Genomic DNA, 72,089 nt, shown 5'->3' with positions numbered 1-72,089 from the left:
CAACCACCACTCTGATGAGTCAAAAGCTATTAACATCAAGGCAAGACCCTCTACCAGCAAAAGTATTAAAGTTTGCTGAAAGTTCAGGTGATGGTTAGCATTCTTTACCAATAAAGTATTTTGTAAGGTATATAATTTTTTAAACATACTTCATAGACTATAGTGTGAACATAACTTTCATATGCAGTGGGAAACAAATTTTTTTACTTGACTCTATTATAATGTTTACTTTGTTTTGGTGGTCTGGAACCTAACCCACAATATTTCTGAGCTATAGCTGTATATGATACAGGATTATCAACAACAACCACAATGTTTTGTGTTAGATCTCCATAACTTATTCATAATCTATTTGAAATAACATATCCTTTGTTCAACATCTCTCCAAACCCCTATCCTCAAGCTCTTGGTAACTGTCATTCTACTGTCTGTTTCTAAGAGTTTAACTTTATTACATTTTATATATGAGTGATAGCATGTTATTTGTCTTTCCCTGACTTACCTCACTGAGCATAACACATTCCATTAGATCCACCTGTGTTGTTGTAAATGGTAGGATTTTCTTCTTTTTCATGGCTGAATAATATTCCATTATGTATTTTATGTAGATAGATAATATAGATATAGATGTAGATATATATCTCTATCCAGTAATCTGTTGACAGAAATTTAGGTTATTTCTACATCCTGGATCTTGTGAATAATGTTGCAATGAACATATTTTGTTTTCATTCTCTTCAAATATATACTCAGAAGTGGGATTGCTGGATCATGTCAGAGTTCTATTTTTAATATTTTGAGGAATCTCCATACTGTTTTCCATCTTGGACAAACCAGTTTACATTCCCAATAATAGTTTATGAGCACTTTCTTTTCTCCACATCCTCACTAAAGCTTGTTATCTCTTGTCCTCTAGTCTTTCCAACAGGTGTGAGATGATATCTTATTATGCTTTTGGTTTCCATCTCCCTGATGATAAGTGATGTTAAGCATCTTGTCACATACTATTGGTCATTGTTATGTCTTCTTTGGAAAAAAATAAAAAAAGGTGTATTCAGATCTTCCCATTTTTAAAAAATTAGATTATTTGGGTTTTTTTTAAATTGAGGTGTATAAATTATTTGTGGAATTTTGATAGTAATACTTTATCAAATATATGGTTTTCTAATATTTTATCCATTTCATAAGTTAACTTTATATTTTGTTGATTATTTTTTCCCTGTGCAGAGCTTTTTATTTGTTTGTTTGTTTGATGTATTTTCTCTTGTTGATTTTGTCTTTGTTGCTTGTGATTTTGGCGTCATATTTAAAGAAATAATTGCCAACACTAATGCCAAGGAACACTTTCCCTTTATTTTCTTCTGTAAATTTTATAGTTTCATGTCTTGTCTTTAAATATTGAGTTAAAAAATGCATCCTTAATACAGTCATGGTCACATACTAAACATTTGATTAATACTAGGACATATCCTCTCTTCTTTCTTCTTCATTTCACATATCTGAAATGTCTGTATGCCTAATTATATTATGCCTAAAGAACACAAGTGTAGTTAATTTTCTCGAGAGAAGAAAAAACATTTCAAATATATGTAATACTTTGTATAAATAAAAACTTCTAGCTTGATTAAATGTCAACAGATAAAAATGTGTTTGCTTAACGGAGTTCCATGGTAATAAATTCAGACTTGTAAAATTCAAGGACGTTCTTTGTATAGCTGGAAAAATTATTTAGCCTTAGAGAGGTCCAACAGCAATACAATAGTTAATTTGCTAATTGCTTTTCCTTTTATGAAAATTAGCTGGGTATAATTCAGTTATATTTAAAATAATATATATGCATTAATATAGTTGATACTACTCATGACTCATTGACTATTTGTTTTTATATTTTAGGCATTAAATATAAAAGCATATTTATGTAAATTTATTTAAATTCTGCTTAAATTTCATTTAATAATATAGTTTAAAATTAATATATAAAAATCTCTATATTGACTAATTTTCATTTGTTAATAAAATTAAAATAAAATTAAATTATGCTTAAAGTCAGTCAATCCCAACAGAGGGGTACACAAACTTTTAAAAATGCAATTTTTTAATAGATATCCATTTATCCTCACCAAACCCACGCAAAATGTATTACTGCCAATTATCCTGACCATCTTGTGCTACCATGAAGGCTCACTCAGGATTAGGATTCATCACACATAAAACAGGTGCTCTAAATATCTGAGCAAGAGAAAACCAAATATAGAAACACAGAAACAGTACTGCAAGCAGAGCGACTAGCATTTTTGCTGCCACTATAGTTGGGCAATATTGAGATATTTCAAAGGAAAAAATGCATCGGCAAACCCAAATAATTCTCATTTTCAAGGAAGGGTGGTTGGGGTAGTATTTTCATGAATAAAGGATGTATATCTTTCTATATGACTACTCCATAGATCAGAGAAAATTAATCATACCATTAGGACAAACTGAAAATGTCTGAGACCACCCTAAAATGCAAAAGATGTGAGTGAAATGTTGGAATCATGTTTAGAGCTAAGAAGGAAAAGGGAAAGTCCATATCCCTGCCTCAACCTTAAAGGAAGCTAGGCATACCCTGACAAATTATCTTAACTATCATAAATTACATAAGTAGTGGTTACATGAAATATCACCAAGAAACAAATGTAGTGATGCACAATAATATGTTTTACACAAGAAATCTTCTTGACCTAGGAAAATATCTCATAAATTTTATCAGATGTTTGATATTTCATAATCTGCTGCTATTCTCCTTTATGATGCACCTCTTTTGTATATATGCCTATTAAGTTAGGTGTCTAAAAAATTGTATTGTAGTCCTTATTTTGCTTATATCTAAGGCAAATTTCTTCTTCTACTCAGTGATTTACTTTTCCTCTGTCTTAATTTTGTACTATGATAAACAAAACTTTCTAATTCTATTGGAGACCATTAACCAATCTCTTAATTTATGGTAGTGCTTTATGGGTTTTAGGAAATCTTTTCTACCCCTAACTTTATAAAATTATTCTCCAATGTACTCTTCCAGAAGATTCATTGATTTACCTTTAAAATTTATATCTATAAACTGCCAGTAATTGATTTTTTTCTTCAATGTATAGCAGAAAATTAAAAAAAATTGCTTACTACATGTTAGAACATTGGGCATAATGTTGGAGACAAGTGTGATAAAGTACATTATTGATTCATTGACAATTGGGAGAAAATTTTTCAGTAATGGGTAGAATGGCTACTGTAGATTTTATACTCTTTTTCATATTATTGAAGCTCTCTTTTATTTAGTTTTCTGGGAGCTTTTATTTTGAATGGGTGTTAGAGATTCATGCAGATATAAAAATGTTCTATCTTCCTTATGGATTGGTGTTTTAAAAAAAGGTATTCTGAAAGGCCACTCTTCATTTTTGGAAATGTTTTGACTTTAAAAGCTACTTTAAGATATACACTATCTATGCCAGCTGTCTTTTGATTAGTGTTTATATGACATAGTTTTCCCTTGGTTATAGTACATCCTTCTTGTATTTTTAATTTAGGCATATGCACATCTCTCATTGGTCACTAACCCCTTCTACCCATTCCAAAAATCTCATCATTCTACTGAAGAATCTTGTTCCATTTATATTATATACCTAAAATTTTCAACTCTGAAGTCTTCTGTTTTTCTCATTCTTTTGGATTAAATTATTTGTATTTCAATTTTTTATTCTATCAGTTTCTATTCTATTAATTATACTTTATTAATTTTTAGATATGTACTTTTAACTTATTTATTTATTTATTTATAAAGATTTTATTTATTTATGTGACAGAAAGAGAGAGAGCATGCGCAGGTAGATTGGCAGGCAGCAGGGAGGGAGAAGCAGGCTCCCTTCTGAGCATAGAGCCCGCCAACAGGCCTCCATACCAGGATCCTGGGATCATGACCTGAGCCAAAGGCAGATGCTTAACCAACGGAGTCACCCAGATACTTCTAGATATGTACTTTTAAAAATATGCTATTCTACCTGTGGATACTCTAAAACTGAAAAGGTTCTTGGTTAATTCAAATATATTTTTTTTATTCAAATATATTTTTAATCATTATTTTACAACTTCTAGGATGAAACAAGGCACATGGAACATTAAAACTTAATTTACTCCCTTCTTCACTTTTATACTATAGTTCTAATCTGTTTAAATTGTGGATATATTTAAATTCTGTTAGTTATTGCTATTATTGCACCAGTGATGTATCCATATCCTTGCACTCCGTACTGTTCTTTATTCTTTCCTACATTTCCATACTTTTACCAAAGAGCATTACTATCATTCTGTTTGAAAATTCATATCATTTAGTGTTTGTTAGAGATAGTTTCTTTTGGGGCACCTGTGTGGCTCAGTGGGTTAAGCCTCTGCCTTCGGCGAGGGTCCTGATCTCAGGGTCCTGGGATGGAGCCCTGCAGAATCCTGTAGAGCCCTGCATCAGACTCTCTGCTCAGCAGGGAGCCTGCTCACCTCCCCACTTGCCTTTCTGCCTACTTGTGATCTCTGTCTGTCAATAAATAAATAAATAAATAAAATATTTTTAAAAGTCATGCTCTATTAAAGATAGTTTCTTTCAATATTTGTATAAACAAATCATTATTTTTCTTTCAATTTTAATGGTTTTTTGGGGGGGAAGGCTACAGAATTATAATTCAATGGTATTTTCTCAGAACTGCAAAAAGTTTGTTTACTTTGTCTTTCCCATTAATTCCATTTTCCATCAAAGCTGTCAACCTTATGGCTGATTTCTTGAAAATAGTGTGTCACTTTGACTTCTGATTTCTTTTAAAGTTTTCTCCTTGTCTTTGACTCTCAGCAATTCTGCTGTTATTTTCCTGGACATGGGTTTCTTTGTGTATTTTTATGCTTGTGGTTTATAGCATTGTTTAAATCTGTGTTTTGATGTGTCTGATCACTGTCAATATTTTTGTCCGTTAGCTTTTAAAATATTGTTTCTAATTCTCTTTCTCTCTTCTTCCCCACCTCTCTCTCTCTCGTTACCTTTCCATTGCTCATGATACATAACTCTCAAATTTCCCATAAGAGGTCTTCATTGTGTGCCATATATCATATGCTAACTTTGGATTTTTTCCGTTATTTTCTCAAATGCTTCAATCATTTTTTTCTGATCTATCATTCAGTTTGCTTATCACCTTTTTAGCTATGACTAAACTGTTATGAAACCTATATATAAAATTCTCAGTATGCTAAGGTATTTCTTATTACAATAATGATAATTAGATTACCTACATATAATTTAATTTGTCTTGTACTCTAGTCCATGTACATATTACATATACATGAAATTTCCATTTTCTTGTGAATTTGTCTTTATTTTCTGCTTTTGTCTTCTAACTTGGGTTTATAAATCATGGGTTTATTTTTCCCTGCAGTATTTGGTAATTTTTAAAAATTTATTTCTTTTCAGCATAACAGAATTCATTGTTTATGCACCACACCAAGTGTTTCATGCAATACGTGCCCTCCATAATACCCACCACCTGACTCCCCCAACCTCCCACCCCCTACCCCTTCAAAACCATCAGATTATTTTTCAGAGTCCATAGTCTCTCATGGTTCATCTCCCCTTCCAATTTCCCTCATCTCCCTTCTCCTCACCATCTCCCCATGTCCTCCATGTTATTTGTTATGCTCCACAAATAAGTGAAACTGTATGATAATTGACTCTCTCTGCTTGACTTATTTCACTCAGCATAATCTCTTCCAGTTCCGTCTAGTATTTGGTAAATTTTTAATAGATGCCACACCATGTATGAAAAGTCTATGGAAAATTTGAGATCTACATGGCATTGTTTCTCCAAAGGGGATTTCCTGTTGCTTCAGACCAACAAACACATATAGTATATATAAGATATTTATATATTTGTATATTTATATACAGAATATATAACCCATTTATATTTATACTTTAAATTATATTGTTCATCCTTCCATATCAGACCATCTGGATTTTTTAAATTTTTATTGCACATAAATACAAATTTACATGTAGTAAATATAGCACAGGGTAGTTTAGAGTATACTTTACCTACTTTCCTCAATCATATAAAACCAGTAACTGAACAAGTTCATTAACAAAACCACAAAATCACTATTATTACAGTGCTGCTAACTCAACTACTATTCAGACCATTCATGGATACAACTCCTTATTCTTAATGGGTGAATTTTATATTATTTTATAAGTCTACCATAATTTAATTAACCAATGTTATGATAGTCATGTTACTTTTTGTTGTTTTTTTTATTACAATTGTCAGTGAAATTTATCTATATTGTGTATATATTTGTGAATTTATGTGAGATTACCTGTAAAATTCATTCATTGAAAATGATTGCTTATTTATACATGTTTATGTTGATAGATGTTGCCAAAATATTTTATAAAAATGTTATAGATTTGTGATTGTAGTAGTCAAAATCTTTCCAAAATGTTCTAGTATCAAACTTCATCAATTAAATAACTTCACCAGTTAAATAACTCTTTATTGATGTGTTACTGTGTATTTTATTGAGTAATTAATGTTAAATATTGTTTCATGGTATTTGTGTACTCTGTGAACTGTCTGCTTATATTTTTTTTCCTATTTTGTCTAATGGTATATTAATCTTAAAAGCACTGTATGTACTCATGAACTTAGCACTTTTTCCATATGAACTGGAAGTGCATTATCACTTTATAATTCACGTTTTGCAGTATCTTATCTACTTTCTATGAAGATTATGTTTTATGTAGTCAGATTTATTAATCTTGTTCTTCATAGCTTCTGAATTCAAGTCTTTTTCCTATCCAACAGAGTTATAAATTTATCTCCATTTGTGCTCCACACTTATTTTAGTAAATTCATTCCTGGTGATTTTACATTTTTTCTAGTAAAATGGGATTTTTCTCCTTTTTCAATTTTTATACAGCTTTAAAAATTACTCGAAGTCAATGGTGTTTTTACTTAAATACTGCATTTTCTTATTTAAAAATGTTTCTTATTGATTCCTTTATATTTTTTATTTATTCAGTTTTATCATGTGAAAATAATGATAATTTTGCTTTTTCCTGTGTAATATTTGTATCATGTTTACTTTTCATATCAAAATGTCTTGACTAGTACACCCAGAAAAATGTTAAGCGATAAAGATCAGCATAGATATCCTTGTGCTGTCCTACACTTTGATGGAAAAAGATTAGTAATTCTCCATTTAGAATGCAGCTGACATTTGATTATTTATATATCTATATCCCTATAATATATCTGTGTATATCCATGTACTAAATAAGAATCCATCTGTTCTTGTTTCATTAAATGAAAGTCAGCATTGATTCCCAATTAAACATCAGAAAACATTTATAATTTATGGAGTTCATTCATTTTTTTTCTTTTTTGATTTATTGTTCAGGTGAATTATATACATACATTTGTAATAAAAACCTTGGAATTATAAAATTTTATACATAAAATAATTGAATTCAAATTGCCAAATGAATTTTATACATAAAATTATTGAATTCAAATTCCAAATGTTTGGTAAGTGTTTTGTGTTGCTTTTTAGTAAACTGAGTCTATGGGGTCTGATTTTGTGTTTTGATTGTGTTACTTTATAGAAATTTTGGTATTTATAGAAAAGCTTGAATCTAAAATTTAATTAGAATCTTTTCCAATGTTTTTGTGCTCTGGAATATTTTCAGTAGTATCAGAATTATTTCTTTATTAAAATTTGAGAAACTTTACTTGGAAAATCCACAAACTTAAACTATTTTTCTGGTAGTTTTTTACATTTTTTTTCTCACATTTCCATCAACAAATCTATGTTTTCACATGAGCTTGAGTAGAAGCAATTCACTTTTAATGTATAATTTAAACTCTGGCATACTTCCTGAATTTTCAACTGTACAATTTCCTTTATAAAATCAATGCTCCCTTTGAATGTCTAATATACTTGAAAGACTTAATACACTCATGACCAAGCTCTTGGTATTTCTCAAACTAGTTTACCTCAGTGGCTAACATGTTAATAACCTTTGCAGAGATGTAAGTGTTGTGTAAAATCTAAAGAAGTAGTTATAGAATCTAAGTATCCTTGTACATGAACTCTGTATATCACAATATGAAGTTCACCATCTGGAGGTTAGGGCTGTTTTACACCTACTTTTATGAGAAATAAATTTGTCTTTATCATTCAATGCTTTGGTTATTTTGTGGGTTTTTGAAAAACATGAAAAAAATATCTTCACTTTTTACTTAATTTTTATTAGGTGTTAATTTTTACCTAATTTTAATTTTTTTTTAATTTCACTCTATTGCCAATAAAAAAGAAAAAAACTCATTAAATCCTTGTTTACATTATCAGATCAGAATAATTCACTCTTTCAAACCATGTTAATAACAAACTAAACTCTTTTAGACCATGTTTCAACAAACTTGATTTATATTTCTTTCTGATATACTTTTTTGGGAAATCTTTCCTCTAATTAGCTTCAGAATTTATTAAAACTTCTTACTTCCTGTGGAATTCCTTTCCTTACCATGGTTCTTTTAATTAGTCTATTTATATCACTATGTTATACTGAGGTTTGAGTGACATGTTCAGTAACAGAAAAGAAAAAAGAAAATAACAAACTTGTGGGAATTACCTAGGAGATTAATAGCACCTTTCAGCATTTCCATGACTATATCCATAGAGTCACAAACCAGGCCAGACCAAAAATGGAGGTGAACATCTTACTAAGTAATTTCTGGGGTGTACCGCCTGGGGAGGGCTAGTGCAATGGGAGGTGAAAGAATTCACCCAAGGCAGAACAAAAGAAATGTATTGAATACACTGCAAGGGAACAGCAGGAGGACAGCAAAGAAGAGACTGTGTGACATGAGGTGGTGGTGAGGGGCCACAGTATTATGGCAGAGTAAAGGAATATGGAGATGCATGGAATTTCATTCTTTTGATAATTGTGCCTGGTTGTAAGTAGCCCATAAGTTGTAAGTAGCCCATTGTTTAGGGAATGTATTACAGTTTTCCATTAAAACAGAACCAAAGGGGTGCCTGGGTGGCTCAGTGGGTTAAAGCCTCTGCCTTTGGCTCAGATCATGATCCCAGTGTCCTGGGATCAAGCTCCGCATTGGGCTCTCTGCTCCTCAAGGAGCCTGTTGCTCCCTCTCTCTCTGCCTGCCTCACTTCCTACTTGTGATCTCTGTCTGTGAAATAAATAAATAAAAATCTAAAAAAAAAAAAAAGAACCAAAAGTATGTATATGCATGTGTATGTGTGTGTGTGTGTATCCACATATGTGTGTATATCCATTTATATATGAATTCCCTTAAATTTTAACACAATATTTTTTAAAAGATTTATTTCTTTATTTTAAAAAGAGAGAGAGCATGAATGGGAAGGGCAGAGAGAGAGGACAATGATCTCAAGCCGACTCTGCCCTAAACACAGAGCCCAATGCAGGGCTTGATCTCACAACCCTGAGATCACAAGATAAGATAAAAACAAGAGTGGATGCTTGACTGACTGTGCCATTCAGGAGTCCCAATTTTAGCAAATTTTTTTAATTGAAATTTTAGTTTACTTAAATTTTTGTTAAAATTCCCAAACATATTACATATTTAGATTAATGAAGGTACTTTATAGTTTTGCAAAACTATTTTTCAAACCATCCTAGATGATAGGTCTTTTATTTGGAGAAACTTAGACTGAAAATAAACTACCCAAGGTGAAAGGATAAGGATGAAATAGAGGAAATTAAACTCAGTTCTTATTACTCCCAAAAATTCCCTCTCCAATATCCTAACTTTGTGTGCAGACTTTGGGTGAGGCAAAGTTTCATATTGCTTCTCCAGAAGACTTAACTTCAATGAGATCAATCTCTGACCTCAGCATCATCATCTTTTAATAAGGATAATTCTAGTACATATCCCAGATGATTATTCTGGGTATTAATTGATTTAAGATATATACAATATTTAGGTTTTTGTTCCATAATAAACCTGTACACGTTAAGTAATTCTATCATTATTGTTAATACCATTTAATAACAGCAAGTAGCTCCAGTGCAATGCTGGTATATATTGAACAACTGACACTCCAGAAGACATAGAAAACCCTCGCTTTCTCATTTCCATTTTTTACCCACCCAACCCCCCACATACAGGTGCACTGATTTAAAGCTGCCAGAGCAACATCACCAACTGTAGAGTTGGGAAGACGTACATGTAATATGTATGATATGATTCCAGCATACCACTGTTTGGCACCATTATTTCTTTAAGCAATGAAATTAGGTTTCTTGTAAAATATACTGTGATAACTTACTTAATGTAGAGTTTAAATGTGAGCAGGAAAACAGCAGAGAACTTGCAAAAGCTTTGTAGGACAAAAACAAGTAAATTTGTGTTTCTTGCTGGGAGAGCGAGAGGAGAAGAAAGTAACAAAAAAGAAGGGATAGGAAATCAGGACACTAACAAGTGAAGAGTCAGTGGGTGAGAGACAGGAATTAACCCAAGAGTAAATGTTTGGTTGGCAAAGGATTTTTAAAAGCAAAGTTATCTAATGTTTACTCTAAGCATTTTTTTAATGATTTTTTAATGATTTTGTACAAAATATTTAAATTCTTTTATAGTTTATTCCAGTTAACCTCATGGTTTACAGCTCTTGGAATCATTTGCTAGGTACCCTTTAACATTCAGAATAAAGCTTTCCTGAAACTCTGAGACATGTGCTGTAATGTGTCGTAGGTAATGGTGATTATAAACTTTCTATAGTAATAAAATTTTTAAAACATTTTTACAAATATTCAAAAGTTTACAACTGTTCACATTATATTTGGACACCATTTGTATGTCTTTTTTTGTGGGCTTCCCGGATGTAAGCTACTGTTATCTTGGTAGTTTTTCCATTTATTAGTCAGATTCCACCATCAGAGAACAATGAGTCCTCTAGTGGCTTCCTTCAAATTTTCCCACTGGCTTCTGTTATTACTTTAGACTGAATGTATTTATCATCAGTAAAATTATTTGCCTGAATTTTAAAAACATTTAGCATTCCATTTTCATTCCACTTAATTAGCATCTCTGCAAATTTATTATAATATTGTCTTATTAAGAAGGAAGATATATCCAATTATTATTGTGTAATTAGTAATATTTGAAGTATTAGGTATTCTTACATAAAACAATGAATTATACTAATATTCTGATTTTTCCCCTACTTTATTTTATTTATTTTTAAATATCAATTGACTTAGTTTCTTTGAGCAAAATAAAACCACAATATTTATCTCTAAAATTAAATAATTATTGAATATAATTTTCATATAAACCCATGCATTCAAGGAAACCAACATGGAGGACATTGGAAGAAGGCGAGGAGAAATGAGTTGGCAGAAATCAGAAGGAGAAAGGAATCATGAAAGACTGTGGACTCTGAGAAACAAAATGTGGGTTTTGAAGGGGTGGGGGTGGGGAGATAGGCAAGCCTGGTGGTGGGTATTAAGGAGGGCACGTATTGCATGGAGCACTGGGTGTGGTGCATAAATAATGAATCTTGGAACATTGAACAAATAAAAATAAAATAAAAAAATACACTTGTACAGTTTCAAAATTTACAGAATAATTTTGATGTTACATGACTTCACAAAATGTGAAATATTTCTTATGTTATCAAAATTATACTCATCCTCAGAAGTGTATCACATGTTCAAGGAAATATTCCTCAGAATTGAGATGAATGGGACCTCCTCAGAACTCTGAATTTCAGCTCTACAGGGCCTTGCTAGTCTGCTGGGCCTGCCATAACAAAACATCATAGACTGGATGGCTTAAACAACAGACACGTACCTGCTCACAGTTCTGGAGGCTAGAAATCCAAGATCAAGGTGCTGAAAGGATGGATTTCTCATGAGACCTCTGTCCTTGTTTTACATATGGCCACCTTCTTGCTGAGTCCTCACATGACCTTTCTTCTGTACATGAACATCCCTGGTATCTCTTCCTCTACTTATAATGACAACAGTCATATTGAATTAGGGCCCCTTACAAACTCATTTAACTCATTTAACTCCCTCATTAAAGGTCTTATCTCCATAGGCTTCCACCAGTGAATTTTGGGGAACATAGTGAAATCCATTATAGGGACACTCATCTATGTTTATAGATTTCAGCTATCTGAAACTCCTCTTTTTGTTCTCTGGGTGTGGACCTGAGTTTTTCTATTATCTAGAAAACACCTCCAAACCTCATCAAGTCTTTGTTAAATTATTGTTGAATAACTAGTGTGGATTCCAACTCCTAAGTGACCTTGACACATACAGCACCCAACTAATATTGGTCTCCACAGTTTGGCTTGTCTTGGCCAGTGTGATGGTGGCTCACCTGACAAAGATGTAATTGTGCTTATCTCTTAAGCTTCAGACAATTACTATAAGAATTTAGAACTTTCCTTATGTAGCTGCTACCTCTCAAGACTGCTTTTTAAAATAAAGACTGTGGAGCCCCAGTCACTATAACCCAAAGCAGAACTGGCCAGATGAAACCAACACCGATCTAGGAGAATAAATCATTGCTATTGAGTGACAATAGGGGTGGTGGTTACTTAACATCATTTGAAAACAGTCTGTTGATGTAATACTTTTCTACATGTTCTTCCTTAATGTTTCTATTGGGTAGTTCCTTTCCACAATAATTAACATACTCACCCCAACAATACAATAGAACTTAAATCAGAGCCTGAGATCATGATTGATAGATTAATCAGAATGCCTTTCCTTATTAATAAGCTCTCAGTTGTGAATTAGCCATCATCATCATCATTATTATTATTATTATTATTGATCTCTATTACATGTTAAACATGCAGATTATTATTTTTTTAAGATTTTATTCATTTATTCGACAGATAGAGATCACAAGCAGGCAGAGAGGCAGGCAGAAGGAGAGAAGGAAGCAGGCTCCCTGCTGAACAGAGAGCCTGATGCCAGGCTTGATCCCAGAACCCTAAGATCATGACCTGAGCCGAAGGCAGAGGCTTAACCCACTGAGCCACCCAGGTGCCCCAAACATGCAGATTATTGAGTTCTATCTACACTTTCAAAAATCTCTGAAGTTGGCCCAGAAATTCACATTTTAATAAGCTTCATAGTTAATTCCAAATGATCCTTATAATTGATCTTCTTTCTATGAATAATTTCTGATGCTCACATTCCATTTTCATAAGTCTTTTTATTCATTTTTCTATTGTCCAAAAGCATTTACTACTTAAAAATTGATGACATTTTTCATGTTGGTATATAACTTTCCTATTAATATATACATTATTAGCCACTTTTTTTTTAAATTTTGGGGAGACAAGAGTTATATACTTATCATTTTTGCATATAATGACTATCCATAGTGTGTTTTCAGTAAATATTTGCAGAAAGACAAAGATGAAGAGAAGGAAGTAAATGATAGGAATGGAGAAATAGGCTTTAGGGACAATAAGGGGAGATGTCCTGACTTGAAAGAGTCTTAAAAAGTAATAGTTCAAGGATTAATCTTGCAAACTTGGTGAATTTGTCTAAAACCACACTCACCTAATTAACATTGACAACCATGGCTCTAACAAATATGTCATTCATTTCTACTGCCTACACTTCGAAAACATGACATCTGGGCACCAGGGTGGCTCAGTCAGTTGCACGTCTGCCTTTGGCTCAGGTCATGTTCTTAGGGTCCTGGGAAGGAATCCTGCCTCAAGCTCTCTGCTCAGTTGGGGGTCTGCTTTTCTCTCTCTCTTTCTTTACCCTCCCGTTCCTGTTCTCTCTCTCTCTCACAAATAAATAAAATTGTAAAAAAAAAAAAGAAGAAAGAAAGAAAGAAAAAAAATAGGAAATCAACTGCATGAATAGGTGGAAACTGTCAAGCACTTCAAAGACATCATATCATTTAACACTCTTTCTTTCTTTTTTTTTCTAGAAATAATTTGGTTAGACTTTATCTCATTTCTACTCTCAGAATTTTGGATTATGATTTTACCTGAAATCTGAATTTATATATAGGCAGCATATATATGTGCATATATATATATTTTTTTTAAAGACTGAACAACATTTATACTTCATTATTCACTGAATTCCCAAAAATCTGTTAAATCTTTCTACACTCTTGCTCCTGGACTCATACCTGGATTAATAGTATTATATCTCTCAACATTTACACAATGTCTTACTGTGCTTTGCCATCATAAGGCAGCTGTGAAGCATTATTCAGTGTGTAAAAACATTATTAAGTCACATTTCAGTTGTATGAAGGTGGAAGGAGTAGTGCAAGCAGAGGGCTTGACCTAAGACTTTAGCATACAGCCTTCTTCCTTTCTGATAAATAAGCTTAAACCTAAAGAGATTAATTCAACCTATTCCACAGTGGCCTGCAGCCTTGAAAGTGTACAGAAGATGCCAAAGGCTTCACAATCAGATAAAAACATGCTCTTGTTATTTTCTATAGTGGAGCAATAGAGTGGCAATGCTATTTGTAAGGAAATCCCTGACCTACTTGAATGCTTACCTTTTTATCCCACTGAGAGCATTATTCAACCTAGAGAAATGGATAGCAGAAGCCAGCAGGAAGTTATTTGATTTTACAGCTTTGTATCACATAACAGACTTTGAAGGTTTAAAAAATTAAAGCTTCATTAGAATAGCATAATTAATCCCACAATAGAAATACTAAGAAAAGATACAGGAAATCAGAGGATTTATAACACAAAAAGAAAAATATGCCAAGTATAGGGGACAGTAAAGGAATCATGGCCAAGAAATGTGGTTAGGAACTTAATTGACTGGACTGATTTCACTCAGTGGGAATTAGAGGAAAAGAAGCTAAGAGCATAAAGGAGATATCTTAGTTTTATTCAGTTTGGCTGCTATAACAATCTACCAGAGAATGGGTGGTTTACAGACAACAGAAAGTTATTTCTTGTGGTTCTGGAGGCTGGAATCTCAAACTGGGGTGCCAGCATGATGATTTCTGGTGAGGCCCCTCTTCTGAGCTACAGATGATCAGCTTCTCCTTGCTTCCTTCCAAGGTGGAGAACAGAGACGGGAAGAAAACTCTTTTGTGGCTCTTAAAAGGGACACTCATCCCATTGGTGAGGGCTCCATCTTTCTGACCTGTTTAATCCCAATTATTTCTAAAGGCCACATGTCCTGATATCACATTGGGGATAGGATTTCAACTTAAATGAATTTTGGAAAGACACATTGAGTCTATAAGAGAACAATAAACATAGGATGCCAAGAAGAAACAAAAATTAATTAAATTATCACAAAAGACAGCTTAAACATCTTAAATTGAAACAGTTATTTCATTTTATAAATACATAGCTCTCTCCAATTTTCATTACAGGGCAATTTGCTCTATTTAGTTCTTGTCAACTTCAGAAGCTTTCCTTTTTTTTTTTTTTCTTTCTTTTTTTCTTCTCTTTTCTCTCCTTTTTTATATTTGAGAGCTGTTTTGACTAATAATGAAATTTACAATGTAATTTTCTTATCACATGACAATAAAAGCTGCATTTCTTTTAACACTAATAGGCTGAAATGACAACTTCCTTTCTATACGTGTTTAATTATATGTTAGAATCATACCTTAGAAGCCAATGTTCTTTCAAACATAATTTTAAAACAAAACAACAATGCCATCCTATTTTTTGTTAAAAGTATATATTTATAATCGTGTTTTTTCCCTGCTTCAGGGCAATCCTTTATTTAGCCTCATCTATTATTGTGGCAATTACTATTTTTTCACCAGGTAAGACCTTATAAAGCTTCACTAAGCTCAGGCTGTTTCTACCTGTGAATGAGTTAATTGCTAATTTGATCTCTTCTAAAGGAAATGAAGCATCCACACCCAATCAATCTTCTGAAGTAAGCATGGGATGAATGCCTTTTTTCAGAAATCAAGAGAGCATATCCTCCTCCAGTATTTCTGATGAAGGATGTAAGACTCTATAATAGAATTGGAATGCTCGGTTAATTACCATTGCTTGCATAAGTGAGTGCCCTCATATGTCTGCTTAGTAGGACAAAGCTATTTCAGTGAGTTTGCAGATAATGTTCAAGAGTTTATGTATGTTTCCTAATAGAATTTGCATTAGTTATAATGATCTTTTTCTAGGTTATTGATATAATAATAGTAATAGCAAGTGTCTATTAAAGACTTCATGCTGGACTTTTTATACACTTTCACACTTTTATATTTTTACTACTTAATCAATAACCCTTTCTCAATCAAGAAGGAAAGCTAAGTTTTATACGTGATAATGACTGTGGACAAAGTCACAAAGGACAGAGCTTAGAAATGACACCACACAGTCTATCTAAATCCAAAATTCATTCCTTGAGCACTTCAAATCATTTATCATAATATCTGCCCTCTATTCCAAAGCTACAATACTTGTTTCCTTATTCCAAAGATTTGAAAATGTGCATAATAAGCTTTTTTTTCCTGTTTTATTTCTTTTCAGTGTTCCAGAATTCATTGTTTATGCACCACACCCAGTGCTTCATGCTCCATAATAGCCACTACCAGGCTCACCCCCTCCCTTCTAAAACCCTCTGTTTCTCAGAGTCCACAGTATGTCATGGTTTGTCCCCCCCTCCTATTTCCCCTATCTCACTTCTCCTCTTCATCTCCCCATGTTCTCTGTGTTATTCCTTATGATCCACAAGTAAGTGAAACCATATGATACTTGACTCTCTCTGCTTGACTTATTTCACTCAGCATAATCTCTTCAGTCTCATCCATGTTGATACAAAAGTTGGGTATCCTTTCTGATGGAGGCATAATATTCTATTGTATATATAGACCATATCTTCTTTATCCATTTATCTGTTGAAGGACAGCTTGGTTCTTTCCACATTTTGGCAACCATGGTCATTGCTGCTATGAACATTGGGGTACAGATGGTACTTCTTTTCACTACATCAGTATCTTTGGGGTAAATAACCAGTAGTGCAATTACAGGCTTTTTTAAAAATATAGTTTGAAGCAAAAATTTCTAACAATTTATTTTTTTCCTACTTATACAAATCATTGTATTTTTAGTGGATTAGCTGGAAATAAAGGATGCATCTAGAAGATTATTGAATTAGACAGGTCTCTTACAAAAAATAAAATATACTTCTTTTGTTAATAGATTTCTGAACTTCAGTTAAACAAAAGTCAGGATAATCCTAGAAATATAAATAATCATAGACATTTATAGAGAGTTAAGTGATTATTATACATGTTTTTATTAGAATTTAAAACTAACCTATAAAATATGATGTACACATTAGGCGAAAATGTTGACTTTAACTTATTCTAACAGCATTTTCCCACACTAAGGAGCTTTTTTTTCCCCAGACATTTACATTTCCAGATATTTAGAGGCTTGACTGTAAATAAGAAAATAAGAAGCAATCAACAAGGCACAAGCTTTTTGTTTTATATTTTCCACAATTGCTGTAAAGATATTTTACACATTTATTAGAGTCCCAAAAATAATTGCTGCACTAAATTTAAATTTTCCAAATCATGCTTGGTAAAATACTACATGTGTACTTTTTATCTTAATGAGTAAATCTGTAAGAACTTGTTCTAGGACATATACAAACCTGCCAGTGGAAATAATATATTCCGTAACCTCAAGGAAAATTTAGTCTAATCAAAGACAACTTTTGAATTTTACTCTAAAAGACAACACCCCTAATCCAGTGCTTTGAGACATATATAAATAATACAGCTACAAGTCAGAAAAAGTAATTTTCATCAAATTTGGTCTATTGATTTTTAAAGTTGAGAAGTATATATTCCTGCCAGTACCTGTTCTCCTATTCTTATCAATAGGACACACAATAATTTACCCTAGCACAAGCTCAACTAGAATAAAAAGTATGGTTCTCAGCTCATCTTGCATCTTGGTAGGGTGACGTGATTAATATTTTGCCAACAAGACATCATAAAAGGTTTTCTGTTTATCTTATGGGAAATACCTTTAGGGAATGAAGACATGCTCTTTTCTGATTTTCTTCTTCCTTTCTGTTACAATCAGAAGTGACATCAGGAATTTTATCTTCTATAATTGGTAGAGTGATCATATAATGTATTTTCCTGTCTGGAATATTAGAACATGGAAGGAGTTTTTTTTTTTTTTTTTTTTTTTTTTTAATTAACCCAAACAACAGATGAAATAAGCAGTTTGTGCTACTTAAGAAAGAATCTAAAATGTTTTTACTGTCTTTCTATAGAAGGAGGTCAGTGAAGATATGAAGGTTATAGTTTGGAAAGCTAGAAATCTTCAATGTCTTGGCAAAATATTTAGTTAAATTGCTTCCAACTGTTTCAATAGGGATTGGCTAGATCATGCTACAAAACAAAAACAATAGAATCTCAGTATTTCAATACAGTAAGTGTTTATTATGGAGCAAATTTCATATTTGGTTCTAAGCAGCTATTTTTCACATTTCACACCACATAGATTTGGGGGTAACTCCATATTAATACAGGAAGAGAAGTGGGTATTATTTAATAGCTCTTCTACCTATAGGCATGACTTAAGTAAAATTTACTTAATTTTCATTAAAAACAGAAAAGTCACATGGCACTGTTTAATTTCTGGGGGTGGGATGTGCAATTTTAAAGATAAATTGAAAGGGAAGAAACCATACATATTGGTAAACACTAGTAAATTCTACCATGTCTGTTAGCCCTAGAGGGCAGACCAAATGTGAGTAAAGCTAAAACACTGAGGCAAATGTTAGGAAAATTAAGAATGTTGGAATTTTCTGTTTTTCTTTTTTGCTTTTTGAAAGTAAATTCCTGAAAGAGAAAGAGAGAGAGAGATAAAATTAGGCTGGGATGTATCCATGTACAGAAATAGATGGAACAAATTTAGATTTTCTAAAGAAGGTATTCTTGCATCTTAAAGTGCAGATTTATAGCCATAATTTGGAACTTTAAAGTGTTTATTTAAAAAAAAGAGGGAAAAATAGGAAAAGAAAAAGGAAATTAAATCAAAACAAACAAACAAAAAAAAAACTGAGGTCAGAAATTGATTGTTTAAGAGACTCTGTCTTCACTCTCAAAATTGCATTGAGCTGGGGGAAGCAGATATTCTATTTATTTATTTATTTATTTGAGAGAGAGATAGTGAGAGAGAGCATGAGTGAGGAGAAGGTCAGAGAGAGAAGCAGACTCCCCGTGGAGCCGGGAGCCCGATGTGGGACTCGATGCCGGGACTCCAGGATCATTACCTGAGGCAGTCGTCCAACCAACTGAGCCACCCAGGCATCCCAGGAAGCAGATATTCTAAGATAGAGGATAGTAAGTAATAAACTTGAATTTTTGTGCTTGTGACCATGACAAGAGAAGAACATTGACATTGGTTATATTTATCGAAAGCTAACTAGACAAGGACCCTTAGATCCTGGAGCTGGAATTCTAATGGGAGATACAAAAAAGAAGCTATAAATAAGTCACATAATATTTTGCAACATGATAAATCCCTTAGAAGAGGCCATAAAATGTAATCAATGATGAGGGACATTTATAGCCATAGCCATGGGATACAGATACATTTTTAAGTAGATTAAAAAGATTAGTTACAAAAAATAGACTTTTGACAAAAAACTGAAAGGATTAGCCTTCTGAACATGAGGGAAAAGAGTGTCTCTGTCAATGCACAGCAGCTAAGGTGAAAGTAGACCTATCACTTTCAATGAGCATTAGAACAAGGAAGACAATGTGATGGAAATATTAGTCACTCATGAGATCTGAGAGTAAATATTGAGGCGTATCATGTAGCAGATGTTGTTCTTCATACAGACTGATTTTTTTTCTCTAAATGAAATAGCAGGCTACTGGTAGGTTTTGAGCAGAGGAAGGACATGACCTGATGTTTCTTTCAAAAATTACTCTGACTCCATCCTTGAGATTAGGTTAAGTAGATTAGTCAAGGAAACTACCTGTTGAAAAATAATCTATTTTCACAGTGACCAAGAAAAGAGATGATGAGTTGATAACAATGAATGTAGTAAAACAACAACAACAACAACAACAAACTATCAGATCCTGAATACATTTTGAGGATAAAATCTCTTTTGACAATTTTCACTTGAAAGAATAAGCAGAGTTCAATTTAATCTCATTCTTTATATTTTTTACTAGAGTAACTCAAATGTTGTCTTAACATCTACTTAGTTGAAGAAAACCATAAATAAGCAGTTTAAGGGTTGAGGTGTAGTTAGGGAAGTAAAGATCTGATATTCATATGGATGTGTTAAATTTCAAAATCTGTCATATTTCTAAGCAGATGTGTTAATTAAGCCACCATATATACCAGTCTGGGTTTAAGGGGAGAGGACAACCTGAAGATCTATCATTAGTACATTGACAAAAAGATGATATTTAAGCTCTTAAAACTGGATTACATCATGAAAGAGACACTATACATAGAAAGAAGGAGAAGGGGAAAAATGATTAGCTTGAGAATACTACAATATTAGAGTGTAAGGGAGAGAAGAAAAAAAACCTGAAAAGAAGATGGACTGGAGTGAACACAATAGGAGGAGAACCATTAAAACCTGGTGCCTTGGGTGTAAAGTGAAGAAAGTACTGTCAAAGAAGCATGCCCAGAATTATCCAAACTGCAAGGTCTAAGAGAACAGTTCCTAAAGACTGTCATCACTTCTAACACTGATTGTAAATTGGCCAGGGGAGGGGGTGGTCCCTAAACCACACTCAGTTGCAATAATTCACTAGAAGTGTTTATGGAACTCACTGAAAGCTATTACATACAGTCATGGTTTATTAGAGGGAAGGTATACATTAAAATCAGTCAAGTAGAGATGTACATTGGGCAGAGTCTGGGAGGTTCCCACATGTGAAATTCCTATTGTCCTCTGGACAACTTACTTTCCTGACATTGATGTGTAACAGTACACAAAGAATATTTCTGACTAGAGGAACTCATGGAGCTTCAGTGTCCAAGACTTTTTATTGGTGAATCATTGTAGGAATAATTGATTGTTTTTCTACATGGTTGAACTCAGTGTCCAGTCTCCTATTCCCTGGGGATTCAGCTGGTATCATAGGCCCCCAGTAATCACCTTGTTAGCATAAATTATCAGGTGTAGCCCCAGAGCCTATCAAGAAAAATAAAGACATTCTTATCATTCAGGAAGTGCCAAGGGTTTAAGATTATCTCCCCTAAGCAGTGGACAAAGACCAGACCACTCCTTTGGCAAAGCCAAATTCTTTGCTACACATAGAATGAGTGATTTTATCAAATCCTGCTTAAAGTTCACATAACTATGAAATAAAATAACATTTTTATATGCTGATAATAATGGTCCACTGGGGAGTAAATTTTGACAATGTATAAGGGGGAAGGGAGAATTTCTGGAGCAAAGGTTCTAAGTATATATGATCAAACAAGATCTAACCCAAAGGCAAAAGACTGGCTATAGATAGTGATAAGCAATACGATGATTCACCAAATTAAGGTAGTTAAGGGGAAAGGAGCAGTAGATGACTGCAGATACTAAAAGATGAATGAAGTGGTAGAAGTCTATAGAAATTATTTTCTGAACCCTACAATCTTTCATGGAAGTATGAAGCAAAGTTATTAGATAAGAATGAAGAAGGTAGAGGAGATATTGAAAATGTAAAAGGAAAAAAAAAGAAAGTCTGGAAAAGAATCAGGCATATTGGCAAACTGATGGATTAGAAAGAGTACAGTATGATTTCCTTCCACAATAAGGGTTCACAGAAGATAGTCTTCATTAATTTAAATGCTTCTATTCATTGTGGTTTTTTAAGGTTTTCCTCCAGCTAAATTCAGGTGAGGAATAGGTAGAGAGTGGAATTCACTAAGACTATGGTTTTGCCAATTACACAAGTGTTTTATCATCTGGCTCCCTCTTTCTCCCCCACCCCAGATTTATCATTTAAATTTTAAGCACTTACTTTGCATCCAGGGAGGTGGACCCCTATAGGTAGCATTACCATGACCTTCTGAAGATGACTGAAATGTGGGGCTGTAGGGGCCAAGGGAAGGCCACCTTGAAATATGCCACTTTTGCATAGAGATTATTTCGAGCTGAAAATAATTAAATACCAAAGGACTCAGGATGAATTTTCACCTTCCCACTTACAGCCAAAAAATAATTTAGATAGAGGACCTGCTCCAGAAAGACAGTTACCATCACAGATAGCTACATTATAATATGAACTAGGGGTGGTATACAGGAAGGAATTTACCCCAGTCTGTTTGTTAAAATTCCTCTCTATGTTCTATTGTCTCAGTATGGCATGGCAAACTCTTTCTTTTATTTTTTTTATAAACATTTGTTCTCCCCATCGTCCTATGAATTGTCTTCCACCTATTAATGTCCCAGAAACCCATTCTCTCCTCCTTAGCTCAGGATGGCATATAAGCCGCCATTGTCTGACTGTTGGGAAGCCTCTTGTATCTTTATGGGAGAGAAAGAAATTAGATATATAATTAAATTTTATTTTTTCCTGTTAATTTGTCTCATATCCATTTAACTCTTAATCCAGCTAGAAGAGACTTAAAGGCCATATACATTTTTTTCCTCCCCATCAAGCTTCACACAATGGAAGAATCTGGTAGGAAATTGGAGGGTTGGAGGGAAAAAAAAGTTAAAGCTATTTATTTTCATGTCCTGTTTGCTCTGGAAGTTCCTTCTTGGCAGTAATAGATTTTGAATTTGAAAAGGATTTTTGAGGGGCGCCTGGGTGGCTCAGTGGGTTAAACTGCTGCCTTCGGCTCAGGTCATGATCTCAGGGTCCTGGGATCAAGTCCCACATCAGGCTGTCTGCTCAGCAGGGAGCCTGCTTCCCTCTCTCTCTCTGCCTGCCTCTCCATCTACTTGTGATTTCTCTCTGTCAAATAAATACATAAAATGAAAAAAAAAAAAGGATTTTTGGGAGTAGAGATTACATTTCATTATTTTAAAAATGAGATAATTAAGGCCCAAATTGGTTTGCTTCGTAGTCTTTAGATTTTATTGATTTTTTTTTTATTTAACAAATTTCTCAAACCAGGCAAATGACAGAACCAGGACTAGAATTGTGTTTTCTGATTCTTGATTCAAAGGTGTGTGTGTGTGTGTGTGTGTGTGTGTACTTGTATTAAAGGCTGATCTGTGTCCTCACTAAAGGACAGAGATATGTTATATTAGTTGTAATTTTAGAATAATCCAATAGTCATAGCAAGGCACCTTCAACTTAAAAAAAAAAAAAAAAAGCTGTTCAGAGCTAACTCAGTTTATTTTTGGCCCTTTTAAACAATAGATTCACTCTCAATATTTTCACAGTACGGATTTATTTATTTGAGAGAGAAAGAGAGAGCACAAGCATGGGGGAAGAATAGAGGGAGATGCTTATACCCCACCAAGTAGGGATCCCCATGTGGGACTCCTGAGCTGAAGGAAGATGCTTAAATGACTAAGCCCCAGGTGCCCCTCCCCAAGTGCCAGAATCTTGATTTCGGCTCTGGTTATGATCTGGGAATAGTGTGGTCATGCTCCATGTCAGGTTCCATGCTCAGCATGGAGTCTGCTTAAGATTCTCTCTCTCCCTCTGCTTTTGCGCCTCTCTCTTTCTCTCTCAAAATAAATAAGTAAAATCTTTAAAAAATAAAATAATAATAATAATAATAATAAACTTTGGGGACTGTGCTACATTCACAGCTTACTTTCATTGGATGTTTATTTTTCTTTCTCCTCAGGTTTCAGGAGAAAAATTGAATTTTATGTATAGATTGGATTTTATGTATAAATTATTTACCTCAGGAAAAAAGAAAAAGAGCATATTCAAGCAGACCAAAGAAATAAATATTGTCTGATGAAATCTTACTACCAACTGCTCATTCAATGTCCACACGATGTCTTGTGAAAATAAAAATGATTTTATAAGCTAGTTTATATATTGCTGTATTTCTTCTATCCTTTGCTGCCAAACTATGCAAAGGACTGAAATAAATGCACATTAGCAGAAGACAAAATGTAAATGAACCTAATTTGAAACTAGGAGAAACAAAATTGTAGAAAGCTAATTGCTTTGTTTATTTAGGGGGATTGGAATAGTACTTCTTGCTCAAAGGCACACCATAACTTGAAACTATATATATATATATATTTTAAATCTGTACACTAGAATTTTAATACAAGGGGTAGGAAGATTTGGGTGCTTTTAAGGGCATTCTGGCTTGCTAAGTAAACATCAAGGATTCACAATGTGGGTATTTCCTTGGTGAATTCATCACAGTTTAGGGTTTGAATTGCAATTTTTCAGGCACTGTGTTGGTTATTTTGCATTTATTCAGAGTTGATAAGACCAAAGAAAAATGAAAGAACAGCTTTCTCTAGAAGAATTTTGTTATACATATATATTTATTTATCAGCTCAAAATTCATGCTCTAGGACCCTAACACCCAAACTTCAGAATATGACTATCTTGGAGATAAAAAGTCTTTAAAGAGGAGAACAAATTAGAATGAGGCTGTTAGAGTTGGTTCCTAATCCAACTGGACTGGTTTACTTATAAAAAGCAGATACTTCATGACATCTGGACGGCTCGGTTGGCTGAAAGAATTAAATAATGGGGAAATCACCGAGATTTCCTCTTCTTATTTTGCCTATTGAAAGTATCAGGAGATCTACCATAGTTTGTTTTTGTGTACTTCGAAACCTAAGGCCACAAAAACATACACACAAAATAAAAAGCCAAAGCAATATTAAGGTGTCATACAGTAATTCTTATTTTCTTATTAAATGTAATTAATTCTTACTTTCAGTTCAGGTCATGATCTCACCTGTCCTGGGATTGATCCCAGTCTTAGATTTGGTGCTGAGCACAGGGTCTGCTTGAGATTCTCTCTCTCTCCTTCTGCTCTACTCCCTTCATGTTCTCTCTCTCCCTAAAATAAATTAATTAATTAAAAAAAAAAAAAAAAGAAGAAGAAAAAGAAAAGTGCATGGAGAAAGGCTGTGTGAGGACACCATTAGAAGCCAGTCTTCTGGTTGCGAAGAAAAGAAGTCTCAGAAGAAAACAAACCTGTTGACACTTTGATCTTGGGCTTCTAACTTCCAGAACTAAGAGGTATTTTGTCATGCAACCTTAGCGAATTGTGCAGGTATTAATTATTACAGAATCCGGTATATAAACATGAAATAGACCAAATCTCATATCTTCTGATCAGCATTTTTCTTCATAAAATAAACTAACACAGCCAGTATGTTAATAAGCAGAAAAGAGACACTCATTTATATAGTTCAATAATTAACATTTTCACACCAGGAAAGCCCAGTTTGGGATTCACAAATCCAGGTCCAATAATTTATGCAAACCAGAATAATTTTTGGAGAAATAAAAATATTGAAGATCTTAGAACATATTTTCTTATTAAATGTACTCAAATTGAATTACTGTATGACACCTTAATATTGCTTTGGCTTTTTATTTTGTGTGTATGTTTTTGTGGCCTTAGGTTTCGAAGTACACAAAAACAAACTATGGTAGATCTCCTGATACTTTCTTTTTTTTTTTTTTTTTTTTTTATGTGGCTTCAGATAAAAAAATTTATTATCTTACAGTTGTGAAAGTCAGAAGCTCAAAATCAGCCTTATGGGGCTAAAGTCAGAATATCAGTTAAGGCTGCTTCCTTATGGAGGCTTTAGGTGAAAATCACTTCCTTGCCGTTTCTAGTTTGCAGAGGCTGTCCACACTCCTTGGCTTATAGACCCCCTTTATCTTCAAAGACTGTGCTGTCTGGTCACATCTTTATATCTATAATTCTGACTGACCATTCTACCTCTCTCCTCTCTTTTTTTTTTTTTTTTTTTATAAACATATATTTTTATCCCCAGGGGTACAGGTCTGTGAATCACCAGGTTTACACACTTCACAGCACTCACCAAAGCACATACCCTCCCCAATGTCCATAATCCCACCCCCTTCTCCCAAACCCCCTCCCCCCGGCAACCCTCAGTTTGTTTTGTGAGATTAAGAGTCACTTATGGTTTGTCTCCCTCCCAATCCCATCTTGTTTCATTCATTCTTCTTCTACCCACTTAAGCCTCCATGTTGCATCACCACTTCCTCATATCAGGGAGATCATATGATAGTTGTCTTTCTCTGCTTGACTTATTTCGCTAAGCATGATACGCTCTAGTTCCATCCATGTTGTTGCAAATGGCAAGATTTCATTTCTTTTGATGGCTGCATAGTATTCCATTGTGTATATATACCACATCTTCTTGATCCATTCATCTGTTGATGGACATCTAGGTTCTTTCCATAGTTTGGCTATTGTGGACATTGCTGCTATAAACATTCGGGTGCATGTGTCCCTTTGGATCACTACATTTGTATCTTTAGGGTAAATACCCAATAGTGCAATTGCTGGGTCATAGGGCAGTTCTATTTTCAACATTTTGAGGAACCTCCATGCTGTTTTCCAGAGTGGCTGCACCAGCTTGCATTCCCACCAACAGTGTAGGAGGGTTCCCCTTTCTCCGCATCCTCGCCAGCATCTGTCATTTCCTGACTTGTTGATTTTAGCCATTCTGACTGCTGTGAGGTGGTATCTCATTGTGGTTTTGATTTGTATTTCCCTGATGCCGAGTGATATGGAGCACTTTTTCATGTGTCTGTTCGCCATCTGGATGTCTTCTTTGCAGAAATGTCTGTTCATGTCTTCTGCCCATTTCTTGATGGGATTATTTGTTCTTTGGGTGTTGAGTTTGCTAAGTTCTTTATAGATTCTGGACACTAGTCCTTTATCTGATATGTCGTTTGCAAATATCTTCTCCCATTCTGTCAGTTGTCTTTTGATTTTGTTAACTGTTTCCTTTGCTGTGCAAAAGCTTTTGATCTTGATGAAATCCCAGTAGTTCATTTTTTCCCTTGCTTCCCTTGCCTTTTGCGTTGTTCCTAGGAAGATATTGCTGCGGCAGAGGTCGAAGAGGTTGCTGCCCGTGTTCTCCTCAAGGATTTTGATGGATTCCTTTCGTACATTGAGGTCCTTCATCCATTTTGAGTCTATTTTTGTGTGTGGTGTAAGGAAATGGTCCAATTTCATTTTTCTGCATGTGGCTGTCCAATTTTCCCAGCACCATTTATTGAAAAGGCTGTCTTTTTTCCATTGGACATTCTTTCCTGCTTTGTCGAAGATTAGTTGACCATAGAGTTGAGACTCTATTTCTGGGCTCTCTATTCTGTTCCATTGATCTATGGGTCTGTTTTTGTGCCAGTACCATGTTGTCTTGATGATGACAGCTTTGTAATAGAGCTTGAAGTCCGGAATTGTGATGCCACCAACGTTGGCTTTCTTTTTCAATATCCCTTTGGCTATTCCAGGTCTTTTCTGGTTCCATATAAATTTTAGGATTATTTGTTCCATTTCTTTGAAAAAGATGGATGGTACTTTGATAGGAATTGCATTAAATGTGTAGATTGCTTTAGGTAGCATAGACATTTTCACAATATTTATTCTTCCAATCCAGGAGCATGGAACATTTTTCCATTTCTTTGTGTCTTCCTCAATTTCTTTCATGAGTACTTTATAGTTTTCTGAGTATAGATTCTGTGTCTCTTTGGTTAGGTTTATTCCTAGGTATCTTATGGTTTTGGATGCAATTGTAAATGGGATTGACTCCTTAATATCTCTTTCTTCTGTCTTGCTGTTGGTGTTGGTGTAGAGAAATGCAACTGATTTCTGTGCATTGATTTTATATCCTGACACTTTACTGAATTCCTGTATAAGTTCTAGCAGTTTTGGAGTGGAGTCTTTTGGGTTTTCCACATATAGTATCATATCATCTGCGAAGAGTGATAATTTGACTTCTTCTTTGCCGATTTGGATGCCTTTAATTTCCTTTTGTTGTCTGATTGCTGAGGCTAGGACCTCTAGTACTATGTTGAATAGCAGTGGTGATAATGGACATCCCTGCCGTGTTCCTGACCTTAGCGGAAAAGCTTTCAGTTTTTCTCCATTGAGAATGATATTTGCGGTGGGTTTTTCATAGATGGCTTTGATGATATTGAGGTATGTGCCCTCTATCCCTACACTTTGAAGAGTTTTGATCAGGAAGGGATGTTGTACTTTGTCAAATGCTTTTTCAGCATCTATTGAGAGTATCATATGGTTCTTGTTCTTTCTTTTATTGATGTTTTGTATCACATTGACGGATTTGCGGATGTTGAACCAACCTTGCAGCCCTGGAATAAATCCCACTTGGTCGTGGTGAATAATCTTTTTAATGTACTGTTGAATCCTATTGGCTAGTATTTTGTTGAGTATTTTCGCATCTGTGTTCATCAAGGATATCGGTCTATAGCTCTCTTTTTTGGTGGGATCCTTGTCTGGTTTTGGGATCAAGGTGATGCTGGCCTCATAAAATGAGTTTGGAAGTTTTCCTTCCATTTCTATTTTTTGGAACAGTTTCAGGAGAATAGGAATTAGTTCTTCTTTAAATGTTTGGTAGAATTCCCCCGGGAAGCCTTCTGGCCCTGGGCTTTTGTTTGTTTGGAGATTTTTAATGACTGTTTCAATCTCCTTACTGGTTATGGGTCTGTTCAGGCTTTCTATTTCTTCCTGGTTCAGTTGTGGTAGTTTATATGTTTCTAGGAATGCATCCATTTCTTCCAGATTGTCAAATTTATTGCCGTAGAGTTGCTCATAGTATGTTCTTATAATAGTTTGTATTTCTTTGGTGTTAGTTGTGATCTCTCCTCTTTCATTCATGATTTTATTTATTTGGGTCCTTTCTATTTTCTTTTTGATAAGTCGGGCCAGGGGTTTATCAATTTTATTAATTCTTTCAAAGAACCAGCTCCTAGTTTCGTTGATTTGTTCTATTGTTTTTTTGGTTTCTATTTCATTGATTTCTGCTCTGATCTTTATGATTTCTCTTCTCCTGCTGGGCTTAGGGTTTCTTTCTTGTTCTTTCTCCAGCTCCTTTAGGTGTAGGGTTAGGTTGTGTACCTGAGACCTTTCTTGTTTCTTGAGAAAGGCTTGTACCGCTATATATTTTCCTCTCAGGACTGCCTTTGTTGTGTCCCACAGATTTTGAACCGTTGTATTTTCATTATCATTTGTTTCCATGATTTTTTTCAATTCTTCTTTAATTTCCCGGTTGACCCATTCATTCTTTAGAAGGATACTGTTTAGTCTCCATGTATTTGGGTTCTTTCCAAACTTCCTTTTGTGGTTGAGTTCTAGCTTTAGAGCATTGTGGTCTGAAAATATGCAGGGAATGATCCCAATCTTTTGATACCGGTTGAGTCCTGATTTAGGACCGAGGATGTGATCTATTCTGGAGAATGTTCCATGTGCACTAGAGAAGAATGTGTATTCTGTTGCTTTGGGATGAAATATTCTGAATATATCTGTGATGTCCATCTGGTCCCAGTGTGTCATTTAAGGCCTTTATTTCCTTGCTGATCTTTTGCTTGGATGACCTGTCCATTTCAGTGAGGGGAGTGTTAAAGTCCCCTACTATCATTGTATTATTGTTGATGTGTTTCTTTGATTTTGTTATTAATTGGTTTATATAGTTGGCTGCTCCCACATTGGGGGCATAGATATTTAAAATTGTTAAATCTTCTTGTTGGACAGACCCTTTCAGTATGATATAGTGTCCTTCCTCATCTCTTATTATAGTCTTTGGCTTAAAATCTAATTGATCTGATATAAGGATTGCTACTCCTGCTTTCTTCTGATGTCCATTAGCATGGTAAATTCTTTTCCACCCCCTCACTTTAAATCTGGAGGTGTCTTCGGGCTTAAAATGTGTTTCTTGGAGGCAACATATAGATGGGTTTTGTTTTTTTATCCATTCTGATACCCTGTGTCTTTTGACAGGGGCATTTAGCCCATTCACATTCAGGGTAACTATTGAGAGATATGAATTTAGTGCCATTGTTTTGCCTGTAAGGTGACTGTTACTGTATATGGTCTCTGTTCCTTTCTGATCTACCACTTGTAGGCTCTCTCTTTGCTTAGAGGACCCCTTTCAATATTTCCTGTAGAGCTGGTTTGGTATTTGCAAATTCTTTCAGTTGTTGCTTGTCCTGATACTTTCAATAGGCAAAATAAGAAGAGGAAATCTCGGTGATTTCCCCATTATTTAATTCTTTCTTATCTACCAGGATTTCACTTGGATCTAGTTTTCTCATGTAACACATATTCAACGCTAACAGTAATTATTTAAGTCTTTTTAAATTTTCTTGCTCTTTAATTTGAAATTTGTAAAATTTATCTTAAATATTTCTACTATAATTAATTTCCTTTTTCCAAGCATGAATATCAAGGAAATATTAATAACAAAAGACCTTTTATTGAGACGTGTCTTTTATAATAGGGGACTCCTTTCACAGGTGTGCATCTCATTGTTCCTAAGCATATCACAGTATAACTCTTGGCTGTGAGATGTTCTCCATTTTAGAAGGCGATAAGGGGGAGATGAATTTTGAGGGCCATAGACAGCCAATGGGCAGACTGAATCAACTGATTCATGAATTCAATAGCCTGTATAAACATGTCTTATTATGCCTAATCTCCTCAGGACAGACATTCTTCCTCATTCGACTTGTTGATTTGTTTGCCTGGGTTAAACTCTCCCATCAAAAGTATCCTTCTGGATGCACCTTGCTTTATATCCCAAAGTGGCTTTCTTCTATTCTTCAGTTCTGATAAGCTCTCCTTCCCCACCTCTTAGTGTTGTTATTTTCTACCTTTACCTATGTAAATGTGTTTAGTCAGGTTAAAGTCAAATATTACAGGGCTAAGAGGTTACTCTGCCTTGTTAACTTTAAGTGTCATTATTGCTACTGAGACTCAATGTGTTGAGTAACATGACCTGTCCTAAGACAAAGTGTGAAGACCACTGATACACTGTGAAGTGTATAAGATTTTACCTACTTGCAATCTAACAAGTTAGCCTACGGTTTTAAGGGTGTTGCAGAATATAGACTGAGAAGAGTTTACTCATGACAGCAATAGTGTTAGCCAGGAGGATAACAGCACTTTTATTTTTATTTTTTGCATTTGTTCTTCAGTTTCTAGTTTCTACAGGGTTATACAAGAGGGCCAGGAGAGACCTGCATATGTCATGGCTTTGTTAAAGGAGAAGAATTCTAAGTGTAGGGGACCAGAATGTTTTGTAATGGTCATTAAACATACCTGCCTTTTGTTCTAAAAGCAATTGTTATATCTTTCAAGACTATTTGCAATACAAACATCTATGAAAAGATAATCCTTATGGGCGCCTGGGTGGCTCAGGTGGGTTAAGCCGCTGCCTTCGGCTCAGGTCATGATCTCGGGGTCCTGGGATCGAGTCCCACATCGGGCTCTCTGCTCAGCAGGGAGCCTGCTTCCTCCTCTCTCTCTGCCTGCCTCTCTGCCTACTTGTGATCTCTCTCTGTCAAATAAATAAATAAAATCTTAAAAAAAAATTAAAAAAAAAAAAGATAATCCTTATGAAAGAGTAGTTAGAGCCATGCCCCAAAGACTTGCAGATATGTTAGACATCCACCAATAAAAGAGATGACCTTGCCCCCTCCCAAACTAGACATTTTGACAGAGTTACTGGGAAATGGATGGGAAAAACTCCTATGATATCAAGGTCCAAATAAGTTAAATACATATTTCTTTTTTTTAATTTTTTTTTTAATTTTTGTATAAACATATAATGTATTTTTATCCCCAGGGGCACAGGTCTGTGAATCGCTAGGTTTACACACTTCACAGCACTCACCATAGCACCTACCCTCCCCAATGTCCATAACCCCAACCCCCTCTCCCAATCCCCCTCTCCACAGCAACCCTCAGTTTGTTTTGTGAGATTAAGAGTCACTTATGGTCTGTCTCCCTCCCAATCCCGTCTTGTTTCATTTATTCTTTTCTTACCTCCCAAACCCCCCAATTTGAACCTCCAATTCCTCATATCAGGGAGATCTTATGATATTTGTCTTTCTCTGATTGAATTATTTCGTGTTCACAATAGCCAAACTATGGAAAGAACCTAGATGTCCATCAACAGATGAATGGATAAAGACTATGTGGTATATATAAACAATGGAATACTATGCAGCCATCAAAAGAAATGAAATCTTGCCATTTGCAACGACATGGATGGAACTAGAAGGTATTATGCTTAGTGAAATACATATTTTTTAAGATTTATGATATGTTGTTTCATCTTAAAGTACAGAAGGAAACTCTCTCTTCAGGAAAAGAAAAGGAACCAACAAAATTTACAAAATGTCCAAAGGCAATTATTTTTTTCCATAATGGTTGTTCTTAATTAAATGTAAAAATATATTATCTTGTACATAGTATAATTTGCATCTATTGTTTTATAGTTTAATGAAATAAGAAGCTAAATAAAATTCTACTAAATAGCTAGATGCAGTATGCATTACATAATAGAATTTACCATTTACATACTGTATAACTGGAAATAAAATATTGAAATGCAAGAACGTACTTTCATTTACAATTATAAATTCAAACTAATCCATGCTACTTTACTCGTTGTACCGCAATTAAATACCTTACTTGAGGGATGCCTGGGTTGCTCTGTAGGTTAAGTGGCTGCCTTCGGCTCAGGTCATGATCCATGGGTCCTGGGGATTGTCCCGGGGTCCTGGGGATCATCCCAGAGTCCTGGGATCAAGCTCTTCCACTTTCTCTCTCTGCCTGCTGCTCAGCCTGCTTATGTTCTCTCTCTGTCTCTCTAATAAATAAATAAAATATTTTAAAAAAAACTTACTTGGAAAAAAACTTTTTAAATTAATTTATAATTTTGAATAGTGGTTCAGCTGATGAAGCAAAACTACTTGGGTAAAACGAGGTTACTTCACACATGAGATGGGCAGCACGGGGTCTACCTTATGCACTATTCATTCAGGATTGTGTGACTGTCCATCAAGAGCTGTGAAGGGTCTGGAATTTTTCCTTGCTTGTAAGAGGACATGTTCAATTGCAGCAGTTGCTCTGAGACAAAGGATTCTATTAATCATGGTGTCACACACAGACAGTGTGAGCTTCATATTAGCCTTGGTTCCTTTTGCCCCCCATCCCTCCCCCCCCCCACTGCCAAGCCCCTCACCCTGAAGGAAGGAGGATTAACTCAGCAGGCCTGCGTTGTTCAAACTCTGTACATTCCTAAGGGAAAAAACAAAAACAAAAACAAAAAAAAAAACTATATTTTCAGGATCCTTGGTTTCCTGCTGGGAACTGAGTTCTTGGAATGTTCCATTTAAGTGTCTCTGTATGCTTGAGGCCTGGGGACATGCTATACCAGTCTGTCCAGATAATTTGTGCTTAGCAATGTGATTTATGGTGAACATCTGCTTTTTATCCAAGGGCCTTCCATTTGAGTAACTGAGGGTGGTTACCCAGGTACTGTACCCCTCCATGACCAAAGCTCAATTTAAATTCTGTACATCCAAACTCATAGGAATCTCCCTGATTGGTAGCACTTTTCTAGTATTGTCTGTCACACACTGCTCCTGGAAGAACTAGTGTGTTCTCTGTGACTCCACCAGGAGGGGGCAGCCTGATTTCCTCCAGACTTTGTGCTTAGAAGTTTGGGACTGTTTTCCTTCAGATTTTGCCCCAGGGCTGTTTTTCTTTGTTGATTCTACTCTGTATCTATTAGCTTTAATAAACTATAACCATGAATATAACAACTTCTGAGTCTTGTGAGCCCTAGCAAATCATCAAAGCTGAGGATGATCCTGACACACACCTCGAATCCCAGGCCTACACTACACAGACTGGCCGCGGCCATGTCATGCACACCATGCGTTTGTCACAGTTGAGGGACACTGAGTTTAAGAGACCATAATATTTTAAAAGAGCCAAAGCAATTCTGTCCAACCATTGCCCTGAAGCAATGCATTGTGTTTATTATCTTGCTCAGGGAACAAATCTAACCTCTGTCCTTGAGGAAATCACTACTTCTTCCAAGGCTGTTTGCTATTCAGATGTCTTTTACAAAGAATAGTCTGGGAAGAAGTTGTTATAACCTGTGACAAACACACCTTAAGGTGATCATAATCCCCTTCTTCTGAGCTGAGCTGGGTCTGTGACTTTCTGCTGACCCATATAATGTGGCAAAAGTAATGGGATATCACTCCTTTGATTTTATCACAACATACACAACACACACACACATACACACACACATACAATGGGTATGTGTGATATATTGTACATCGTATGTTATTTATTAAATGATGCTTTATATGTTCATATCTATCTATTACATATGTTATATAATGTATAATTATACATTATATTGTATGTTACATCATATATACAACATGACACATAAGATAGATAGATAGATATAGATAGATAGAGGTAGATATATATATATATATCTATCTTTTTTTTTTTAAAGATTTTATTTATTTATTTGACAGATAGAGATCACAAGCAGGCAGAGAGAGAGAGAGGAGGAAGCAGGCTCCCCGCTGAGCAGAGAGCCTGATTTGGGGCTCGATCCCAGGACCCTGGGACCATGACCTGAGCCGAAAGCAGAGGCTTCAGCCCACTGAGCCACCCAGGCGCCCCTATATATATCTATCTTGACAGCATATGTCAGAGGAAAATCTTTTCTATTAGCCTTGCATGTTATGGATGATCTGTGAAGAAGGCCATGGAGTGAGTAGCTATTGTTGTCATGAAGAGAACCTCCAAGCTATATCAAGAAGCTGGGGCTCTCAGATATGGCTACAAATAAAGGAAATCTGTAAACAGCCGGAATGAGCCAGGAAGCAGAATTATTCCTAGGTGATTTCCCAGGAGAGTGGTGCATGGCCAAACTTGAGGGCAGTTTTTTGAAACCCTGAGCAGAAGACTCAGATAAATTGTGTCTGGGTTTCTGATCCATAGGAAATTAGTGGTAATAAATGTATGCTTTTTTTGAGCTGCAAATCTTGCTGTAACCACAGCAAAAAATTAATAACACCATGTTTTTGTCAGAAGAGATGGAGAAGTGCCAGAGTCCCGTGAAGACTTCTTTCCCAACTTTTTACTGAGGCACTCCCTGAATATACTCCAAAATACATCATGTCGAAGTAAGTGACCTTCCCAGTTAAATAACGAACCATTAAATCCAACAAGATAATTGAAAAGAGGCCCCTGAGAGTATAGTTATTTCTCTTTCTTTTCATCCACACAAATATTGTAACACCCATTTTTATTTTGTAGGTGTTATGATAGTACATAATATAAAAGTGAATGAAATATGGATAATGCCTTAAAGAGTTTTCAGTCAAGTGTCAAGGGTAAATACTGGCTTGCAATTCAATTGTCACTTTCTTTTCTGGGAAATAATCTCAGCTCTACATCCAGCTAATAATATACCCTCTATATACAATTCTATAATGTGTCCAATTCAAAGTGTTTTTTTTTTCCAGAAAATATGATGTACTGAATACACATAAAGTGAAACACCCTGTTTTTCTTAGCATTCAAATTTTCACTACTCTTCCACCCCATCCCCATAATAAAAGAACATATTGAAGGTGATATCAGCCTTAAGATACTTAGGATACAGAGCATAATCAATTGAAAGCTTTCCTAGAATCCTGGGTTTTGCCAGTAACTATACAACTTTTATTTTGCTCCAATGCATATGCAAGCAGAAAGACAGTACTGAATTATTTAGGAAGGAAGAGTAACTTCAGATGCTATTTACAGACAGGGAAAGAGTAAGGTAGAAGGTAATGCAGTGAGGTAGTTAGTGGCCAGAGACCATCATTTGAGAAAGAACAGAAATTATTTATCTGTTTATGTATCTATTTAAATACCTATTATAAATACTGTGCTATCACCTGATGTACAAAGAAAATAATTTTCCTGCAATTCCTTGACATTTCAATAAGATTTATAATTCTGAGTCTTATCTTTTAAGGTTGTTTTCTAGTCATCTAATCTTAACAAGAATAGATTACTTAATAAGAATTCCTTCCCCAAGTATAGATTGAAAAAAAAGAAAGAAAGAAAGAAAGAAAGAAAGAAAGAAAGAGAAAATGCAACAGTTGCATGGGAGCCCAGCTACACTTGAATTACAGTTTTCAGGAAATTGTAAATTTACATGCCTATATCTTATCAGATAAGCCATAAACTACTTTGAAATTCTTTAGGATAATATGTGCACATGTTATTTATGTTTGTATGTGCTGCACTTAAGTCTATACCATTGTATCTTGGCAAAGCATATAACAACTCGCCTGATTTTTTTTTTAATAAATATATAGACGAGGACTTCAATAGAAGTTGGCAGACAACAACTGCCAATAGAAGTATTATGGCTAGAGGCTAAATGAAGGCTACTTTTCCTTTATACCCACTGACTTCCATGGGTTTTCTTTTGTTTTTCCAAATCTTGATTATAAATATTTAATACATTGAGTGATTTAGCTATCAGGTTTTATTAAGTATAATTAAGTTCACAAAGAGTAAGTCCAAATCAGATGCCTGCTACCTTGCCAAATATTAAAATATCATTTTGATTCATTTAAAGCAAGCATATTATCACATGGCAGAAAGTAAAATAATGAATAAGATACTGAAGTCTGGTATTAGTATTAAAGCACGTAAGAGTCAACAAAAATGTACCAAGAAATCAAGTCATCTGTTAGTGATATGATTAAATTATTCAATTTTGAAAATCCTAGGTGTGTGAAATATAATTTTTCAGAAACTGATCATAAATTTAATATTTAACTTTCTTTACATTTGTCATCAAAACAGAGTTGTATTTTATTTAGTTGAAAACAGTGTTTTTCCTCAAAGAAACAGCAAGACATTGTACATGTCAGCACTGAGGTTCCATTATTATGCTCACTCATAGAGATAGAAAATCCAGATTCTTCATTACAGCCATTATATAAAACAATGAAAGATTTATTTTAATTGGGAATTTCTGAATGATGTCTTATTCAATTCTAAGTGTATTAGACATTACCATTTGAGGTTTTAAAAATTGAGTGAACAACATCTAAACATTGTATGCATGCATTATATGCTATATCATAAATTATGAAAAATATATGTTATATGATAAATTAAGCATTAGGTTGTATGCTGCACTATAAATTATAAATAACTTTACAAATATGAATTATATATGTACTTCTCTTTGCTGGTGCTGATAATTATCACAGATGATTATCACTTTTATATGACATAAATCCATGTAAGATATCTGAAACAAGATTTCAAGTAATAAAACACATTAATCCTGTTTTTGGAAACAGAAGATTTTAAAACAAAGAATTTATATTACATAAATAATTTCTAATAGAGCAGACACAGAAACTAGAAAAATAAAATTTGTAAAACAAAGTACAGGATATTAATTTTTGTGTTAGTCACAACACTTTATTGCAAGTCATCAAAACCCACCAAAACCATTTTTAGTAAAAAAGATAGTTTTTTTTTAAAGATTTTATTTATTTATTTGACAGACAGAGATCACAAATAGGCAGAAAAGCAGGGAGAGAGAGAAGGTGGAAGCAGTCTCCCTGTTGAGCAGAGAGCCCGATGAAGGGCTCAATCCCAGGACTCTGGGATCATGACCTGAGCTGAAGGCAAAGGCTCTAACCCAGGAGGCCCAAAGGCACTTTTATGGAAAGAAAATGGGATTTCAGTCTAATGGAAGCATCAGAACAACTCTAGAAACCTCAGGATAAAGAAGTTTGGACTAGAAAACCCACAGAAAATTAGAACACCAAGATGCTCTGCCTGTGTTTCAATTCCAGGCATTGCATGAATTTCATGCCTGGTTAAGTGATCTACTGAAAAAATCTGCTTCAGAAAAAGGAACAGTAACTTAGTAAATAGCTAGGGAATTGTTCTACTGGGGGTATCAAATTTTGTTTGTTTGTTTTCCTATGTATGTGTACATTCTTTTGCCATTTAGATTTTTAAATACATACCAGAATTTACTTTTTCCTGTGGAGATACATGGTCATAATAAACAGTTCCATTTTTCTTTTGAGAAACAAAAATAGGAGTTAAGACTATTTATACACACTTTAACTAAAATGTTTGAAAAAAATCAGTAAGAACTGAAAATTATTAATGCAGAAAATCTATGGCAAAGGTTAAAATCCCTTTTGGTTTAGCTGATAATCTTTTAGAAGACATTCTACACAATTGTTATAATTTCAAAGACATGGAAAAGTGATATTAACTAGATAAATCCCCTAATTATGCATTTGAGGAAACTGAACCTGATAGAAATGAAATGGTTTGAGCCTGGTCATCTAGCTAGTTAACAGAGAAATTAACATGGGATACATTTGCTTGGTTTTTATAAAAAATATGTATATAAATTATATGTATATAAATTATATAAAATTATATAATAATAATCATATAATATAAATATGTTGTATCTAAGATATATATTTCCCAGACCAAACAAAAACATAAGTATATATACATCCATATATACATCCATATACATATTCATATCTTCATCTCTAGCAGTTTTCTTTATATTTCAATATTTCAATTTTCAATATAGTCAGTTATATGGCAAATATGTTCTTTAAAATGTTTAATTTGAAGAGCATTTTGATATATTTACCATTTTCTACCCCTTGCAATTTTGTGTCGATTTTGTCTGTTGGTCTTTATATATCACCCTTGAGATATCATTTAATTTAGTGAATAATGAACATTGCTCCTAGGTGAAATACAGCATTAGGTTCCTAGGAGTCTCTGTTCACATTTTTGTCAACCAATCAACCCATAACCTTGGTTTTTGTATGTTTGAAGACATTTTATTTAATATACTTTGTTAAATTCATTAACATTGAATTAATGACCAAAAGCACTATACTTTGTATCTGAAAAAAGCCTACCTAACACACTCTGTAAGGCACATCACACCCATCTTGCACTTTGGAAACCTTACACTTTTGATACTACACTTGGGTGCCATTTTAAACAGTGAAATCATAGGATGACTGGGTGGCTCAGTTGGTTAAGCAGCTGTACTCTGCTCAGGTCCTTGGATAGAGTCCTGCATTGTGTTCCTTGCTCAGCAGGGAGCCTGCTTCCCTTCTGCATCTGCCTGCCGCTCTCCTGCTTGTGTTCTCTCTCTCTGACAAATAAATAAAATCTTTAAAAAAATGTTTAAAAAATAAATAAGCAAACAGTGAAAATCACAACAAAACAAACAAACAAACAAAAACAGCACAGGAGCACCTGGGGGGTTCAGTCAGTTAAGCATCTGACTCTTGGTTTCTGATCAGGTTATAATCTCATGGGTACTAGGATCAAGACCTGCAATGTGAGGGGCTCCGGGCTCAGCAAGAAGACTGCTTGAAATGCTTGTCCTCTGTCCCTCTCCCAACTCCTGTGCGCAGTTTCTCTCTCTCTCTCAAAATAAATAAATAAATAAGTCTTTTTTAAAAAGCACAATAAAATGCAAAAAATATGGTACTAAATAAGTCATGGGGGGGGGCTGAAATCTGAGCTGAACAAGGTGACCAAACAACACTTTGTTTTCCACCTGTAGGAAACTTGTATGTTGGGCAACTCAAATTTTTCACAGCTTTGCCTATGTTTGTAAATGACTGTGAATGCTGAGTATTGATTTTGAGTTACAATAAATTTTAGTGAGTGGATGAATCCATAAATAATGAAAATCAACTGTATATGAATCACATATGTATCACGTATTCCCTGTTACAAATATATTCTCTGTTACACTTGTAAATATAGAGTTTATATAGAGTTTATTGTCTTTTCATAATATAAAACTTGATGTCATGAACCATATTCATTAGGGAGATTGCTGATTGAAGAGATATATATTTATATTTATATTTTACTTTAATAGATATTACCATCCTGGAAATTAATAGGAGCTGTACCTGTTTTAAATTTGTTTATGATTGATTATTTGAATAATACATTTTTACCATACTTGGAACTTGAAACTCTTTCCATCTGTTTATTTAGCTTTTGGATTTTATAGTTCCTATATATTTATTCATATTTTTTGAACATGTTATTCTATTTGACCATTTTTTCCAAATACTTTATAAGAACTCTTGTTATCATATTTTCAGTATTTTTTTGTCCATAATCTGCATAACTGATAATCTTTATATGTTATGGTTATTGACTTTGGTTTTATATATTGTGTCATGCAGTCTATTTTTATTTTTATATAGTGCAAATTCCTGTTTTTTTTTTATTCTGAAGTATTGGTGTCTGTTTATTCAGGACTGTTATATATATTTTTAGATTTTTTTCTAGATTTTTCTACACAAATGGATTCAAACAAGAAAAAAAAAAAAAAATCCCAACAGCCTGAACTCTAGCCAAAGGATCAGGAAATGGCAGAACCTTTCAAGTTGGAAAAATTTTATAAAACAACTGGTATAGTACAAGCAAGTAGCATAGAAAAATATCTGGCTCCACTTCTACCCATAATCACAAAGGTCAAATAGAGAACATTTATGGATCATAAGGAAGCAACCTAATTTTTTCATTGGGGTGGTGTCAGGGATGACTAAATAAGGAGCCAGGACTGTCATTCTTGTCAGTCTGTAAACTCCCCTTTCCTCTGAATTTCCTTCCCCAACCAATATCAGTCAAGACCAAGTAGGGACTTTGACATCAATACCCATCCCCAATGGAAGAGCAATATACTTTTCAAGAAATGGTACTGTAGCAATTTGACATTCACAGAAGGGGGTGAAGGAGTCACTTAAATTAAGTTTCATACATCATATGAAATTTTAGTCAAAGTGAATCACAACCTTAATGGGATTTTCAAAACTATAAGACATTTAGAAAACAAAACAGAATAAAACAAACAAACAAACAAACAGGAGAAAATCTTTGGGATCTAGAACCAGGCAGGGAATTCTTTGAGTGACTTAAAGGTGCAGAACATAAAAGGAAACCGGTAAATTGGACTTACCCTGTGAAAGGCTCTGTTAAAAGGATTGAAAAAATTACTTGCAGAAAATACTTGCAAGCCACATATCTGACGAAGGGCAAGTATCTAAAATATCTGAAGAACTAAAAACAAACCCACAACAACAAAACCAAAAACAGTGTTATTAGAAAGTGAACGAAAGTTATGAAGAAATACTTCAATGAAGATAACACACAAATGAAAATTAAAACCATAATAAGGTATCACCACACATCTATTAGAATGACTAAAATTTTAAAAAAATAGTGACATCATCAAATGTTAGGGTAGGAAAAACAAATATATTACTGGTGGAATTTAAAATGGATAGACATTCTGGAAAATACTTGAGCAGTTTTGTTTTTTTTTTTTTTTTTTTTTTTTTAAACAACAATGTATGATATATACACTCACACACAATATGTAAGTACCATGCATCTTTAAACTACAACTTTGGTCATTTAAAACAGATACATAAAAGTTTATGTTCACACAAAAACCTGGGGTGTGCCTGGGTGGCTCAGTTGGTTAAGCCCCCAACTCTTGATTTTGGCTCCGTTCATGACCTTAAGATCCTAGAGTGAAGCCCTGTTTTGGGCTCTGTGCTCAGCAGGGAGTCCGCTTAAGGTTTTTTTTTTTTTTCTTTCTCTGTGCCCCTACCCTGCTTACTTGTGTTCTCTATCTCTCTCAAATTAAAAAAAAATAATAATAAATAAAAAAATTCTTTAAATAAAAACAAAACAAAGCAAAACAACAAAGAAAAAAAAAACAAAAAACATACACGAAAGCCATAGCAGTTTTATACATGATAGCCAAAAAGAAGAAAATCTAGTTCTTCTTTAGCAGATGCAGGGTTTAGTAAAGAAATTTCTTCCATTGCTAACCTGTAGGTTAATCACAATACCTGTCTGGCATAATTCAATTACTCTTAAGGATCATAGGCTGCTGGGTGCTTCTCATATTACTTTCCGCTTTTTTATGATATTAATGAAAGTTATTATTATGATATCATGTCTCTTCTCTAGTATTGTGTATTTTGTATTTTGTGTGTGTGTGTGTGTGTGTGTGTAAGGAGAAAGGAAAAATAAGTATTTATTCTAGAACAGTTAAAAGAGAAAAAGTTATATAAAATAATCCATGGGCAACCAAATATTTTCTTTTTCTTCCACAGCCAAAGGAGAATCATAGAAGGTTTTTGAGCAGGATGATGACATGATCAGAACTGACCTTTTGGAAGATTTATTTAGAAGCAGTACATACTAGATATGAGTAGTAAGAGCCTGGAGGTAGTCTATGAGCTAACTGATCTTCAAGGATTGTCAGTTATATGTCTTAATTTCAAGCTTTCCTCAATAAATAGTTAATGATTACTTGATATACTACATTCTGTGAGATAAATTTAGACAGTAATGTGCATCTAAGAACGGTGCTAAAATCTCTTAGGATAATATGGTAGTTTCCCTTTATGTTGCTTTCAAATTGATTATCTAGTGCTTGAACTTCCATAACTTCACAAAATATATATAATATATAACATTCTTATTTTTGTTTGCCTCACCATATGTTTTTTTTTTTTTTTGTTTTGTTTTTTTTTTTTTTTTTTTTAATTTTTTATAAACATATATTTTTATCCCCAGGGGTACAGGTCTGTGAATCACCAGGTTTACACACTTCACAGCACACACCAAATCACATACCCTCCCCAATGTCCATAATCCCACCCCCTTCTCCCAAACCCCCTCCCCCCGGCAACCCTCAGTTTGTTTTGTGAGATTAAGAGTCACTTATGGTTTGTCTCCCTCCCAATCCCATCTTGTTTCATTTATTCTTCTACCCACTTAAGCCTCCATGTTGCATCACCACTTCCTCATATGTTTAATAAGACCTTTTTTTAAAGTTCTTAATTTTTTTTAGGATGAAATAGCTCTCTGCAATTTTATAATTTGGAATTTTGTAGAATTTATATTCATTCTAACCATATTTTTCTAATTTTATAAATGGCAATAATTCCTTTCAAACTTCTTTTTAATTGGAAAAATTATTATCATATTTTTTCTTCCACAGGTAACACAATTTTATCTTGGAACGAACATGTGCTCTGGTGTCTGTCCTATTTATCGATACCTGCTTCACAAAATATCAGAAACTTAGTGGTATAAATGCCATTTTATTAGAGTTCAGATCTGGGAGAGCTAGAAATTCAGGCAGAGCTCAGTTGCATGATTTTTTTGTTTACATGGCATTCATGGAGTCCTTATGTTGCACACAGCTGAAGACTGGGCTACTCTGTACATTACTTTGTAGAGATTGGGTGAAACTGGTAACATTTAGGTGTTTCTTCTCCTTAGGTCTCAGAAATTCTCTAAATGGTCTCTCTAGCAGAATAACTGGAATTTTAAAATAATGGCTCACATATCCAAAAACAAGTGTTCTACAAGCAGGAAATGACAGTGATGAGATTGACAGTTCAAGTCAATCTCTTGAAATCTGGAACCAGAAAATGGAAGACTGTCACATTCAATGGTCAAGAAGTCAAAGACCCCAGATTATGTGGGAAAGAACATGGGCTTCACATTGCAACAGGAAACATAACAAAATGTGTGTGGTATGTTGAGAGTACCAGTGTCACAACTGATTATCAGTTAGCATTTTCAACAGCTAACTACCTTTGACATTGAGCATACAACTCATACAACATAATTTCTCAGATTTTAGTTTTTCTTTTACTTTTTTTTAAGTTTTATTTATTTATTTGACAGAGAGAAAGAGTGAGCACAAGTAGGGGGAGAAGCAGGCAGAAGGAGTGGGAGAAGCAAGCTCCTCACTGAGTGGGGAACCCAATGCAGGGTTTGATCCTAGGACACTAGGATCATGACCTGAGCCATAAGCAGAAGCTTAACAACTGGGCCAGTTTTTAGTTTCTTAATCATAAAAGTATATAATTTATCACCACATTGAGTTTTGGCGAAAGTTATATGAAAATGTTATCTATAAAAACAGGCTACTACTTTTCCCATGATAATGTTTATCACATCTGAATTTTCTTTATTTTATCTTCACTCTATCCTTACACAGACTATCTTACATCAGTGCTTTTATTTGCCTTTTCTGGACATCTACAAGTATAGAAAAAGTTGATGTTATTAATAGAAATAGTTTTATTTTTTCTTGTGTTAATCAACTATTATATTGTAAGCAGACATCAGCCCAATGATGATTGCAATATGGAAATCCATGAAAACTATGAACAAACATCATTTAAAATAAAATGAAAATATAATTATCTACACTGATATTAAGAAGCAGTTAGAATGCTTAAGGTTTTTCTCCACGTGCAGTAAACCTAGTTATGGGACAAAGCAATTGCTTTTAAGTAATGGAAAATTGAATTATCTGTCATGGCCTCAGGAATGCAAATACTAATGGCAATTAGACATTATCTAAGTTCAACTTATTAAAATCTATTTAATGCACAGAACTCAAATAGGTCCATAGCAGATATAAACCACACAGAAGTATCTTAAATCAAGTTGAAATGCATATCATATCTCTTCTTCTAAAACAGGCAATGTGCCTTTAAATCTATTAATACTAGTTGACATGGGGATTTAAAAGTTCATGTAATACAATGACTTGAGATGAGAGCTGTTATATTCTCTGGTATAGTCTTCCTAACAAGCTTAGAGGAAATTAAATTTACAAGACAAGCTTTCCGTCTGTGAGTTTATCATTCTGCTATACAATTAAGATTGCAGATATCGTCTCTCTTCTTATTAAATCCTGTAAATGTGCCTAGAGGCTATTGCAAAGGGAATATCCACAAAATGAGATCAAGAAATACATAAATAAGAAATGTGAGTTTAGTATTCATTACTCATGATTTCCAGAGTGTGCATGGAGAATGAACAGAACATTTATATTCATTCGACTTTACTAATATTGACCTAGCAGAATGTTTTCCGTACAACATTGTGATGTCAGGAACTATCGGTAAAAAGGAACTTCTAGATCACCAGCTCAAGACAGCTCCTTTGACAGATGAAAAACAAACAGATAAATAAAAACAAGCAAGCAAGCAAACAGATTATCTAGGCCCAGAAAAAGAAAACGATCTTCTGAAAATTTAAAGACCTAGTAAATGACAGAGCTGAAACATGAATCTGAGAATATAACTCCCAAGTTTAGAATTCTCTTTACTAATTCATTGCTAACACCTATTCTGAAATGTAATTGATGAAGACCCTTACAACATACATCCCAACATTATAAACTGCCTTTAATCCACTTGGAGGACTAAGCTGATAATATGACAGCGTGCATTTTCATGGGATCTAAGGTTTCTACACATACTAAATATATTACTAAATATGGTAAATGTATATAACTATATTTTATCCCGACAATTTGCAATGATAGAATTGCATTACTTCAAAAGCAATTTATCTTCTGGTCCTGAAAAAGGAAATTAGAATTCAGCATTCAGATACTTTAATGTAACATCCAACCAAAACAAGATTGAAAAGCAAACAATCTCAGAATGCCCAGAGCCTTGAAATGTAATAAGAAGCATGCTTTTCAGAAAATTTTTATGAAAGTGATCCATATGATATTTTAACATGTTGTGATTAAATACACAGGATTATTAGTAAGACAAACTTGAATTATAACACCTTGTAAATAAGACTAACAAAATGATACTAAACAATTACTTAGCCTGGTTAGTTAATCCTTCATCTCATCATCTGCTTGATGAGATTATATGTCTAGTGTTATGTCTGAGCCTTCGGCTCAGGTCATGATTCTGGACTCCTGGGATGGAGTCCCACATCGGGCTCCCCTACTCTGCGGGGAGCCTGCTTCTTCTTCTTCCTCTGCCTGCCACTTCCCCTGCTTGTGCTCTCTCTCTCTCTCTCTCTGTGTCAAAGAAATAAATGAAATCTCAAAGAAAGAAAGAAAGAGTGAGCTTGAAATTGATTGCTCAGTGATAAGCACTCACTAAATTTTAAGCAGACAGCTTGTTATAATGATTTGGAATTTGATTTGGGTTTAGTAAATGGGGATTTGAATCTTGTCTTTATCACACTGGGGAGGGATACAAACATAATTCATTGAGTTTGTTTCATTGTGGGCATAATAGGGATAATTGTACATATCTCTTTTGGTTTTTATAAGGATTAAAAATGGACTTCTCATTTTAAAATGGAATCAAAAAGGTGTAAACCTGGTGATTCACAGACCTGTACCCCTGGGGATAAAAATATATGTTTATAAAAAATAAAAAATTCAAAAAAAAGAAAAGCTGTTACAAACCAAAATAATTCAGCAAATGGGAGACATCTCTGAATAAGACTCTCAAAGTGCTTTATGGACATTTAAGTTCTTGTTTAATTATTATTCTTTCTCACAAATATAGTTTCTTCCATAAGGAATTAAGCATTTATCCTATCAAAGGTATAATTGTATCCCTGTGTTGATAAAGGAAATTTTCAAAATTTAATGTTTTTAAGTCCTGTTCCTGGGGTCCCAGGAAAGTTGCGGTTTAATATTGACCAAGGTCAAAATGAATCAGCAAAACCTCAAAGCATGGGCTCTATTTCCACTCAGAGTATACATTGTATGTCTGTTTAGTTCAAAAAAGAAAGGAAAAAGAAAAGCAACGAAAAAGGAGCATTTCAAACATTAAGAAAAACAAATAAACAAAAAATCCTCCTGGTTTCCATAAGAATAAAGTCATAGTGGCCTTGCTCATACATGCTAAAAACATAAGATAAATTCTGTAACTTTCTAGGATGTTTTTTGTCATGATGATTTGTAATTCTTTAGGTAAAAAAACATACATGCACCAAATGTTCCTTCTCCGGAGCACTCTCCTCTTTGTGAAGACTGTGTATCTCAGCCAGCTGTCTTGGACTCAAATAAACTCTTTTCCTCTCTCTTTAAAATTTTTAAAAAAGGTTTGTTCATTTTGCATCTAGAATGTTACTACTTATAATTTGGATATACAAATAAGTGTAGAATTTGCAGCCATATTCAAAATAAGTATGTAAATACACATTCATCTTATATAGGAAAATGAATATCCTGGTTAAAGCAGCATATCTTTTCTAAACACCACTCATTATAATTATAGTTTATTTATAGAGAACATTATGATGTTTACATTATTAAAACAAAAAAATGCTGATTTTTTGCATTAAATATAGAAGTGAATGTAATTTGTAGAAAGAAAAGAAATGGGAACTTTGAAAATCTTGTGAAATTTTAAAACTATATGAAATTATAGGACATTAGTATAGGGTAGAATATATTCAGCTCTATTTGGCCTCCTGAAATTGTGATGAACATAACTCAGATGCAGGAAACAGTTATTCATTCAGCAAACATGAATCAATGCCAATTATGTTCCAGCCTGTTTTCCCAATACAGGTTTCCCCCACTCTCTGAAAGTAGAGCATTCCTATGAAATCTTTTGTAAGCTAGAAATAGAGTAAAGTGAAGAAGCAATTATCATCAATTTATATGGAAACATTTTTGAGCATTCCCAGACTCAAAACAAAAACAAAAACAAAAAACCCTAACCCTCTTACACTTTCCTAATACCTTAGGACACATCTTGCTAATGGATGTACATAATCATCAAGACAAAGCACAGATGCTCACAGACACAGTTCAAGGGAAGAGGAGAGAAATGGCTTAAGATTTTGGAGGAATTAATGCACTACAGCCCAGGATATGCTTACCAAGCAATATTAACAGCCTGTTTGAGATAAATAAACATGAATACACAGTGAGAATGGTTGTGGGAGGAAGTTTAGGTACAGAGTTCGATTTAAACAGAGTTGGAGTTTGGCCGTATGAATATAGGAAAATTTGAGAGAGGCCCAGGAGTTGATTTTACATACAAAGGAGAAATTGAAGTGCATGACTATGGAACTTAAATATAATTTTAATCAAATTTTCAATAGCATTTAGTGATTCCCTTTAATGTGTCCAGTACTGTGTCCTAGTGGAGACCTAAGAATATACAAACGTCAAATATTCAGGCAAAACTTGTTCAGTGCTTAGAAAACTATTTTCTAGTGATCAATCATATTATATATGTATATTTATAAATTACAAGATATTAGTATAGGAGTATTCAGCTCTATAGGAATTCCTGAAATTGTTTTGAGCATAATTCAGATGCTAATAACACTTATTCATCCATTCAGTAAACCAAAAAATAACAGATTTTTGAGTCAAGAATATAAGAGAAAATTTAATTAAATAAAATCATAATTAAAATGTTAGATAACTACCACAGATGAGTTAAACACAATTTCATAAAGTCCTATAGAGAACTGCAATGAAAACATTCTAGTGCTCTAGACATTAGATTGTGCTTTATAATACTGAGGAATTCTACGTAACTCCGTGATGGCTTCATTCACTCATTCATTCCACAGTTACTGATTTTCTATTTTTTGTAAGCCGTTGGTCTTTTCTGTTACTTGTCCAACAAATAAACTACCACAAACTTAGTCATTTAAAACAAAAGAAGTTTATTATCTTACAGTCCTGATTGTCAGAAGCCCAAAATAGTCTCATCAACTACCAAAGTGTCATTAGGCCTGATTTTTATTTATTTATTTTTTTTCCCATAGAAACTTCAGGAAAGAATATGTTTTCTTGTCTTTTTCAGCTTCTAAAAGCCACCTTCATATTGTGGCCTCTTTACTACATCTCTAAAGCCAGCAATATCATATATTTCTGGCCTTTTTTCAGGAGTCACATCTCTCTCTCACTGACCACAGCCTGAAATGGTTGTCTACTTTTCAGGACACATGTGATTAGAAGGGGCAAACCTGGGTAATCTCCCATCTCAATGCCATTCACATCAGCAAAGTTCCTCTATCCATGCAAGGTAAGATATTTCCACATTTCTGTGGTTAGAATGTGAACATCTGGGGACAAGCATTTTTCTGACTGCTGTAGCAATGGATACATTGTTCTGCCTCAATGGAGGTTACATTGGAGTGGACAAGAATTTTTCCACATGGTGTATTACCATTAATTTATGCATGGTCTAGTCATGCTCTGTAGCATTTGTATGTTAATCATACTGTGTTAGCATTCAAAACTGTGACAAAAACCAACTGTGGTGATATGTTAATGATTAGATGTAATAACTCATCAATACATGTTTAGAGAACACTGTGGAACACCAGAACACCAACACTGTAAGGTGACAGAGTCATAATGTTAAATTTCACCCTTCATTTTCTTATGTCATAATTAATGAAGGTTTTGCTGGCTTTTTGTTTGTTTGTTTATGTGGTTTGTTTTGGGGAGATAACTGGAAGTCCCTAAGTGGGGAGAAGTGAATAATTCTCAGGACAGTCTAAAACAACACCAGTTACACAGAGCGTAATGCTGAGGGAGCTGTGACTGAAGATTGGTGAAAGGGAAGATTCACAGTACATCAGGAAGCAAGCTAAGTTTCATCAAGGCACCTGGCTCATGCAAATGTGGAATTCCTAGGACAGATCCTGCTTTCTCAGGATATCATTGCATTTTATTCTGCAAAGACATCTCTTCATAGGGGCTAAGAGAAAAAGGTCAGTTTATTATAATATCTTCTAATTCCAATACATGGTCAAGAGTCCTTCATATATCCCAGCAAACTTGAGAGAGAGTTTGCAATCTCTCTTGAGACAGGTTATATCAAATAAGCAACTACAATATATACATATTTTTTTATTACAGGCTATAATGCCTAAGTTTGAGAGAAGTTAAGTGATGGAAAATATCTAGACCAGGAATAATTAATCTTTGGATATTCAAGTCTCTGTTTCTTTGAACAATTTTTCTCTATGGTCTTTTGAGACAGAGGAGAGGATATGGAGCTAAATCATATAGAAGGGATTCATTCTCATTATATTGAAGGGTTTTCTATCTTGCCTAAGCTTTGAAAGTTTTGTTTGTCTGCTACGGAACACCTCAGCACATTTGTAAAAGAACTCCTTGGCAAGCACACTTGTCTTCATCAACAGAGTCAGCGACTGTCAAACACTTTGTCTCCAAGTTCTGTCATCTCTCTTTCTGTTCATCCGGCACCATATTACACAGAACTTTTGCTCAGGAACTTTCACACGAGCTCAGTGTTTCAGGCTGACTCAAGCCAATTTGGTCTTGACAACTCTTAATAATGGCGGCTGCCAAAGTGAACATTGGATGAGAGTTAGTCACTTTCCCAAAATCTCATCACCAACTAAATTCTGCTGCATATAAGAAGATTTATTAAATAAATATTTACTAGGAAGAAGGATGCTCTCGCTTGTCCAATAAAATGATGAAATTCCATCTATCCATTGTTTCAGCTTCTCCTAACATACTTTTCATGAAAAGGTTACTTATGTCAGATACAATAATATTTTGGATTCAGGATTTAGCTAACAGAACGAGGCAACCAGAATGTAATAAATCAAGATCTAGACACAGAAAACATTTGAAGTAACTCCTATGCACCATCCCTAAGGGTCCAGACCCTTAGTTTCCCTATAGGCAGTAGTGAAAACTGTCTCTAAAAAAATATGGCTAATCTACATGCTCTGAGGACCAATAATTTTTACCTATGATAGCCTATTTCTAAAATTTGTTCTGATAATTAATAAGCTTCTGATATAATAAATCAAAACTGATTTCTCATATTTTCTACAGAATTAGCAAAGCTTTGGTGGTAAAGATAACTGAAATATTTATGCCACTATCCCTTCACAGTATGAACTTTCTGACTGAATTGTAGATGACTCCCCTGAGACTAATTCCCGGATTAGAACAAATAGCAGGTACTGCAGTTCAGACTGATATACACATAAATACATACAAATACAAATATATGTGGGGTTCACAACAAACCTCCCAAAATGTGCTACTTTGGCATGTGGATGATTTTGAGCTGAAGACAACCAAGACTGAAAAGACAAAGTAAGAGCTGTAACCCACCTTACTTTAATTGCCTCAAAGAATTTAGATAGAGAGCACGGTCTAGGAATAGAGCTATCACTGGAGATAACCACAAAGACGAGGCTAGGTTTGGTAAGCTCCTGGAATTCACAAGAACTGTTTGGTCGTATCATCTCCCTGTAATTGTTTTTCACTTTTATTTTTTTTTCTTTCTTTCTTTTCTTTTTAAAAGCTCCAGACCCTTATACCCTACCTCTAAGCTCAGGATAGCACATATGCCTCAATTGTGTGATTGTCTTTGAAACTCTCAACACTTTGTGGGACAATTCACATACAAAATTTAGTTTGTTCCCTCCAGTAAATAAATAAATAAATAAATTCTCCCTATTAATCTTCCTAATGCCAATTTAACTAATAGAATAACTAAAAGAACATAATAAGGCAGAGAAAATATTTTTCCTCTTCCATAATATACTGCTGGCATAGTTTTAAATAAATTTCAAACAATGTAGTATCCAGTTAGTCAATAAAAAGTCATAAAAGAAGAAGAGAATATGAAAATCCACATTACAGATGGAGGTCTGGTAAACACAAAATCATAAATTTCATTTGCACATCCAATTTAATTTAAATGAATTTGAAGTACTCATAGAGAATTTCCTCCTTTCCTTTCCTGGATAACTCCCTCTTTTCCTATTTCCTTCTTTCTCAAGATGTACTTGTGCTTACTATGTTCCTGACCATATTTTAGGGATCTGAAAGTAAAAAATAGCATTACCTTTTTTTCTCAAATAATGCAAATTGAGGAAGTTGACAAAATGTTTTTTTAACCATCCAAGATGTATCATTAACAATTTAGGGATGAGGGGAGAACCTAATTTTGTCTGTGAATTTCAAGATATTCTTCATAAAGTCGTTGACATTTGAAATAATATTGAAAAATGAGCCCACATGAAGGTCAGTCTATATAGCAGGGGTTGTGCATTCAAAAGAATATAGAATGGAAAGAGTATCATGCATTTAGGAAACCACAAAATGGTTAACAATTGTTGATCGTATAATGTAAGAAAATGTCAAGAGATCAGAAAGGTAAGCCAGGGGCAGATGGCAGAAGACACTGAAAGCCCAATTGAAGTTAAGATTTATGATGAAAATGATGAGGGCCCATTGAAAGAGAGAACCATGATCAAATTTACATAGACAAAAGAGAGGATGTATTGAGCAGAGACCAAGGAAGAGAACAGAGTTGTGAAGCCTATGCCATAATATCCTGCAATCCCACTTTCAAAAGTTAGATACAAACAAACATTGGAGTAGATTTAGCTATGACAAGCTATGTACAGAAAATGTAGAGGAAAAAGAACAATCATTTTAAGTTTAATGCAGTACAGGTGAGAAGTGATAATGTGATCCATTCTGTAATGGGAGAGATTGTTCAGGAATATGAAGCATGGATCTGACTAACTGCACCTGGCAAGTTCAGAAGATAAGGAAGAGGATGATTCTAAGATTTCTTTTTTTTTTTTTAAGACTTTATTTATTTATTTGGGAGAGAAATAGAGAGAGCACACAAGTAGGCAGAGCAGCAGGCAAAGAGAGAAGGAGAAACAAGCACTCCACTGAGCTTGGAACCCGATGTGGGTCTCTATCCCAGAGCCCCAGGATCATGACCTCAGCTGAAGGCTGACGTCTTAACCTACAGAGCCACCCAGCACCCTGATTCTAAGATTTCTTAGATGGGAGACATGATAGCATTCGCCAAAATAGAAGACACACAACTTTGCAGTACACAATAATGAAAAATAGTTTTAAACATTTGAGATACCTGAGCAACTTTCTGAAAAATTACTCTGTTTGTTACTAGGTTAGGTTCTCACTCTGGCAGATGTCTCTTCTGTTTAAACTAATCAATACTTCTTGTTTCCCACAGAAATTTGGTTACTTTGTCTTAGTTCCTTCCCTGGCTTTTATTATTACTCCACTCTGCAAACATTGTGTTGTTGATAGGCTCAGTTCTTGGTTCTTTCCTCTTCTCAGTCTGTGATCACTCCCTTGAAAATTTCCTCCTGTCCCATGCTTTAAAAAAAAAAAAAAATCTGTAGGCTGATGATTCTCGAATAAATCTTTAGTCTGCCCTTCATTTCTGCATCTCAGATTTATATACTGTTTATCTCTTTGACATTTCATCTGGATATCCACTAGGCTTCTTAAACACCATATGCAAAATTAAGCTCTCCTTACAATATTCTTCCTCTCGGAAAATGAAAAAATTCTGTCAGTGTGGCTGACTCAGACTCACAACTGGAGTCTTCTTTTTCACCTCTCTGTCTCTCACAACCCACATTAGATCTGTCAGCCACCAACACTGACATCTTTTTCTTCTGACTAGTATCCCAGCTTCCATACTTGTTGTCCTTCAGTTGTAAACATAGGAGTCAAGAGACAATTCCAATTATATTACATTCATTCTTGAAACTTGATAATGACATCTTATAATTCAGGGGAAAAGGCACAGTTCTTAACACAAACTTATAAGGTACTCTACAGTGTAAGCTTTACTTTTAATCAAAGATATGGAAACTGATATTGTTATCTCCCATTCAGATCTACCCTCTGAATTCTACTGCTTGCTACATAACTTCTCGAGTATCTCTAATAGCATGTCAAGTCCAATATATCAAAATAACATTTTGATTCTTAGCCCATTTCTTCCAGTCTTTGACTTTGCACTTCCCCTTTTTTGGTATATGAAACTTGTATGCACCAATTGTTCTCATCAAAAACCTATGAGTTGTATCTCATTTCTCTCTTTGTCTTGTTTCTATCTTCTCTTAACCTGACTACAAATCATGTTCATGCTATGTAAAATTCTTCCTACTTTCACCGACATCTCCATAGTTAAATACACCATCATTTCCTGCATAGCTTAGTCAAATGGACTTCTAAATTATCTCTCCTGCTGTCTTCACTTGAGCCTTTCACTACATAGTAAACAGATCAAACTCTTCCAGATTTAAATCAGATAATAGAATTCCAAGCTTTAAAATAATCAAAAGACCTCATTATGTAAAATAAACTCAGGACACTTTACCATGATCTATAAATTCCAGTATGGTCATTCTCTGCCTCATTTCATGATTTCTTCTTTTTCATCTCACTCCAACTATATTGATTATGTATTATAAAAAATCATAATAATTCAGATTCTTAAAATGCTTACATCTCTTTTATTATGAGTGATAGAAAAAATGAGACTGTTTTTTAATAAAGCTGGAATAAACAATGATTTTTACTTAAAGAAAAATGCTTTATTTAAAATAGGTACTGTCAGTGGTCTCTCTTCACCATCCTTAAAATACTGATTGACGCACATCTTAGCAGAAGGTGCTGCTCTCAGTGTGATAACTCTTTCTTTGACAGATAGAAGAAGCTCAGAAGAAATATACCAGCAAAGATCTTTTGTTTGTTTGTTTGTTTTCTCTTTCACATTTAGAAGTAGATGTGCTCTTTAAAATATGAGAATTGAGAAGGAAATATATCTATTCATATTATAACAAAAGTATAACCTTCCCTTCCCACACTGATTAAACATGAGGTTATTCATACCAAACCCTCATTATGAAATCATCTTCATTATAACTATTGGGTTTTTTGGTTGATCTTGACCATTATTCTGGTTATCTCATGAAAAAGAAGGAGTCTGAAGACCACTGACTCTTAATGTATGTTTTTAAACTGAAATTTTGCCAAAGTACTGATAAATCTATTATATTAAGAACTTGTAGTAAATCTAAAACATTTCTTGGATGATAAAACTCTCCACACTTGAGATTGAAACTATTAGGCTATGGGAGAACCTTAACTCCCAGGAGGGACATTGCCATTGTTAGGAAGCGGGGAAGTGATATTTAACTAAATCTATTGATGTGAATGTTCTTGTGTCTTAGATAATATCATCTGAATATGTAGAAAAACTTCAGATTTTTTAAGAAATGCCTGGTGGTGGGTATTGAGGGCACATATTACATGGAGCACTGGGTGTGGTGCATAAACTATGAATCTTGGAGCATGAAAAATAAAATTAAATTAAATTAAGATTTAAAAAGAAAAGAAATGTTACCAAAAAAACTTTCTGAAATTCAATAAATGTCAGAAGCTTGTGAAGAATTTTAAGTTGAATAATATAATGTAATATTTCTCACAAAAAGAAGAAATTTTCTAAACTAACACTATTTTACCTTAAAGTATGTCATCATAATTAAGGGATAATTATCATACACTTAAGGGAATCAAAAATTTCAATACAACTAAGGTCTTTCTCCCTCTACCTTTTAATGTATCATTAAATAATGAAACATGCTAACAACACATTTTAGTCTGGTATACTTTATTTCTTCATTGTTTCTATCTTTGAATTCTTTTGCTCTTAGGGTAGTTACTTTTTAAAATTTCTTTTTTACTGAGGCATTGTCTACCACCTTTTTAAAAAACGGTGACAACTTTTGTGTTACTGAAGGTTTCAAATTGTTGGTTAGATTTAGTACCAACTTGTAACATTTTAATTGGAAGCTAAGCTTATTTTACACTTGGGTGGGGATTTTGCCAACTATAGTGTTTCAAGGTCATTTAAAAATTGGTTCTACACTTCTCTTTTTTTCTTAAATACAACTAGATCTTTGGGAGAAAACTTGATATTCAGAAGTTCAGATTCACAAACAAAATGGAACTATTAGAGACTTTTTTTATTAAAAGCATATTCTTGAGAGGTTTGATTTGAATTGCACTTTTCTCCCATGCATATAAAATAGGATTTCGTTTTCAGAATTAATTTCTATTTTCATTAAAACATTTATTATATGAACTGAAGTAATCCTGCAGCATATTTTTATTTCAATTTGATCCTTTCATTTTTTCACTAAAATATTCAAGTTACTTCAGAGAGTTAAAGAAGTGATAGCCATCAGTCTTGCTAACAAATGGATATCAGAGTATGGTATAACATAATAATGTATATATCTATATTTTGATTATTTTCAGATTTATCCAGTTTCAAGTTTTATTCTTCGTTTGATTCAGTTAATGATCAAAGATTCCCTGCCTGACTTAATCAAATACCTTACTTTATTTTATATCTTATTAAGAAAGAGAAAAAAAAGCTACAAAACCATTATTTAGTCTCAGTCATCATATTATGAAAATAAGTAGAGAAAATTTAATTTAAAATGAAGTTGTGGAGGGAGGTTGGGAGAAGGGGGTGGGATTATGGACATTGGGGAGGGTATGTGCTTTGATGAGTGCTGTGAAGTGTGTAAACCTGGTGATTCACAGACCTGTACCCCTGGGGATAAAAATATATGTTTATAAAAAATAAATAATTAAAAAAAAATGAAGTTGGGAAGCCCTGAAGGGGAAGCTTCATTCACGTTACCACTCATCGGAGCTCACAGAACCCGCAGGAAGACAAAATGCCACTCTCTGTACAACACCAGAGCATCAACTGCCGCTTGCACCAACAGCGACAGCCTTGAACTCTTGTTCTTGTCTGCTTTGGTCCAAGACAACTCTTCATAGTTGCTTCAAGCCTGATAAAATATGACCTTCCCTTTGTTTCTTTGGACTTGCATACATTTTTTCCCGTAGTTTGCTTGTTCTAAATTGTACTTTCTTTGTTATTTCTGAATAAACTTGTTTTGCAACAAACAAACAACTGGCTATTTTGATTTTTAGGTTGATAATAAGAATGAAGTAGGATTTCATTTTAAAAGATTAATTTGATTATCTTTAGAGACAATATATTTTGACTATATTGAATTTTCCATTGATCTCGAGTGCATTATCAAACAGTTCTAATTAATAATGCTTTCCTGACTTTTTCTTCTGCTACTTTCCATTATAATATCAAATGCCCAAATCCCACCAACATTAATTGGAGGGACAACATGGACTTAGATTCTGGAATCATACCTCTTCATGAGAGTACTATGGTTCAGGGTGCCTGAGTGGCTCAGTCAGTTAAGCACCTGCCTTATACTCATGGTCTGGAGTCCTGGGATCAAGCCTGGCCCCATGTTGGGGCTCCCAGCTCTGGGCAAGAAGTCTGCTTCTCTCTCTCCCTCTGTGTGGAGCATCTCCTGCTTGTGCTCTCTCTCTCTTTCTGTCAAGTGTATAAATAAAATCTTTTAAAAAAGAAAAAAAGAAAGAAAGAAAAAGAAAGAAAGAAAGAAAGAAAGAAAGAAAGAAAGAAAGAAAGAAAGAAAAGAGAAGAGTATGGTTCTGTCATTTCAAACATAAGTGAGCATGAGTGAGTTACTTAACTTATGTAAACTTATGTTTTACTTAAAAAATAAACATCATGAAAATATCTAACTTCACAGGATTTTCATTGCCAATACTTTTGCACAGAATAGGAACACAATATATTTTAATGAATATATTAGAGAGTTTAAATTTGAAAAAAACATGGAAAGTTATCTTGGAAAAAAGTCTTAATCTGTAAGTCTTTTTAACTAGCCATTCTCATTGATGTAATTAAAAAAAAAAAGTCTGATGAAATCACTTTTTGCTAAAATATGCTTCATTGGAGAGAGCACATCTGATAAAGCCCTGCAGTAGTAAAATGCTTAGGAAATCAAGGTTCATCTTGATTTTTTTCCTGAAAAGTACTTCAAAATCAAAAAATCTAACCTACTATATTGATGAGCACCTGAATTTCAAATGTAGCAAAATACTTTCCTAGAAATAATGCAATGGACTGCCATGGTTAACATAATGAAAAGAAACAGACCTGATCTATGATTTGATAGTTTTTATTTCAGAGGCTGTTTTTGACATTCCCTCTACAATCTCCATTGTATTTATTATATTTTCAAGATCAACTATATAATATTTAAAACTGTTGTTATATTTCCTGAGATGGATTTGAAAAAATATAAATTGAGCAAAGAAAATAAGCTTTCAGAGGTAAAGTTTTGTGCATTGACAACTGTTTTGTGTTTGTTTGCTTGATAAAATAATACTACTCGAAATAGAAACTGTGCCCTGGAGAGAAAGAGAGAAAACAAACAAACAAACAAATAAACAAACAAAAAACCAGCTTAACAGTTTTTTTCATTTGAATATGAACTGATAGGACATAAAATAAATCATTATCAAGTGCTATCATTTTCTGGTACCTTGTGTGTGATAATCATCTATGGACCAAGATGATCTTACTGGTTCCCTTAGCTTGACTGAACTTCAGGCAGGTTTGTTCCTAAATATGGACCCCTGACTTCCCTTTTCTTCAGAACATCAGAAAACTTAAAACCATGAATTCTTTCACTGCACCTTTGAATTGTACATCTTTTCAAAAGGGTCTCTCCAATTGTATAATCCAGAAACGGCTTTCTCAAGAATGTGGGAACCATCCCTTTGAAATGTAATAATTTTGCCTCTATTCTCCCAGTCTCCAAAGGACGGTAAGGAGACTAAATTCTAAAAAAAGGCTATGGATTATGTTATCACATTGAATAATCTTCCCACTAATATGCCACAGTACTTTTCTGGTAGCTCCCCAAGTGCTTAAAACCTTGACTGCATTTTGTTTTAGCAGAGTTGAATTTAATCTCTCTATTCTAATAATAGTAATAATAATAATAGTCTTGACCTCTGTTGCAGTAGTCTTGAACCTAGTCTTATTGCTGGTTTAACTCTATGTAGTATGATTTTTTTCTGACACAATCATAGGCCAGAAGATGTTTCCTATTGGAAAATGACCCCAAACTGGATTTCTTAAGCCTCATTTCAAGTAATTAATAGTTGTTTGAGCAAAGTTTGTACATAGGTATACTTTTTATGGCTGAGTAAATCTTATGCTTATGATTTCTACCTTCATGTGTATAAAATTCTGCTCAAGGCCTTCTTACAGAATGAATATGCTCTTTTAAAAATTTCAGGAATGATAAAATAGTGAAACAAATTCCCACAACGGTGTCGATAAACTGAGATCATAAATGGATGTTGTAATTGGGAATAGTCTACACTTACGTTTGTTTCACAGGTCACTGCTCAAGCTAGTGGTGGCCAGCTCTGTTGTTGATTTGTTGACAGCAGACTGAAATTCACTTACACACCTTAAAAAGAAAAGCAGATACTCCCTGAGTTTAAGACAAACTCAAAGTGAAAGTTAATTCAGCCTAAATATTCTGAAAAAGATTTCTTTGGAGGACCAGGTATTATGTTACTGAGAATACTTGATTTGTCATTTTTAGGATGCAATTGAATATGTTACATTCTTAAACATCACATTCAACTTCATCTGTATGATAATTTCCTTTTATATTTAATATTTAAATGGACTTTTTGGTGATTATAAAGAACTAAATATAAACGAGGCTGTTTGCAGGTTTATTTTCATCTGTATAATAATGAATAGTGTTAAAATTTGTGGAATAGAACTACCACAATGGTTTTTATTTTAGTTAAATAGGGCATTTGGTTCAAATACAGTCTGGACCAATGAATTAATTAACTTATCATGAAAAATAAATCTTAATTCATTCTCGGAACTGACCAGTCTATCATCAGACTTGAAAAATGTTCAAACAGTGAAAAAGCAATTCTTCTTATGTCCTTCTGTGTGTCTTCTATACTTACACAATCAGAACTGATATAAGAAGTCTATTACATATCTAGAAACTAGGAATTCTTTTCTAGGTCATCTTTCAACTTCAACAGATGCAGCTACTCATTTAGAAAATTGGTGGTTATATGTATGTTAATCCTCTTCCTCTCAAATGGCTTGAGTTTTCTGACCCTTGTTTCCTAAAATGTTTCAATATTTTTACCCATAAATATATAGTTTTCCTTAAACTAAGACAACACAGCAAAAATTGAAGTGTGGGTAAGCATGCTTGATAACATCAAGGAATGTGTTTCAAAATGACAAAGACTATATGATCTTTCTGCATATTTTGTTTTATTTAAGGAACGGTCACATCCACACTTTGTAATGATTAAGTTACAATTTTAATTTTTTAAATTTATTCTAGAAAAAAAATAGTATAAAGAAGGTACCAATGTGTACATTTCATATTGGTCAACAAATGAATAGCATTATAAGTCTAACTTTCGATAAGGTGATGCTGCTTTAGGCAAGAGCTGATGGTATGTGCTTGTGGAAATCAGTAAAGGGATGTGGAATATGCCACCTCAAAATGTGTCTTTTTGGCATATTGATTTTTTTTTGAGCCAATTATTTTTAAGAAAAAGCAGACATAGGAGAAACTGAGTAGAAGTTACCATTTTAGAAGAGAAATTTACCATTAGAAGGGAAATTTCTATTTTTTTTTTTTTTTTTTTTTTTTTTTTTTTTTATAAACATATATTTTTATCCCCAGGGGTACAGGTCTGTGAATCACCAGGTTTACACACTTCACAGCACTCACCAAATCACATACCCTCCCCAATGTCCATAATCCCACCCCCTTCTCCCAAACCCCTTCCCCCCGGCAACCCTCAGTTTGTTTTGTGAGATTAAGAGTCACTTATGGTTTGTCTCCCTCCCAATTTGTAAGTGTCTCCCTCTCTGTACAAGTAAGAGAAGGGTAACTCTAAATCTTTAGGAACTCTTATCAATGGAGAAGACAATCCTTAAGTTTGCACAGAAATCTTGCATTTGTTCACTGTTCTCTTCCTGGTAACCTCCCATAATCCCTTCCATCCTGCTTCCACCTCCCACCCACCCTCTTAGTTGTAAATGTTACTTGATTTCTTGGTGGCTTGGACCATTTTAGGGAGTTACTTAGCTTTCCTGAATATAGAAACTTACTTTTTTTTTCCCCTGTTAATCTGTCTTTTATTACTGATGAACATCTAAGTTTCTGATTGTCAAAATTCTCACTCAGCACACTCATAATTTATTCCATCCAAGTATTGCATATCTAGGATGTGTCTGTATCTCCATGACTATCGTTGGCAAAATTTAGTCTATCGTGCGTTTTTTCCCACAAGATGAGGATTTTTACCACAACCAGTTTGGACCACGCGAGAAAAAGTGATCAACAATCATTTAGAATGGTGTTCCATTTTGATTAATAAATGTGTTTCCTATTGAATGTTGCTGAATGTGCATTAAATGTGTAGTAAATACCTTCCAACAGCTGGCATTTTAGTACCCTGAACCTAAGAAAACATTATACTTTTAGACGGGATGAAGGGACTAAGTTATAGTGCCATAATACTGGTTACATGGAAATTAGTAAAGATGATGATACTAAGTCTACCTGGAATACAAAATACCAGAAATGGATTATGAAATATTAGATAATCAAGGTGTATCTCAGATATTTCAGTTGGAAGCCTACTTTGTTCTTAAATTTGGCCTAAATTATCCTTTTTTTTTAATTTTTGAAGAGTATCTATTTATTTATTAGAGAGAGAGAGGGTAGAGCAGAGGGGAAGAGCAGAGGGAGATGGAAAAGAAGACTCTGCACTGAGCAGAGAGCTCAATTCAGGGCTCAATCTCGGGGCCTGGGATCACCACCTGAGCCAAAGGTAAGTGCCTAATCAACTGAGCCACCCAGGTGCCCCTAAATTATTATTTTTTTAACTCTTACATAACACCTTTTATGTATCAGAACTTTTCCATCTCTGATATTAAATTGACTTTATTAGTTTCTATGTCACCAGCCCTAGATTCTGTACACTTCAAGCAGAAAATTCAGGTCCGTTCATTTTTCATACCTTCAACCAGCATCTGGCACAAATAATGCATGAAATAAATAATGATTCAACTATATATTTTCCTTCCCATTTATTCAGTTTTGATCAAATCCTTATAAATGACTATACTTTATTGCATGTTGCACTCCAGAGAGAGCAGGAACTGAAGCAATAACAAAATAGGTATGAAGGAAACCTTATGAGAATAGATAAAAGTGAAAAGGACATCTCATAGTTAATGTGGATGTAGCTTTAAACAAACAAACAGGAAATCTAAAGGCAGGCCCCAGACTGATAAGTAGGTACTGTTGGGAAGTTAGTGACTATGAGCTGCCACAACATGCCAGAGCCCAAGCGGGGTATGGAGTACAGGACACTAGTTAGGACCTCATGCAGGAGTCTCAAAACACCATTGTACAGATTGCCTTTTAATTGCAAAAAGATGAAAGAATAACTTTGCAATGGGTAAGTCTTCCGAAAGACCCCACCTAAACTGAGAAATCAAAGTCAACATCACCGATACTAGGACAAAGTGAAATCCTAAGCCAGCTGGTGAGACGCAAAGAGAAGAGCACAGTGTCTTTTCTCTGACACTTTTTGCTAACATGAGGTAACAGCAGACAGCTTCAAGGTTGGTGACATTCTTCAAAATAATTGGCTTGCAAGAGTCAAAATTGCCAGCATCATAAAAGCCAAGGAGACAAACTGCACAACTACTCTAGACACAGGGAAATAAAGGTTTTTAACAAAATTCAACATATTCTAGATAATGTTTGTTTCCTCTGAAGGACATTATTAGGGCAATGGATTAAACTTGAAATTACTCTGAAAGTCAGATGCTAATAATGTATCAGTAATAACTTCTTGACATTGATAAGTACATTGTGGTTATGTAAGAGAGTGTTCTTTCTTGTAGGAAATACACTTATTTGAGGTATTAGGACATTGTATCAGCAGCTTACTCTCAAAAAAGTTAGGAAAAAAGAACCTCTCTATATTTTTCACTTAACATTTAAGTGCGAGATTGTTTCAGATTAAAACATTAAAACATTTTAAAAAGTGCTTTGTCTTGGTGGCTCAGTTGGTTTAAGTGTCTCTCTGGCTCTGGTCATGATCCTGGGTCCTGGGATTGACCCCTTCATGCTCCCTTTCCTACTTCCTCTGCTGTGCCCCCTGCTTGTGACCAATCTCTCACAAATAAACAATTAAAATTTAAACAAATTAAAAAACAATTAAAGACATTTTAAAAAGTAAAAAGTTAGTACAAAAATGTTGAATATCTGTATGTCATATCCGCAGCAGAACAATGGAAAAATATGTGCTTTGAGAGATATTAAAAATTTGCATTAGCAAGTGTGAAAGTCAGAAGCACACTCTTACCTTGGGGTGAACTCAAATTTCTCCATGTGCTATTATTTTATAAAAAAGTAATTGTTACATTTTCTAATCAGATGCAACACTGCAGTGAACTTATTCTAAGATGTGACAATACATCTCTTCTTTCTTGCTACCTCCAAGATAATAGTATTGTAAAAAGAATATTAAAAATATTAAAATGATGTACACATGAAAGCATTTTCCAACCAGGCTGTTGGAAGTGTTGATACCGTAGGGTCTCTTTGAATATCATATACGGGCAATTGTGTGTGTGTGTATGTATCCATGCATATATCGCTTTGAAAAGCTGGGGGCCAGTGGTATAGAATAGCCTTATTCCCCTCTAAAATGGGCTCATGAAGAAATGGCTAATTCTACTCCATCAGGAGTAGAATAGATGAAAAATGTAGCTTTTAACATTTTGTAAGCCAAAAGAAGGAAATGCTCCAAAACTACTGAAGATGTGTCAGAAGTATACAGATCCCAGTGCAAAGAGAACCATGGCCAAATAAAATTTGAGCATTTAAAAGAATAATAATGACAATATATTTTATTGAAACAAAAAAAATCAAGAGGACCATAATAATTTACAAAATTAGGAAGAATGAGGGAACACTTTTATTTAGAAAAAAAATATAAATTAGACTTAGGAAATAATTCTTTTTCATTCCTTCGAGAGTTGATTCTACAGTCAATATATACAAAGGTTTGGGAGAATAATATTCACACTGCCAGATAATGCCACCTCGTTGTGTACTTATTATTTCAAAAAAAGAAATAAATGATTTTCTTAGAGTGGAGAGAGATCACAGAAGGTTCTTCCTTGAGCAAATAGTGAAAATTAACATCGCAGATACCAGGAAAAAACAAACAAACAAACAAACAAACAAAAAAAACTTTCATGACTGTGGTGTGACGTAATGAGGAGCCCACTAGATCAAATACAATAACCTTTAGTCTGCTAAAAATTTTTATCTTGAGTCTGTTCAACCACAACAACGAAGCACAGTTAAATTGTTTGAAATTCCATAAGCCAACTGGCCTGAACCATTTAATAGCAGCAATATCATATAAGATTTTTAAAAAGGGGGAAAGGGGCTAGAGTGAGCTCTTCTAGATTTAAAAAAAAAATAACTGAAAATAATGACAAGAAAATGCAATGTGTGACTTCTTATAGCATCTCGGTTGGATGGGAAATAGCCATAATGGAAACCCTGAGGACAATTGAGAAATTTAAAAAATGAACTGTGTGATTAGACAATATTATGATGTCAGTGCTAATTAACTTCTTTATGTATATAATGTTATTATAGTCATGTAACAGATTGCCCTTATTTTTAGGAGTTTAATGCTAAAGGATTTCTAACGTTTCAGTAAGGAAATAAGAGGGAGAAGGGAAGGAAAAGGAAAGAGGAATATGCAAGAGAGAGAGAGAAGGGGTAAACCGATGTGGCAAGTGTTAACAATTAGTGACTTGTAGGTGAATGGTATATAGGAATTATTTACTCTAGATCTTCTCATCTTCTGTAAGATTGATGTTTTTCATAATAAAATATTGGAAAATATATAAACATGTGGTTCACCTATTTATACCAATGCATGATATATTCGTTGTTATTCATGGTATTTCCACTTCACCCACTTAAAAAATCTTCTGAAAATTCAGACACATACTTCCATGAAAATATACATTTACTTCTTCTCTATCAGGGATATTTATATATACTAATAATTTCTGTGAACAGGAATCGCTATTTGTCTAACACTGATCATTGTAGTGTCATGTACATTTATGATGTTATTTAGATAAATGAAGTAATACTCAATTTGTTATACATTTTATTGCACTCCACTAAAATGAAATAAGCATTTAGAATTGACATCTTGCATAAATATTGGACTCATATTTATTTATTATCTTTGTCATACATTTATAATAAGATAATATATTTTATTCTATATTTCATGACATTTGCTTTTATAATCTGAAAAATCACTTCAATTAATGTATAAAATATTCACAACTGCTATATGGCAAGGAAAAAAAAACTACATTTTAAAAGTATTTCACATTCTTAAAATTTTCCTGTTAGAAAAATTGATAGGATTAATTTCAGTAGTCTCTTATAAACATTTCATACAGTTCCCTGACCCTTTTTCATGCAGTTTGGGCTTTAGAGAACATTCCTTCAGTGTTTCATAAAAGGGCATAGCAGGGAGAATTAATCTTCGGTGCTCAGTTGCAAATAGGACTACAATTCTTCCCCCTTTCCTGTATCTTCATCCTTTGCTGCTGACAGCATATTTTCCTTACTTAAAAGCCAAAGCCTATTTCCCTGTCAGTGAAATCTGTACTGGCCTTGTAAGTTGTTTTGGCTGATAAAATATGGCTGAAGAAATTGCATGCCAGTCCAGAAGCCAGGCCTCAGGAGAGCCCCATCCCTGGAAAGAACCAGAAAAAAAGTTACAATGCATCCATGAAGTAACACCAGCCTGGTCAAATACTAACCTCCAAAAGCTGTCACTGCATTTTTATTCAATGCCATTTTTCATTTCATTTTTTACTAGGGTCATTTTATGTCTAAATATTATGATTTTTGTTTTATATACTTATAAATCATAAATGCGTTTTAGGAAAACCTAGTTGATGCTACTGATCTTAACCTTTTTAACCTCTGATATTTTCTCCAAAATATGTACATATAGGTGTAAAAGGTATATATATAAAATAATGTATATAAATATATGATATATGCAAATATTATAATAATTCCAGATAATATCTAACAATACATATATAAGTATAGAAATAACTGAAAATAAAGATTATTTATAGGTGTAAAAATATTACATATACATAAACACATTCACGTATATGTAGAGGCAGAGGCTGAGAGTGAATTGATATTTAATCAATTGAAATTAAAAAGCTCTGTCAGAAGTTCAGGGCCACCAGGATGGGGTCATCATATCTTACAAGCTGCATTTAACAGTCTTTGTCATAGGGCTAAAAAACTCTAAAGGAGTATTTTTACCCTACCTAGAGAAAATGCTGATGACTAGGACAGATAATTTCCTGGTTAGCTAATACTGTAACATTATTTCTTGGCTCATTTTAGTGCTTCCCTTTTCAACTTCCCTGTTCTTTTTAATTAAATGAGTTGGGAAAAAAAGATGCAGAGGAAGAAATAAAAAGTAGCAATAATCTTCCCTTACCAGGTGGAATTCTCTGTTGCCTTGGTCCTCAAACATGAGAAATTTCAAAGCAGTCATGAATCTTCGTGAATTAACACAGTCTTTTTTGTGAGGCGAAAAGAAAAAAGAAAAAAAAAAAGAAATTTGGCTCACTAAAGCTATAAACAATTCAGTGAAACTATGTAAGTAAATAAATATTTACTCTAAAAAATCTACATGAAAGCAACATGAGAGAAAAAACTTAAAGCCACAGTTTTTTTGTTTTTGTTTTTATTTTTGCTTTTATAAATGTAGGACAGTAAGAATAACGTGTACAGGTTTTAATATTGTTCATTTATGTTTGCTGAAAAGCTCTCAGAAGGCTGAATTCTCATGAGTTAGTATAATTAAAATAGGGTTTGAATATGTGAACTTCTCAGAGTTGATGAAAAGAAGCAAACTTAATTTTATAGGAAATAACCATGGCTAGGTTTTCAGAGTTTCTTCTGCCCATCTAGGTTACAAGTTTCAGTTACTTGAGAAACTGCTTTTGATTAACAATGTTTGGAATTAATGAAAGCTATTTAATGAAACTTATTTGTGAATGATTTTTACAAACTACTACTTTTATTGGGAGAATTTCTGCTTGACATTTTGTGTTTTGACTGGCATTTTCTTGTTGCCAGCTGTCATAAAAGGGACGGCAACACATGCCGTTAGCAGCATATGCCTTTTTGGGTGTTGAATAGCATTTTCATACAAAAAAATCAAATGATCCATAACATATTATGCTGTCATTTGAAAACAGCATCAGAAATGAAACATTTTTCATGCCTGTTAATATATTTTGTCCCCCAAGGCTCAATCTAGCATTTCCTCACTACTTTTGAAAATATAATGAGGTGAACATTTATTTTTTAATTGACACTATTAGGGTTTTCAGAATAAGAATACTTCTTTTTTTTTTGTAGAAGTTGTAAAAATACATTTTAGAAGGTTTAGTATATTCTCTTTAGTTAATTATTATCTTCTTAGCATGCTGTTCCTCAGGAATGCTCTTTCAAATACTCATTATGCATCAGTAATTACATATACTTAACTCCATGGAAAATGACATCTAAAGGCTAGTTCATACTTTGGATTGGTGCTCACTTAAAAGAATATATGCAAAACAATGCAAAACATGCAGCAATAGATTAAACTGTATGGCTAAAATACAACATGAATTCTATTATTTTGCTATGTTATATTTGTATCAAATAACTGCTTTGGATTTAAATTATAGGGATAACACTCAAATCTTTAAAAATAATAGTTTGAAATTGGCAAAACCTTTTCCCAGGTACTCCAATCTGATTCTCAAAATTTTATATTATGTACTTAAATATAATTATTGATTTATCTATTCATCTATTGATTTGCTTGCAAAATGCGGTTTATTAAGGCTCCAGAGAAATGGCACTTCATTCTGAGCTGGGGCACCGGTGGTGCCAGGTGAACCCAAAAGAGCTGGGCCCAGAGAGGTTGGAAGAACCTCCCCCAAACAATTATCCTGAGGATAACTTATTTTTAAAATGTCTCTATCTTCTTTAGTTAATTGAGTCTCAAGGAAACAAATGTATTTGTTTTCTTAAAAAGTAGTCCATATTTGTGTGTGTTAGACAAAAACACAGCTGAGCATGTAATTACCTCTGCTTTATATTTCTGGATTTTAATGACTAGAAAAATGTACTGTATTTCTGGATTTTGATGACTAGAAAAACACACTAAGTTGTGTAAAATGTCTGGTTTGTGTATCTTAATTTCTCTTATTTGAAATAGAGGGTTTGCTTTAGAAATGATTATCTGACTATTTTTCTCTTCTACCCAGTACTTGTATTGGTCTCTGGCACAAACATACTTATTGTTATTTGAAGGATTAAGTGTGTAAATGATAGAATGAACACATAAATATATTAGACAATGTTAATTTTTAAGAAAAAAAATTCATTGATTATTGTGTGAAAATGGTAAATATAGAGACATAATTCTAAAGGAGTATTAACACTATCAAGCATACTTTGGCCCCTGAGAACCACATAGCTTCTGAAGACTCTTGATCATCAAACATCACTTTAAATCAGGGAGTTCTAAACCCAGTCTCAAACACCGGACATTGAAGACACCTTTGGAATGACCTAAACAGATCTTGATAGGACAGCCAAGATGCTGACTACCCAGTACTAACAGTGGAGAAAGTGAAAATTTCAGTCCACATTAGGACACCAGCAGTTTCCTAAGTTAAGGCTTAAGTGCAATACTCAGCAGGGATTAAACAAGTTTTCTGTTTTTAACCTTGAGAACAAATGTGCTTCATACTGGTGGATCCCTTACTGAAAATAACTTGTAATGTGTGAGGACAGATAATTCTGAAATGTGTTATGAATTAGCAACCATCCAGATATTGCCAGGACTTGTGATTCTCATTCTCTTAAGAAGACTGATATGCAGAGTGAGTTTGAACTAGAGGTTAAGAAATTTACCTTAAATGTTTTATGACAAGACTATTAGAGGGTTTAAGTACTTTGCTCTAGAGGCTTGTCAGTGAGGAGATGGATCAGAAGAAATAAATTAAGCTTAGAAAGTGTTAAGCTGAAAGTATCGTTGAGCAGGCATTTGGTTATAAATCAAAATCATTTATATTTCATGAGAAAAATTTTGTTTCCCTTGAAGCAAAACCAATTTATGCCAAAACATTCAACTCAAAGTATACTAACCTCAATGGTTTTGTATCATTACTAAGGTTATGGAGTAGAACCAAAGAGAAGGAGACCAGAGACAAGATTATCTAGATAAAATGACAAAAGTGTTTCTGAATGAAATATATAAATAAGACAAAAGAATTTTTCAACATGAATAATCTACGTGGTAGTTTAAATTTGGTGCATATGGGATCAGTTATTTGACATCGTAAAACCATGCTCTCACACATTACCTGAAAGCAATTCAAAATAGATTGTAAGTTAAACTTTGTGTTTAATATTAATCAGACATATTTTGAACATAGAAAATAATTTAAATTAAAAAGTTAAATTAAAGCATAGTAAGGTGCTAAGGGATTTTCAGTATAATAATTATTCAACAGTTATTGCCTGTGTGTTCCTCATATGCATCACTGAATACAAAGAAACCATTCTCTCTCCTGTCTTTAAGAAAGTACATCGAGATTAAGGGGGGGGATTTTAAATGTTGAATTAAGGTTATCACCTTTCACTTTATTTGAAATGAAATATGTATCTATACATTTCACAGATATAGCTTTCAAGTTATGAAATCCATCATTTTATATCTGGTTTACTTCATATGGAATATAGGAGGAAATTATTTTTAGCTAAAAATATTCATCAAAAATGTGGCTTAAATGATATGAGTGGACCTTGAAGAAAATATGGAAAATTTAGTGAGAAAATGAGACAAAAATTCCTAAGAATATTTGACGTAATTGGAAAAGGAAAAATAAGTAACATCTATCCATTTATTTGTTTTTCCTTAAATATTCATGATTTTTTAAAATAGTAACAGCTTTGGTAAAGCAATGTAAACATATGGACAAGAGCAATAGCCAGCCAATGGTAAATGCATTTTCCAAGGGGATGACCAAATCTCTCAGAATAAGATAAAACAATTTTTTTTTAAGATTTTTTATTTATCTGCCAGGAAGAGACACAGTGAGAGAAGGAACACAAGCAGGTGGAGTGGGAGAAGCAAAGCAGGCTCCCTACTGGGCAGGGAGCCTAATGCAGGGCTTGATCCCAGGGTCCTGGGATCATGATTTGTGCTGAAGGTCAATGTCTAAAGACTGAGCCACCCAGAGGGCTCAGATTTAACAATTTTTTTAAAGGAAATGTTTAAGATATTTGAAATGTATCTTCAGCCGCTAACCTGTCTTAATTTCGGATGATATAAAATATTCGAATCTCAGCAGAGGTATAGCATAGACAAAAAAAAAAAAAAAGTAATACCATTATCTATTTATGTCTTTGTGGTATTTACCTATGAGAGATTGAAGATAAAGTTGGACAATGGTCTGTTCTTACATGGAAACAAATCTCTGATTCATCAATCAACTAGGGATCCCACTCCATTTCTGTAAGAATTTGACCAGAATGGACAAGACTTGGTCAGTAACTGCCAGTTTCCCACATTTTTGGTTTTCTCCTCCCAACCTTTCCACTCTTCTGCCTGAGTCTACACATACAAGTGATGGTGGTTGGCTTCCTAGATAGAGCAAGCTCCGAATAAGTACTCTCTGCTTGTTCTTATTGAGAGGACTTTATTTCTACATTGATAATGTTCAAGAAATTTTTATTAATTTTTAATTGACTAAACATAGCACAATTTCAGTAGTGGTATTATCCACATAACTTCCTTTTGAACGCAGCACTGAAGTCTTTAAATAATTAATATACTTTCATTTTTAATTGAAATCCCCAATTAGATGCAATTGAAGATCCACCCCATTCTGATTTTTTTTTTTTTTACTCTATATTCTGTCTTAGGGAAGTTTATGATTGCATTTCTTCCATGATTATAGATTAGGTACATATGACTAGAATGAGCCACTAGGGTGATTTGTGAGAAATGAGAAGTCTACCTGGATTCAAATTACTACCTGGATTCAGATAATGGCTTAGCCACTTCTTAAGGCTTTTGTAATATACTTTTCTCTTCACCTTTCTGGGTCTCTGTTTATCACTTACAAAATAAGGATATTGGCTTATATGCTATCTAACTCATTTTTTATAACTCTTAAACTCCAATCAAATGTTGATTTTCTTCTCTCTTTTCACTTTCAGCTTTCATTTAAGGCTTACCTTTAGCTTTACTTACTTGAAAGGCAATGTAAATAAGACAGACTATCCAAAAATTTTCAAAAACATCACTATTTATTAGACCCCACTGCCAATAAATCACTTCAACCATCATCTAACTCACACTAGTACCATCCATATACAACACAAATGTTGTCTAATATTTCACTTAACTTAAAACCTTTTGTGAGATCCCTTCTGGATGTAGGATGAATCCATATCCATAATCTATATCTGTAGTATACCATTATAGTAAATGTTACTTAATACATCTACGTTACCTACCAAGCCAGAAGCCCCTAAAAACTTGAGATCTGATTGTATTCGTCTTTGTACTCCTGGGTCTTAGCATAAAGTAAGAAATTATATAAGCACTCAGAAATTATTTAAGGAAAGATGGAAGGAAGAATAAGTTAATCTCTGAGTTTTAAGAAGATTTGAAAATACTGTGCAATTAGTGACACTGAATTAGATTTCTCCTAATTAATGGTCTGTCTAAATACAAGTTTACCACCTACATAGGGACCTTGCAAAGAATTCCTCAAGATTAAAACATAAGCTGAAAACAACATCCCATTGACATCCTGAACTACAAAGGGTGATAAATTTTGCCCTTGGACTTGTCAGTTCACTCCATGACATTAACAATCCCTTGAAATGTGCAGCTGATAGAAAGCTCATCCTTAGCATTTTGAAATGTCATTGTGAACATTCTCCCAAAAGCATATTTTGTTTTACTTAATGGACTTCAGCAAGACAAAATAGTATTTATATTAGAAATACAGTATTCAATAAAGTATTTGCCTAATTATTATTATTATTATTATTATAGAACATGCAGCTAAATAATATCTTAAGAATAAAAGGTATTTTTGGAATGTCTAGGTGGCTCAGTTGGCTAAGCTCCTGCCTTTGGCTCAGGACATGATCCCAATGTCCCGGGATCTAGTCCTGCCTCAGGCTCCTTGCTCAGC

This window comes from Mustela putorius, unplaced genomic scaffold, assembly GCF_011764305.1.
Source record: "Mustela putorius furo isolate JIRA1106 unplaced genomic scaffold, ASM1176430v1.1 tig00000083_pilon_pilon_pilon, whole genome shotgun sequence".
In the NCBI taxonomy this organism is placed as follows: domain Eukaryota; kingdom Metazoa; phylum Chordata; class Mammalia; order Carnivora; family Mustelidae; genus Mustela; species Mustela putorius.
The sequence above is the reverse complement of the archived record's forward strand: the minus strand, read 5'-3'. Positions refer to the sequence as shown.